General features: G+C 32.9%; 3 protein-coding genes across 9 annotated transcripts; 1 reads left to right on the top strand and 2 right to left on the bottom strand.

Annotated features, from left to right (window-relative positions):
* Positions 1 to 5938: 5938 nt before the first annotated feature.
* LOC129873594 (transcription factor bHLH144) lies at positions 5939 to 9581 on the bottom strand. Its single transcript, XM_055948719.1, has 4 exons — positions 9383 to 9581; positions 8566 to 8703; positions 8030 to 8205; positions 5939 to 7426 (listed from the first exon to the last, which is right to left on the bottom strand). The coding sequence occupies exon 4, from the start codon at positions 7072 to 7074 to the stop codon at positions 6340 to 6342; it is 735 nt and encodes a 244-aa protein (XP_055804694.1). The 5' UTR covers positions 7075 to 7426; positions 8030 to 8205; positions 8566 to 8703; positions 9383 to 9581; the 3' UTR covers positions 5939 to 6339.
* A 9461-nt stretch (positions 9582 to 19042) lies between these two features.
* Positions 19043 to 26468, top strand: LOC129873361 (uncharacterized). Of its 6 annotated transcripts, none has more exons than XM_055948444.1 (7): positions 19043 to 19219; positions 20357 to 20454; positions 23136 to 23300; positions 23395 to 23619; positions 23715 to 23825; positions 24548 to 24609; positions 25767 to 26468. In XM_055948444.1, the coding sequence occupies exons 3-6, from the start codon at positions 23175 to 23177 to the stop codon at positions 24593 to 24595; spliced, it is 510 nt and encodes a 169-aa protein (XP_055804419.1). In that variant the 5' UTR covers positions 19043 to 19219; positions 20357 to 20454; positions 23136 to 23174; the 3' UTR covers positions 24596 to 24609; positions 25767 to 26468. The 6 variants fall into 6 exon arrangements, 5 of the variants coding, with proteins under 5 accessions (XP_055804419.1, XP_055804418.1, XP_055804417.1 ...); XM_055948443.1 differs by lacking the exon at positions 20357 to 20454 and adding an exon at positions 22817 to 22930 and having other exon boundaries at positions 19044 to 19219; XM_055948442.1 differs by lacking the exon at positions 20357 to 20454 and adding an exon at positions 22812 to 22930 and having other exon boundaries at positions 19044 to 19219.
* Positions 26469 to 27221: 753 nt separating this feature from the next.
* Positions 27222 to 48008, bottom strand: LOC129872949 (tobamovirus multiplication protein 1). 2 transcript variants are annotated; one of them, XR_008762620.1, is made up of 14 exons: positions 47419 to 48008; positions 43562 to 43612; positions 41125 to 41158; positions 34062 to 34148; positions 33937 to 33988; positions 32675 to 32843; positions 32024 to 32119; positions 30082 to 30142; positions 29418 to 29482; positions 29082 to 29156; positions 28927 to 29002; positions 28042 to 28205; positions 27672 to 27841; positions 27413 to 27534 (listed from the first exon to the last, which is right to left on the bottom strand). XR_008762620.1 is itself a non-coding variant. In XM_055947908.1 (13 exons), the coding sequence occupies exons 1-13, from the start codon at positions 47521 to 47523 to the stop codon at positions 27511 to 27513; spliced, it is 1059 nt and encodes a 352-aa protein (XP_055803883.1). In that variant the 5' UTR covers positions 47524 to 48008; the 3' UTR covers positions 27222 to 27510. The 2 variants fall into 2 exon arrangements, 1 of the variants encoding a protein (XP_055803883.1); XM_055947908.1 differs by lacking the exon at positions 27672 to 27841 and having other exon boundaries at positions 27222 to 27534.
* Between the last annotated feature and the right edge of the window lie 15214 nt (positions 48009 to 63222).

Genomic DNA, 63222 nt, shown 5'->3' with positions numbered 1-63222 from the left:
CCCGGTGCGACGAGCTCGACCCAAAAGGTAAACCCCTAGCTTTCGCTGGCAAGGGATTTCGAACTTGATACCTCCAAGATGTTAGTCATAAGCCCGAATCATTAGGCCACCCCGAAGGTATATTTGGTGTTAATATATGTTGCTCTAACGTGAGAAAAGTATTTGTAATGGATTACAGAATCAAATCTCTCGTTTCTCACTAGGCAAGTTGGCATACATGTTGCTTGGTGTATACAAAATAGTGACAGAACAGTTTCCTTAAACCTTAATATATGAAATAATAATATATTTAATATTATTTAGTGATGTAAACTTTCAACATTTGGTCAAAGAGTGACAAATAGCGACCCAAATTTGTTACTGTTTTTTTAGTCGGCAACTTGGCAATTGGCATGTACAAAACCGCAAAAAGTGTGTAAATAAATAGTTCCCAAGTGAGAATTATTATTATTATTATTATTATTAATTTAATTAAAATTACAACTTGTTCTGAAGTCAACACACTAATTAGAGCCAGGTTTTTGTCTAATGTTATAAGTCATCAAAACACAGCCAACTAGATGAACACAAGCAATTTTAAATTAAAAGTTCTAGGGGCGTCAAATGAATAGATTGAGTCGAGAAGTTTTGAAGTAAAATGAATAGGCCACCCCAAATTTTTATAATGATGCATTCCATCCAAAATTAGCTCAGATCAGGTGTGAGCAGGTCTAAACCAACTCTTCCAGCATGAATTTTTTCTTTTCGTAATTTTAGTTATTGCAAATACATTATAAAATTAAACAATACATTCAAAATCATTTATTTGTCCTTTTTTCAGAAGAAAAATAAATATGTTTAGTAGTGACCTAAACTGACCTAACATTCCAATGAGTAATAATTAAGTAACAACACCCATCTTATTCCTTAAACAATTACATTAATTAGATGCCGATATGTGCAAATTGAACAAGTTTTATGGGCAAATATAGCACCCCACAGTTTAGAATGTGTCTCTTTTCTCATTAGTAGAAAAAATTGTCCACAATATTAAAAATAAAAATAAATGCTTAATTTTAAAAGTCAATGAATAATTATCATTTCGAAATATTTAATAATAAAACTTATCGTGCTTCGCGTGATGGTTACAATAATTAATGAATTATATATTTAAACAATAAAATAAAATATTGTCTTATGTAAATCTAAGGAAGTAGAAAAATCAAAGTATCATGTATATAAATATTCATTTTTTTGTCACAGTTTTAGTAAAAAAATATATTAATCAAACATTGTTCACAATTCAATCATCTCTTCATAATTCTTTGATATCTTATATAAAATTCTTTAACTAAAAAGACTTTAAGGGAGAACATTTGAATTTAAATATGAAATAACCTATTAAAATTAGTATATTTAACAAAAGATGAAAAATACTGAAATGTTATAGAATACATGATAGCTAGTAATTGATTTTATTTTAACCGTAAAAAGAATGGTACTACACCCTTAGCTTATTACACAATCAATTTTTTAGTTGCTACTCTATAGAAATAAATAGAAATGGGAGTTGTTTTCAAGTGATCTAGCTATATCTCATGTGTTTTATGTTGGGGGAGGAAGCACCACAACTAAAGTTTGATATGATGAAAATAATGAAATAAATTGGACACGAGAATTTTACGTGGAAACCCCTCTAAATGATTGGCATTAGGCCCTCTATTTATAGGGGGAACAAAACGCGTAAAGGAAAAATTTACGCGTTTTCAACACGAAAACGCGTAAGGTCGGCTACTGATTGGCAATTGTTCTTCAACATTTTAGTCGTGAAATTAGCTATTAACATAGACTACCTACATTAATTACGCCCTCATGAGCTCTAATGCAGGATGCTTCATGCATTAAACTGACTTTTTTTTAATGATAGTAATTTTATTTTATTTTAATTATAAAAATAAAAAATAAAAAGAGTTACGTATTTGGATCAACAATGGTGATCATAAGAACACTGTTTGTGATCCACGAGTTTGAATTTACTTTACAATCTAATAAAGAAGAATAAGCACACAACTTTTCGTCAAACATGTTGCTTGCAACTTAGGCCAATCAAGTTATTTTTGTTAAATTACCCCAAACTTTTAATTTTTGTAAAAACACTCATCATTTGTTAATTTCAACTAATATTTATCTACCAACTTACTCCATTAACATGGTCAACCAACACCATTAGATAACATCTTTATCTATTAATAAAAGAATAGTTTGTTACTATCTCCTCCGAAAAAGAATAGTTTGAATGACAAGATTTGGAAAAAGAACAACTTGTTTTTAATGCGATTAATGTATTGCCCTTGTCTATATTGTTATTTTGTTGTTGTTGATTGTTATCAATTAGGTTATAAGTTTTTTTTTTTAACGGAACATGTTCATTATAAAATGATAATACAAACTTATAGGTATTTTTTAATAATTTTTAAAACTTATGGGTACAAAATAATATTTTTTGAAACTGTCAAATATTCTTGAAAAAAATTGTGGTCAAATACATGGTGAAATTTCACCTAAACTTCAACCAAAAGTAACTTGCCAAGAATATTTGGGAATTTGGGGTCAAACGCTAACTTAAGAAGGGACTTTGTAATCCTTTGAAATTTTGTGAGTTGTTTCACAATTTTATCCTTTGATTTGTTTACATCATGTATGTGCTTATGTAAAGGTGATCAAGTGTACTTACTGTGGATCCACCTTGCTTTCAAACTTTTCATATCAGAAAATTTGTGAATACCCTTAAAATTAAAGTATTTTTTACTAAAAGTTTGTTTTGAAATTTACCTTCTACGTAACAGTTAGAACCAACAAAATTATCATTTTTTTTCCTTCATGAAGTTACTACTATTTAAATCGACTCTCATTAGCTTAATAGTTTTTTTTGTTAAAAAAAACTTTATTTGAACTAGTTTTTTAGGTGAAATTTAATCTGTTATTTTCACTTTCAGGTTTTGATGAATTAACAAACTATAGGATCTGATACACCGATCTGATTCCATGAGCAAATTGTATTTCAGACAAATGGGGACACCATCTGCTACGGTTGGTAGGAACAGTAGAGGCGGCAGACCTAACAGTCAATCAGACGAAACCTAGGATGGGTATGTCCAACGTTAATACTCAAATCTTGGACAACAAATATTTGGCTTTTTCGCACATCAAGAATAAACAATCAAAAGCTATTGTTTTCTCTCAAGAAAGAATAACTTCACCAAGGCAACAAGGGACCTGATAGAGTCGTTCAAGAAATGTCTTTCTTTGTTGCTTTGTTGTAATGTTGTGTCTTATGTTTTAATATTGATCAGTTCCTATCATATAAAGGAATATTGATTATTTTTCTTTGTATTGTGTCACATTGAGTTCATGGCTAGAGGTAGCTTCGAAGTGGTTATTAAAGTCTATGTCAACTAGAGTTAGTTGGTATAGTGGGCAATAGAGATATTGCTTAGGCTCAAGTCTTGTAATAGGATTGTTACAAGAGTGAAGGAGCTAAGAGTTTAAAGTCTAAATTACAAGAGTCTATAAGACTAACCTTTGCTCTTTGCCTTTAGTGAAGTTGGTTGACTATAAGCTAGACCCTATAGGACAGGTTGCCTTTAGTATTTATATTTCTGTTAAGGGACCTGGTCCATTGACACTGTGATGGACTCGCATAAGCTATCATAATCCGATGAAGTATCATAAACTAAAGTAAAGAGTGCTCTAGTTGAATCGGGCGCCTAAATGACATATTTTTCAACCCATCGCACCAAAAGAGCGTATACTGAGCCAAAAACATGTACCATTGTTTGCCCGACCTTCAAATATTTACGTCTCGTCCATTCCTTCCGTTTGTTAATTGAATGATAAAAATAAAATTATAAAAAATTGGAGGGTTCACCCAAAGGCCAGCGAACCCAATTTCAAATTTTATTTTTGATTTTTGCTTCGCTGTATGGGCAAACTGTCCCTTTATCCCGTTCAATTTATTTGATACTACCATAAAAGTTATCAAAAAATAGCATATAATACTTTATCGCCACAATTAGTCTGCAAAGCAATTCAAAGATATGAACTTTCAAATTATTTTCGATATCTACATTCATAAGGAATGATATATCACAAAGGCAATATAACAGTTGACTTGCTACATCTATGAATGTATTAATAAAAAAAAAAAAGATAAGAGAATAATTATGGCATGACAATTATGAATACACTTGGTGGTACTTGATGGTGGTGTTGTCACACTACTTGTCTAGGAAAGTGTTTTTCACGGTTAAAAAAAATAAAATTTGTTTGACAAAAGAACTTATTTTAGACACCAGATCCACCAACTTCAGAATTATCATCTCAGAAACCTTGGATAACATACTTGCATTTAGGGGTGTACATGGACCGGGTTGGTTCGGATTTTTTATAAACCAAACCAAACCATTTGTGTCGGGTTATTAAATCTATAAACCAAACCAAACCAATAAAAGTCGGGTTTTTTGATATCAATTTTTCTCGGGTTTTTCGGGTTTTTTCGGGTTTTTCGGTTTTTTCGGGTTTTTTCGGGTTTCTCGGGTTTTCATAGTATCTAGTAAAAAGCACAGAGCAGTACTTCTTAAAAAGAGTTCTAGTACAAAATATCAACGTATAAGATGGATGCAGAACACTGTTTGAAGTTTTAACTTTATAATATAATTTTATAAGATGAGCTTTTTTTGTATATTATTTAAATGAGCTTCTCAAATCTAAATCTAAATGTAAGAAAGAAAACAAAAATTATGAAAAAGTTTTAAAAAATATTTATAAATTACATTTTAATAAATATTTTTATGTATAACATAATTTAAAAGTAGTATATCTATAATCGGGTTGGTTTAGGTTCGGTTTGACTTTTTTTAGTTAAAACCAAACCAACCCTATAATGGTCGGTTTTTTTTTCCAAACACCAAACCAAGTCAAACCAAACCACTAGTCGGGTTTTTTTTCCGGTTTGGTTCGGTTTGTCGGTTTGGTGCGGTTTATCGATTTGCCCTGTACAGCCCTACTTGCATTGGAGGAAAGTATTTGGTTGTCAAATAAAGAGGCAGTTCACCCATAGTCAGGTGAAGCAAAACATATAAATTAATAACAAGGACAAAATAGACACAAAATGATCAATTGTCTTTTGATTTTCAAAATTGAACAAGTGAAGATGGACGAACAAGTAAATATTTAGAAGTGGGTTTCAAATCAGAAACTTTGTAAAATAAGAGCATTTCATTCTAAAAAGAGAAGGCAATAAAAATTTGAAAAAGATAAAACTGTCATAAGACAAAATAATCTTGGAATAAATTTTTAGTAACCCTCAATTGTTTGTTTGGTTATAAAGTGTGGAATAACTTATATCAGAATTAATAATTATGACTGGAATAAGTTATCATTTCCCTTGAGTGGTATAGTAATCCCGAGATAACTTATCCCGAAATAAAATAGTTAAATGACAAAAATATCCCTTTAAATATTTTTTATACATCACTTTTCACATTCATAAAGGATATTTTTGGAAACAAATAATTTATTCTTAAAATTTATATAATGCATATTATTTGGAATGCAACAAACCAAACACTCAATAAAAAATAATCTCATCACAACTTCTCTCATCATAACTAATCTCATCATAACTTATTCCGTTATAATTAATCCTATCATAACTTGTATTCAAACCAAAGAACCAGCGTAATCATATCATCCAAATTTTTAGGCCAAAGCAAATCTAAAGTAGTAAACTAAAGTGGTGAACTTTACAGTAACACCACTAGCAAAGTGGAGCAACAGAAAGAGCATAGACAAGATCACACACCACAACTCATAATCCCAATGTCTCATGATTCCCAACAGACAAAAAAGTAACTAAAGATCACAGCATGCAAAGATTAAAATAAAAGGACACTCAAGATTCGACCATAACACGCTTGCATAAAGTGTAATCATCAAGCCATTATCCATTAAACAAATCATTTCTCTTAAACCATCAAAGTCATAGTAGAACAATAACAAATAGCAGCTCCAATAGGTGAAAGTGTCACATATTGGAGAATTATTCAAATACCATAATAAAGTTTGAAACTAATGGAAACATATTATAAACTAGAAAGAGAAATTAGATATAGCAGCTAGCTACTAAAGCAGACTCAGGACAAAGGACCATATTCTATGTTACGTTACCCCCTCCAGAGCATCAACTCAGCAATAGGGTGTATGTGACGAACGCGTAAGAAGTAACATATGACTAGGTTCATAATCACTTCAACTGAGACGGTGATAAAGGAAGCGAAGTTGCCCATACCACACAGGAGATCAAGCAAATGTCTTCAAATTTTCAACTCCAAGCTTCTGCACTTCCACCTTAAGTGACTTGAGGTATCTGACAGCTTCATCAAGAACGGTGACAGTATTCATCCTGCTGGCACCAGGGACAATTCCCTTTAATGCCTTGACCATCTTCTTAAGTTTCCGGCGCTTTCTCTCACTGCAATTGCTAGTACTACTCCCAGAGGACTTCCTGAAAGAAGAGGTCCTGCTCTTTTTGGATTGACAATCATAGTTTGAGTATGATTCAGGGGAACTGCATCCATAGTTTGCATCGGTGCGTGCGGTGCTCACCTCTTCTTCATCATATTCCTCATGTTCTTCCTCTTCCAGGCTGAGCAATGCATTTATGTCATCTGAATCCTCCTTCAAATATGAAGAAACTTCTGTATTCTCATTGTTTGCAATTTTTCTCTCCATGCCGTCTTGGAAGAAAGTTGAATTATAATTCAAATCAGGATATGGAAACTTGGAAGCCATGGCAGGGTGGTACATGATCTGGCTACGGTAATCAGTCTGATCAAAGATGATGAAATTCTTGGGACATGCCTCAGAGGACTGAAATTCGAAACCATGAAAGGGCACAGAAGATTTGAAACCAGTAGGAAGTGCCATTGTACCAAAGACTGGTGGAGCAGGAATATCGAATATATTACCACCAACAGCTTGGTCTTCCAGAGAGACAAAAGGCTTTTGAGGGGAAAATTGATAGTTACTCTGCATGAGTAACTAAGTCAAAAGAACCAATAAACTGGACTAGAAATGTGTTTTCCACTTGGAAATTTTTAAATAAGAAAATAGCTAAAGAGTTACGAAAGGCAGAGACAAAACAGAGTAACGTTCAAGGTGTATTAGTTGTAGTAAAAAAGCACTGACAATTCCAATCAATAATAACCACACTCAGTGCTTAATGAGGTCATTCTGATTTCCTATACACTGAAAGAGAACCAACAAATCCCAACTTCCACAGGCTTTGCTGAATAAAAGCAACAAGAAGCAAGCAATCCCAACCTCCCCAAGCTATTGCTTGACCAGACTACGTTACGGGTTTAAGCAACTGGCGGAAGTACTCAGCCTGTAATTTAACAAAAACCAAGGAAACATATCATTGGGTTGTCAGAAATTTAGAACAAATATGAGACAAAATAAAATAATACAAGGAAACTATCTGCCTAGAAGATAATCCAACAATTTTCCTTTTCTTGAGGTTGAATGGAGTCACCATACACAACTTGGTAGGATGAGCATATATAGATTATAGAAGGGATACAAAAGTTATATCTCAACACAGACGCAGTCATTTGTATGGATCTCAAGATGCCAATGGAAACTATAGCAGTATACTACATTGTGGATATACAATATTCTGTACTCAACCTCAGAGATGAAGAAAATACTGATAGAAAGAGGCAGTAGTGTTAACATTTTCATAAAGGTTTAAGCTAAGTCTTCATAAAGACTGTGAGTAGAAGATCATGCACCCGGCACAGAATACCAGTCAGAACATAAACAGAAAACTGAAACATAAAAAAGAATCCTCCCATATGACATTCAATTAAGTTCTAGTTGATTGGTTTCAATTTCCTTCTAACAGTACGAGTTTAGTTGGATACCAGTGCAGGAGAGTGAATACCAATTTAATCAAAAAGACAGGAGTAAAAGTTAAAAGAACAATTACCTGACAAACTAGCATCAATTGGTAATAAGCAACACTCCCCACATGCATTTTAATCTCACCGGCTTCTTTGACTGCTCTGTATCTCTTCAAGGTAATCGCAATGTACATTCTCACCCTCCAAATGGACTTTAGTTTCAAGAAATATCAAAAGACAGAAAATAAAGTGATCTCGCAATCTGTCATACCAAACAACCAAAAATGAGTTAAAACATTAAGGAACATCAATTAAAGCACAGCTTATTTCTCAAGTGAGTAATGCAAACCTCTGAAAAGTTAATGAGTTCATCACCTGATTAACACTAAGAATTACAACTTTAATTTCCAATTCTCTATTGTCAAACCAACTAAAATATTCTTCTTCTACATATTTTGTGGCGTTAGTCAGTTTTTTTTTATCTCTTGGGCAGTACTGTTCTGTTCAGTAAATTCTCAGCATTAATACTTCATCCGCAATATTTACACATTGACAAATAAAATCTTAGGGCTTACATGAAGAGACAGATAAGAGATATAGTAAATAAAAGAGGCTATCTCACCAAGTAAAATGGGTTACAGAATCACGCGAAAGAAGACCACAAAGCGCACACACTTCACACAATAACTCAGAGAAGAAAATGCCCACGGCATGTTGATTGGTCCAGTGCAGTATATTATATAGTCTTCAATCCAAGCCACTGTCAAAATAGAAAGCATAGCTCCAACTATCAAAATAAGCACACAAATAGCTCATCTTTAACCATATATATGAATCAAAAATCAAAACTATACAAGAAAGAGAATCACCTCAAAATATGCTACTAACATTCTAGAAGTCAATAGAAATCAACTGAAACTTACAAAGCTTCCTTCAAGAAGAAGCTAATCTTCTCTAAACTAAGGCTAGCATAAAATTCCTTAATACCAATAAGTTGACTTCAATGAGACTCTCACTGAAAAAGCAAAGAAAACAAAACCCAAGCCTTGTACTCTAAATCCCAGCAAATTAAAATTGATGCAAAAGTTGAGGAAAGAAGATCACCCCTCTGTGAAATACACAAAGATCCACTCACATCAATACACTTCACAAGGATGATCCAACACAACCATAAGATCAATTCAATACAAGAAACCATGTTGAATCTGAAAACCTCAAAAAGTAACCTTTTTTCCCCCTTTCTTCACAGACCCAACAAGTAGGTTAACCATAAAAAATTAGACCAAGAACACAAATACCCACATCAAGTAGATAAAAGCCCGAAATCAGAAACAACACAATCTACATCAACCCAAGAAAACAAAAAAAGGGGGCAAACTCATTAAACCCTTGAAAGATTAAAACAATAAATCTTTAAAAAGAATGAATTTTGAACATACCCAAATGAAGAGAAGAAGATTAAAAAGATCTTTGTTGTTTCTTCACTAGATTTTCTGGAAGAAAAGTTCTAGAGAGGGAGGAGGTGAGTGTCAGACAGAGTGAAGCAAATGTTGAAGAAGAGGCTCGTGGTTTGTTATTGGGATATGCAAGTGAAGAAGGGGTCAGGTGAAGGGGGTAGAGGGGGTGTATAGGGAGGGGACTACTAGTAGTAGTTAGGGCCTTAGGGGTAGAGACAGGAAAGAGTCAAAGGCGGAAACTTTGAGCCGTTAGATTGAAGAGAGAGAAAAGTTTTCCGTATAATGCGGGTGAGTTGGTGACCGTTGGATAAGATTAGAAGAGCACGCGTGAAAGGTAAAGTGGGCCTCACGAGGTTTGACAAAAATGCCGCATCTCACCATATCCTTATTTTATATTTTATGCTTCTGTTTATTTTTACTTTTTATATTTGAATTTGTCACACGCTTTAAGATATGCTCCCTTTATTTCTCTAGTCCTTAATATTTGTAATTTTATAAAATTAATACATAAATAATATTTTTTTTTATTTTATTCTTTGAGTTATTAGCTTTGAAAATATATATTTGACCAACATAAAAAAATTAAGTAAATAATTCATATTCATTGATCAAATTAATTAATCAAAATAAATTACTTCCTCCATTTCATATTAAGTGAATTTTGAGAAATTTTTTATTGTTCAAAATAATTAAACTGTTCAAAGTTCAAACTAGATGTTTGAAACTTTTTTCATATTTGCCCTTTCATTTATTGAAGTTTTATATTTTTTAGAAAATAAATCATATTACTTGCAAAGTTATATTTATGATTTTACAAATGACAGTAGTGAAAAGAATGGTTCAAATTATGTTCTTGAATGTTTTTCTTAATATGTGTGCATTGTCTCACAAATTCATTTAATATGGAATGGAGAGAGTAATTTATGTTCATTGATTGAAAACTTAATTTCAAAAAATATTAAATAAGAGTAAAATAATAAATTTACTTAGTTTTTTAATGCACGTGAAATCTATAATGATAACATATAAATAGGTATGGGGAAGTAATGATTATTTTATTATAGTATCATTGAAAATTATTTGAAAATTAATTAAATAATTAATGCTAATAAATATGCAAAAATAAAAATATTTTAATATATTAAAAATAATAAATAAATGTGAAAATCTATTTTTTAAATAGTAGATAAATAAAAGGCAGAATAGATCATGACCCTCCTAAATTTGTTGACTTTTATTTGGTGTACACCTAAACTTCGTATTAACTTAATTACCCCCCTCAACTTGGTAACTTGATAGTCGCGGCCCTCCTAAATGTTGGCAATTCATGAATGTGTAATACACGCGCTGTCATATGAATTTTTTTGTCCATATGGCTTTTTTAAAAATAAAATATATATTTTTACCTTTTTAAGTTCATTAATTATTTGATCATCTTTTCAAGGCTATTTTTGTATTAAAAAATTAAAACAATGATATCTTGACTATATTTTTTATTTGGCTAAATTAATAATATTTTAATCAAGATCAAGAAAAAAAGAAATACACAGTTCGAAAGAATAATGGTTGTATCAAAAGAAGAACTAAAAAAAATTTCAACAAAATATTTTATTTATTTGGCCCAAAAAAGGAACAATGCACAATTGTGATAAATAAGCTTTGCATGAAGGAAATACGCAAAAAAAAAAATCTAGAAAATATCTAATTGAATTTCTTTATTTTGGCTAAACCTTTATTTAATATGGATAAAATAAATAAAGTTCCAACTAAATTTTGTAAATTTGGGTCTTGAAAAATAAAAGAATATATATCAACAAATAATCATTGTATCTGAAAAAGAATTAAAATACATTCAGAATAAAATATGCAATGTATATTAAGAAAAAGTATAGAGAAATACGATTGAAACAAATAAATCACTATATTGATTATGTGGCATTTCATAGGTGAAAATATCACTTGGAAGTTGGTTTTTTCGATTTTTCTTTCCTCTCACGCGATTAAAAGAGAGTGCATTCATGCTCTTTACCACATTAGCATTCAGGGAGGCCGCAACTAGCAAATTACCAACTTAAGAGGGTAATTAAGCCAACACAAAATTTAGGTATACGCCAAATAAAAATCGACAAATTTAGAAATTCTGATTTATTCTGCCTAAATAAAAATAAACAAAGTATATAATATTCTAATTTTAAACTTAACTTAATTAGCTATTGAGAATGGTGAAACAAGAGTCAAGACTAGTGGAGCTTTTTATATTATTTCAATAATTTAATTACCTATTGATCTACTAAATTTTTTATTTGAAAAAGTTACCCAACCAAGTTTCTACTGTGAATGAATTATTTTTTCAAATTTCATTGACATTTTACACCTAACGATTTGCATCTTTGGTCTTTTTCATATATAGAGCTTTCAACCAACAAAGAAGAACGTCTTTTTCCTATCTTTTTTTTTTTTTTTTGGTTTCAAGTTTTTACTCATTGCTTTTTGAGAATAAGAAAAGGGAAGGGAAAGTGAGAACATGTTATTCACAAGATGAAAAAGTGAAGATGGAGATGAAAATAGTTCTTTTTGTACCTGTTATCTTTTTTTGGATGATTTTTTTTCTAACGAATCACTTTTTTTATTTTCAAATATGATTAATAATCTAATCAAAATCGTATATTATATTTGATTTAATTTTAAAAATCAATTAAACTAATTAAATTTTGATATTAACCAATAAATAATCTATCAAATCGATCCATAAACACTCTGTATGTTAGTATGGGTTTTGATTTATAAAGTGAGCCAAAGTCCACTACACTTCCCAATATATGATTATATTTTTAAGATGTAACCTTTGCAGTGGAAAGAACAATAAATATGTGTAAAATACTATAAAAGTCTATAAGCAGAAATCGAGATTAAGAACTTGTGTGATGCCAACCAATGTTTCGTTGAATATTCGTAACACTTTAATGAATCGTTATGGACAAATTGGGATAAAAATTTACTACTTATCTTATTCCTCATTTGGTTATTAATCTTAAAGAAAACTTATCTCAAAATTAGTAATTACTATCACATAAGTTATTTATATCAAATGGTGGAATAATAATATCGAAATTAGTTATTGAAGGATAAAAACTTCTGAGATTCCTCAAATCTTTTTTTATACTAAATAAGGGGAGGATATTTTCGTAAACAAACAACTTCTTAAAAATTATGCAATGCATATTTCTTTTAATATAACAAATCAAGTAATCAATTAAAAAATATACCAAGATAACTAATCTCAACATATAACCTGTAAGCTTCAAACCAAACGATCCCTTATTTTCTTGCCTTAATATATGGTTTTCGTTAATAGGGTGTATTATATACTCTCGTTTACGTTCTTTCATTAATGCTTAGGGATACACTACTAAGCTTTATCCTAGTAGAACATGAAAATTGTGCAAGACAATGCATGGAAATTGTAAAGAATTTTCCACTGCATGATCGATCGAAGTTGGTGTGGGCGTAACAACCATTTCTTCCATCTTATTTTGACAGTCGTTTTAAATATCTTTACTTTTATTAATAAAAATAATAAATACAAATTATAGTTACTAAGTTATTTCTATTTATTAAATGTTTTTTTTTTAAAAAAAGGAGCAGTATTAAAAATAATTACTTCTTTGATGTACTAAAAGTCTAAAAGTATAGTTTGGAAAACACTACCAACTTTAATCTTGGATTTCTAAAGTGACAAATTTTTTTGAGCTAAAGCAACAGTTAAAATGTGACATAGGGAGTAGTTAATTTCCTGATCTTCATTTTCTTTTATTTTTTCCTATATAGATAAAGATTTTCAATAGTTCTATAGATTGTTTGCTTTGCTAATTCAATAGGAGATAATAATTATAATTAAGATTAAGCAAGCTATCATGCGGACAAAACATTCTACTGCAAGACATTATAGAAGATGACGTTAACATTGGTGTTGTAAGAAAGAAGATTTAGACTCTTTAATGATCCTTAACAAGTAATTAAAATTATCCAATGAGTTAATATCCCACGCTTGAATAAGATACAATGAAGAATGAACAACAGGTATGCAACTTGTACTACACATTTGACAACTAACAAACATTAATTCTGTGATCATTATTGTAACTAGTTTTTGTTATTTTACAAGTACTTAACATATAACTAATCATTTAATCATCCCACGCCAACCTATAGAATCAATATTATGATATATGAGTTGTACTTTGCAAATGACATGTAGAAGAAATTAAAGTTTCTTAAGATCATATATAGTCACTCTTTATTTGTTTAAGGTTAGTTTGTCCAATCATGTCTATGTCAACCTAGTCAAAACTAAGTAACATATGATAGCAAGATGGTTTAGTTTCAACTTTCAGATAACATATATATATATATATATATATATATGCATTATTGTCACCAATTCTTTTCTCATATTTAGAATTTCATATAGTTGGTCTTTTTCTTAATCCCACTTGTTGAATTTTCTATGCTCATTAATGGAGTTTTTGGCTAAAAACATCCCTTAACTATGTGACAAACTTAAGGTACATCCCTGTGTTATAAAAGTGAACAAAAAATATTTCTTATTTATGTCAAAAATTACAATATTCATCCTTCTGTTAGTTTCTTGGCAAAAACTAACGGCTATGGTCATTTTTCTTCCTCCCTCTTCCCGCTCTATTCCCTGTACCTTTCCTCCTCAACCTTGTAATTGGCACGTGACGGCTTTTATGCATCAGTGATCAATACAGAAATCCGACGAGTGAATATGGGCTAAACCCGTCTGGATCAAGTAGCAAAGGCCAACAGACAACAGAAATTGGAAACGGGTCGGATGAAGAAAGACAACAGAGGATTCAACGGAAGTAAAGGCTTTAATGGAAATTCTTAGTACAAGAAACTCCATTTCTGTATAATCTTTCAACCTAACTCTTTATGATATGAATGCTTCAACAATTGCATAAAATATATGATTTACTTGGTCAATATACAATTTTTTTTCTTTTTAAATAAGTTTTCCATTGTATTTATTATTGTCAGTTCTTTTATTTCAATGCTTCAATTGTAGCTTTGATTGTTTTCTTCATTTCTATCAAGACTTATTCCTTGATATATTTTTTTCCTTTTTTGGCTTAAGTGTGCATTTGGCTAATTGGATTTGAATTAATTGATTGGTAGATGACAAAACTAAGCAAGTTGTATATAGTATTTTATGTTGTTTATTTAACTTTGAATTTTTTTTTTATTGAATCCTAGTTGTCAGGCCAAACTGTTGACTTTTAGACCATAGCAGTTAGTTTTTGCCAAGAAACTAACGGAAGGATGAATATTGCAATTTTTGACATAGGTAAGGGATGTTTTTTGTTCACTTTTATAACACAAGAATATACTTTAAGTTTGTCCCATAGTTAAGGGATGTTTTTAGCCAAAAACTTCTCATTAATGCTTCATCATGTTATATATTACTTGTAGTACGTGATATGAAATTAAATTTAAAAGTTATACGTGTAATGTGTATATCTCTCCGTGTGAATGTATCATTTAGAATTTGTATGCGATATTGTTATTGTCGCTACATATATTAATTAATTTAAAACGATTTGTTGATAAACATGACGTGAAAGTGAGGTTTGAAAGAGCAAAGGATTAGAATGAATACCTAGACGACTCCAGAGAAGAAGAAGGACAGTAATTGATCAAATATTTTGATGAATTTCTAACTTCGAAGATGTTTTCTAGGAGAAACGATTATTGTATATCTCACTTGAAAATTTTGTAGGTGAGAGGATATATATAGAATATATGTTTCATTGGTTAACAAAATCTTAATTAATCATAATTAGTGATCACTTGATTAGCATCCATAAGAAAGTGTCTAGCATGCATATATACAATAAAACCTTGATGTTGAAAGATCAGAGGGCCACAATTTATCCTTTTTCAGATAGTAGCAAGCATTTTTCAAAAGTCTATTAACCAACAAGTTTTAAATTGTCAACATTTAATGGAGAGAGAGAGAGAGAGAAGACTACCATGGTTATATTCTTTGTTGGCTCAAACTTAAATATTTGAGTCCAAAAAAATAATCTCTTTTTTCCCCTTTCATTTTCAAAGGTTGTCTTTTGTTTTCAATAAGGCTTTCATAGCTTTGAATTTTGTGCATAAGCATGCAATTTTTAGACAGCAGCACGCCAATTTGCCAACCTTGCTATTGTCATTATCTTTGTTGTCATTAGACCATTCACGCTTTCAAAAGTGCTTGCAGTGTCTATCTCTCGTTGACGTCGTCCATACTTTGATTTATTTATTTTACATTTCTGTGGAACTTTTATCGAGTAAATTTACATCTGCTTATATATAAACAATTGACCTTTTATATGCATGATTTTTAGGCAAGGGGCAGGGTTCATTAGAACCCTCAAGATTCGTCCCTATTTAACCCCCTACGATCTTTTTACTAACTTATATATATATATATAGTTATAGTTATAGTTATAGAGATAGTAGCAGCTATATTTATCTAATTTGACACATCTCGAGAGGCCAAATGAAGCATTATAAATGTCAGCTTAGAATTCATTGTAAAAGAAAAAAAAGGTGTGTGAACAAAATGAATTTGACGTGGTCTACTTTTTGCTAGGGATAAGGTAAAAAGAGTCATGAATAAATGTTGTGCAATGAGCTATGAGCTAAGCTAGCATGCTTTACCATTTAATAAATATACTAATATTATTGACTTCTTGAAGGAAAAATAATGACACGTTCATTAATCATCTCATAGCGGTTCAGAAGAAAATAATCTTATTTGTTTAAAACTTTGGTAGGAAAAAGAAGAAAATAGCTTTAATGAATTAAATTTGAGTAGCTGTTTATAGAGAAAATGTTTACAGTACAAATTAAATATACATGTCCCATGGAAATGTTTTATCTTGGAAAATCGTTTTTTGGATTATTTTATAGTGTTTGATTGGTTATAAAAATAAATAACATGTGCTAATCATACAAGGGGTAAGATATGGATTTTGACAATGTTTAGTGATTTTTAGAGATTAGTGTCAAAAACATACCTAAACTATTCATTTTTTTTGAGTTTCATATCTAAACTATTAGGAGTGTGAGTTTCATACCTAAACTATCACTTCTCAATTTAAGAAACACACCTCTGTGTGTAATACACTCTCTCTACTTTCTCTATTTTTTGAATATTTTTTATCACATGACTAAAATATTCTATATTGATAAAAACTAAATAAACTATTAATATTAGTTAAAAGTTAAAACTAAAGTATTTCTATCCCCCAAAAAAGAAATTATTTTTTTAAAAAGTTATTTTTCTCACTCATGTGTATGTATCTAACACAAAACAAAAAAAAAAATTGGAAGCGGAGGATTATGTGTGGTGGGGTTAGAATTATTTTTTTAAAATATATAAAATAATATCTAAATTATTATTTGAAGGCGGAGGGGAAAGATGTAGTAAGAATTTTTTAAAAAAACTTTTATAAAAGAAATTTAGAAAAGAAAAATAAAACAAAAAAATTTGGGCGGGGGAGGGGGGGAGTATGGTGAGAAATGGTGGAGTGGGGTGGTAAAAATATTTTATATTTTATTTTATATATTTTTTTGAGGGTGGGATAGTAATGCTTTAATATTTAATTTTAACTAATTCTAAGAATTTATTTAATTTTTATCTAGGTGGAATATTTTATCTATGTGGAGTGTGATGTGACAAATTTTTTAAAATAAAAGAGAGAGTGTAGACATACCATGGTGAGAGTGAAATAAAAGAGAGAGACGTGTTTCTTAAACCAAGAAGTGATAGTTTAGGTATGAAACTCACATTCTTAATAGTTTAAATATAAAACTAAAAAAAAAAGCTTATAGCTTAGATGTGTTTTTGACATTATCTCATGATTTTAAAAAAAATGTATTTTAAAGGTTGACAATTTTTGAAGTATTCATTGAAACAAGTAATGCGTGTGATAAAATTAAATTAAAACATTTATAAAATGTGATTTTTTTTTCCACAAGGAGAAATAATTTTTGCAGACAAATGGCATCTCATCTTTTCTTGAAAAGTATTTTATTTGAGAAAAAACTTCTGTAACCACATGTAGGAAAATATTTTCCATTGAGTTAATTTAATTCTGTGAATAGTTATTCAAATTTTAAAAATTAGCTATTAAAATTACTTCTAGAACAACAAAATCAATCTAACTATTACGACTATTTTTTTCTCAAAAAAGATATTAAAATCACTTTTGCTTCCATTTTTTTCTTTAGGATAGTTTTAAATATATACAATAAAATAATTAGTTTACAACAAACATAATTATGCTTTTATTTACATAAAAATAATCAAAAATCATAGAAAGTATACACTTGCTATACATTGTGATACATTCAAAAAGATGAATATAGATTATTTATACATGAGCTATACACTGACTATACATTATAATACTCTCAAAAAATTAAATATAACTTAACTATACATGAGTTATACACTGACCATGCATGAAGTATACACTGACTCAATTCCGGCCAACTCAAAATCTCTTCTAAACAATCCCAAATTTTAGATATGAAATCATGTCAATATTTTGAGTCTTTTGATATATAATTCGTTTAAAACGATTTATGTCTGTGATATGTCGAATTCTAAGGAAAAGGGGGAAGCAACGAAGAAGAATAAAAAGGAGGGAGCAAGAGGGAGGAGGAGGAGGAGGAGGAGGAGGGAGGAAAAAGAGAAGAGAAAAGTTGTGTCTGACCATAATTATATTTGTATATATTTGTTCTTCTTCATATTTTTCTTTTAATATATTTGTCTCTGTCATTTAAATTTAGGCACATATTTGTTCTTGAACTGTCAAGTCTCGTATCCCCACTTTTATTACCCTACGTGGCACCTATGTGAATATATATATTTATTTCACATAAAATTTCCTCATAATATAATTGTTATACCCAATTCAATATTATACCCTCCCAATTAAATCCATAAAACCCAATATTAAACCCTAATCCAATACTATATCCACCCATTTAACGCATCAAACCCAACTCCTAATATTTATTTCATTGTCACTTTCCCAGAGAAAATGACATTCTTTAACCAAAAAAGCAGAAGCTAGCGTTTATGAGGCTTAACCGATCAAGGGTAGGCGCCTCATAGGATAATAAAAGTGGAAATATGAGGCTTAACCGTTCAAGAGCAAATATGTGTTTAAAGTTGATTGATAAGACTAAATATATCCAAAAAAAAATATGACGAAAGACGAATATAACTTTTTTTTAAAAGTATAGGGACAAATATGATCCTTTTTTATAAATAATATGGTCGACCGAAGTTTTTTCCTAATTTGTATAAGCTGAATTTAATAGATGTTCAGTACAATATTTATCTCTTTTTCTTTCTTTTTGGGAATGGGTTGATTATGTGTTGGGTGGGTCATGCAATATGGTCCACGTTAGCTATTATAGATTTCCATATATATTAAAAGTGCACTAATTTTAAATATTGAGGACTATTTAGTGTTTTAATGTATATTTCAAGACTATTTTGAGTTGATGCTCAAACTTAAGGGACTGTTTTGAGCTTTTTCTCATTTCTCTACTCACCGGAGAATGCAAAATTAGACCTTCACTTCACCGCTAAACACCATTTGGGTCATCTAAATCAAATCGCGATTGATAACAGGGGGCCGTGTTCGCCGTCGAGTAGAGGTTCGAGTTATTGTGTGAAGTGTGTGCGCTTGGTGGTATTCTTTCGCGTGATTCTGTAACCCATTTTTCTTGGTGAGAAAGCCTCTTTAATTTCCTAAATCTCTATCTGTTTCTTCATGTAAGCCCTAAGATTTCATTTGTCAGTCTGTAAATAATGTGGATGAACAGCCTGTGAGAATTAATGTTATTGTGAAAACTTCTTTGTTATCTACTACATCTTTTGGTTTGGCTGACTGTAATAGTGGATCATTTTATTGTTCCTAAACTGCATATCACAGTAAATTGCAAAGGATAAACAAGACTCAGTGACTACTTCCTGAGCACTTTCAATGGCTTTTTTTTTGATAAACCAGTATGCTAAGAAGAGTTAGTTCTATATTTTTAGTAGATTGATTCACAGAGAGATCTTGCATCATTGTGATTTGTGGCATTGAATTCCTCTCGCTCACCGCTTTATGCCCATGTTTTTCCCATTACGTATGCCAGATTCCTCTGATTGCTAAATTTGTCCAAATCTTTCACATGACATACTCTTGCAATCGTTCTCTGTGAAGTACTAAAGGGTTTATAATATTTATCATCATGGACATATTGACCGCAATCTTAAACTAAGTTTGATTCTTAGTTAAATTCATTACAAGTTCTTTTTGTTGCACCGTTCAGCTTTCTAAGCATTTGATGAGATCAGTTAGAGGCATTATGAGGCTTCAGTGTTGCAAGTATAACACTGGTGAAATTCCATACATTGTCTATTTTGTGACTTCTCTCGAGATTTGCTTTATTAGTCATGATCTAATTTCTTGGAAGCGGTCAAAAGTATATTGTATTTAATGCCATTTTAAGATCTCTTTGGAATTCACACATGGAATGAATTCATTCCTCAGGATAGCTTTCTACTACATCTAACATAGGTATGAAAGAGTCTGACAATGTTAACAAGGAAACATTTTCCGTTCTTAATTGTTATGTAATACTTGCATGGAGTACCATGGACAGAAAAGAATATTACTATGAGAAGTTGGGTAGGTGAAGCTCACTTTCATGTTTTCAGAGATATTGCATCCAAAATTAAGATATGAACAGCTACACATGATAGTACCTGAGGACATCGTGCAGTTATATGGATATTCTTTCGATTAATTTACTTTTTATTCACATGATCTGTTATCTAAAGGAAGTTTTTCATTGATCAATTTACTATTTTTCCAGTTATTTTCAACAGTTTTAATTATCGGTTGTTCGCCATAATTGTCCAACAACTTTCTCATGGTCATGTTCCTTTCTAATCAACATATGCTCTGGTGAAGGTAGGTACCTTGATAAGGATAGTTACCGCTTACTGCATTGTATTTCTTGTAGAGCCACTTAAATCATATTTGCATAAATATTTCATACTTATCACATGTTGCTAATAACATTACAAAATGCAACTGCCAACCTTGATTATGAGAGGAGCAAAGGTATTTGTTCTCTTAAGGTATTATTTGAATACTAATTACCTGACTCTTAAATGATAATGTTGTTGGTATTATTGTTTGCAGTGCTCTTACGTACAACTTGCTTTATATTGAATCAAGTTTTAATTCTGTCACTTCTGGATTTTCAACTTTGGAATGAGAGTTGAATTAGTTCGCGAATGCTATTTTATGGTTCGCCTACTAGAGATATTCTACGTTCAACTCTTTAGAGTTGCTTTCTGATTTTCTTGTCTAATGCTAATATAGGAGAGTTGAAACTCTCTAGACTGGCTGCAACCGTTACAATATGCTAATTTGTTTTTTTACCTATTATAATAGTTCATGATAGAACCTCAACGTCATCTTTAATGTTCTTTTTTTTAGATGAAGTAATTGATTTCATTCATGGCATCAAGAAGATTCAAAGTAGTTACAAAAGAGTGAGCACTAGCTAGTACACTATCATAGAGCAAACAAAATCTAAAAAGCTATCACGGGAATCCATTGGGGACAAAAAATGACCAACTATATAAAAACAAAAGGCATTTAGCTTTGGGCATAGATTGGCTAGTTGAGAGGCCATCAAAACATCTTCTATTTCTTTCATTCCAGATAGTCCAAAAGATGGAAGCTGGTATCATCTTCCAAATCTTTTTGATGGTGCTGTCAACTTTCCAGTGGCTCCAGCATTCAAAAACTTCCCTGATTGTGTTATGCATTACCCATCTTAGGCCAAAAAGGGAGAGGAACATGTGCCATAAGTCTGCAGCAGCTGGACACTGCAGAAACAGATGGCTATGAGTTTCTGCTTCTCTGTTGCACATGTGGCATCTATTCACTATCTGAAGCTTCCTCCTTTTAAGGTTGTCCTGTGTTAGAGTTGCTTCATGCATTGCTGTCCAGGTAAAACAAACAATTTGGGTGGAAGTTTGACCTTCCAGATTAGCTTCCAAGGCCAGTTGTCAGTGATAGCATTTAGGTTCATTGCTAGCTTGTAGGCTGCCTTCACTATAAACTTGCCTCCATCAGTATGCCCCCATCTGAACTGGTCTGGTGCAATGTCATTTCCTATGAACCCATTGAGAGCTTGTAACAGTTTGAGAAAATCCTCTATTTCCCAATCTTGCAAGTTCCTTCTGAAAGTTAGATTCCAAAAATCTCTCTGTCTGTAATGTTGCACTGTTGCATCTGGCTCCTAGGCTATTTGAAACAAAGCAGGGAAATCACCCTTTAGAGTGGTGTTCCCAGCCATCTGTCCTTCCAAAACTCGACATGCTGACAGTTTCCAACAATCAAATGATGATTTCGTGAGAATTCATCCCAAAGCCTGCTTATGCACTTCCAAACTCCTACTCCATGTGGGTCAATTAATTGTTTAGTACTCCAGTGGTCTTGGCTTCCATGCTTTGCCCAAACCACTTCCTTCCAATGACTTTGGTCTTCCTGTGTATATCTCCACAACCATTTCATTAGCAGACATTTATTGTGCTTGGCCAGATCCTTGATGCTCAAGCCCACCTTGGTGCTTTGGCAACATCACCTTATCCCATTTGACTAAATGGAATTTGTGCTCAGTACTATTCCCTTCCCACAAAAAGGTCCTCCTGATTTGATCCAGTTTCTCCAAAGTCTTGCTTGGTAGGGGAAATAGTGACATGGAGTAGGTTGGAATGCTGCCAAGCACACTGTTTATTAAGGTTAACCTGCCAAGTGCCACCCATTGTATGAATATTGACTTTTTAATATACAAATTAATAGAAATATTTTAAATATCTCTCATGACCGTGCGAAGCGCTTTCCATTTCACTAGTATTTTATAATTTAAGAAAATACCTTTGACCACGAGAGCCCTAATTATACTCCTTTCGCTTCCTTTCTTCCTCCCTTGCGCAGGACGTATGGAGTTCTTAATAGAAATCATCCTTAATGTTCCCAACTTTAATTGAAAACATTCTTAACTTTCCCAAATTAGCCAAAAGTTAAAATTTCCATTCTCCTACAAAGTCTACATATCTATACTAATAACTCAGATCTTTGATTCATCTCTACCTGGTTTACTATGTTTTTCCTCTTATCAATTTTGTATTCAAGTTTGAATCTTGTTGATTTATTGTTATTCAGAGTTGGTTTAACAGTTGAGTTTTGGGTCTTGTTGCTCAGACAGTCACTGATTGTACACTTACTAATCTAAGTTTGTTTTGCTTCAGAGTAGAATATGAATTGTCATCATATAGGGATTCATCGGAGCCTCATTGCATTATAGGAACTGGAATTTCGTATTTGGGGTAAAACAAGAAAACTTAAGGCGTGTTTGGCCATGAAAATTGTGAGTTTGAAAAAAAAATAGTTCTTTTTTCAAAGTGAAAAATGATATTTGAAACTTGGATTTGTGTTTGGTCGCTGTGAATACAAATTGGGAGTTGTTTTTGAATTTTGTGTAATTTGGAGTAAAAAAAATGAAAACAGCTTAGATATTCCTTATTATGACTGCTGCTTTTTCCTTGTGTTTTACAAACCCTTCTTAAATCCAGAGGAAGAGAAATCAGGGTTGAGATGCAGATTGACTGAAAATGGGTCTGGGAAATCTGAAGCAATTGACGCCTTATATCAAAGAAGCATTTCAGCAAACACTACTCGTGGCCAAATTCCTCTGTGGTATTCATGTCACCAACAGCTACATCTGCACCTTTGCACTCGTACGTTAGCATAACCAGTAGTACTATTTTCTTGGTTTACTACTTCATGCTTTGGACCGATTTAAATGTTAACTCTATTTTATATTTTGGGCAGACTCAAGGTCCAAGCATGCTTCCAACGTTTAATCTAACCGGTGATCTCGTTTTGGCTGAAAGGCTCTCCACTCGGTTTGAGAAAATGCAACGGGGCGATGTGGTGCTAGTGCGTAGCCCTGAGAACCCGAGAAAGATTGTGATAAAGAGACTCATGGGTATGGGTGGTGATACTGTTAGATATGTTGTGGATCATGCAACTAATGGAATAGAAGCTACTGTTGTGGTAATTAAGAATTGATCAAAATCCTTCATTTACAACTGATTAATGTCGTTTCTCCACTTTTGCTTCTTAGTTTAATATGCTTTGAATGTGAACAGGTACCAGATGGACATGTTTGGATTGAAGGGGATAACAAATTTCATACCAATGATTCAAGGAAATTTGGACCTGTTCCTTATGGACTTGTACAGGGCAGAGTCTTTTGGATTGTAAGTGATTCTTCTCTATTTAAATTTTTAGCTAATTTGCCAAATTGCTATGACTTGATTATATTTTGGAAGGACTTTTTACTTAATTTCTTGGAAGTTTTTCAAAGGTAAGTTTCATGCCATCATATTGCTGTCCTTATGCATGCCATTGGATGATTATGTGTAAGACAACTTTTGAAAGTTTATTATAAAATTTGGTTGAGTTTGAATTGGTAAGTCAGATTTTTATTTTTTATTGTTTGACAAGGTTAAAAGAATAGCTAAGTCTACCATAGGACTTGCCAGAAGAAACCTGCGAGAGGAATCATGTCAAGTTTGTGCAGAAGCAGCATTTTTTCAGAGGATTATGTTGTGTTAAATAGTGTTTGTGCTGATTCTATTAGTACTGTTAGCTACAATTTGGTTAGTTAGGGCTAAGTTCTACATATATGCATAAGCACACCAAAGCTTGTGAACATGTTTAATACTTCAAGTTCTTGTAGACTAGTTGATACTTGTAAAATTCATCCGATATGTTTTATGTTTCAGACTTGAATCTATAAACCAACAGATATGTCACTAGCTATTTTTGGAGTGTCATATTGCATTAGTAAACTAGGAATGTTATAAAACATGTAACTTTTTTTTATCATTTTTCCATATTTTAAGTACATGTTTGTGCAGCATTCTATCTTTAATTTTGCTGTGTTGTAGAATTCTAAAATTTCTGATATTGTGATTAGGTATGGCCTCCTGAAGATTTTGGATCAGTAGGAAGAGAAGTACAGTAATTCAACCTTTCAAGGTACACTTGTTCAGAATTTCATGTTTAAAATGTTTTTGCTAATTAGGAGCTTGGATAATTTGTTATGGGCTTGTGCCATTGATTCACAATATTGTCCTCTTTTCACTTTGATATTTGTCTTGATTTTGTCATAGATTGGATTCCTGTGTTCTTTGATTGCACCACCACTTCTATCATTTGTCATTATTCAAAAGATCTTCTCTCTAGTCAAAGGAATTACACTTTTTTCCTCCTCTAGCCATTTTTAACCATTGATACTAATTGGCAGTATTGTCATCAAATTTATCTGTGGAATTTAATGCAATAAAAGAAGCATCATTCCTTACTAAGAAAAAACTCGTGTAAATTCTACTCTACTAATTTTAACAGGTTAAGTTTGGTGATATGGGATGATTTTTATTTTTTGTTAATTTTGTTTAGGGATTACATTGGGTATGTTGTTGTTGTTTAGGAATGAATTTAGAGAATTAAACAATTTCTTGTTCTATATTTGTTTTCTTTATTTTTCCAAATTAGTCTTAGTGAACTATTTCAGCTACTTTCAATGTTCTCAAGAACTTATGATGAAGTTATGTGAACTTTATATGTATTGAACTTCATGTTCTCACTTAATTAGAGGTAGCAAAATGTTTAGGAATCAAATATTGTGTTTAGGTTTACTCCTTGTGTTTTTCTTTTTAAATGTTTTCCATTTTCTCCCGGCTAATTCAAATTTCTTCCTAGTGGTTTGCTTGTAGAAAATTTGCACATTTTCAAACTAAGCTTCTTGTTTGCGTCATGTTTTATCTAGTGTATTTCGTCCAAATGCTAATTGTATAAAGGATGAAGCTTCTTTTTGGTTGACTGGAAAGATGTGTGCTTGGTAATGTATGACAAGATTATGCCTCGCAATAATGTATCTTCTGCATAATATCCTGATTTTTGTTATATTGTGTTCTATAAGAATTGTATAATGCTGGCATGTGATGAATTTAAATGGAGAAACCTGATAGGTGAGAATTTATATAGCCGACCCCAACTTTTATAGGAAGGCATATATGTGTTGTTGCTTTCCAGAACAATGGATTTGTTATATGGCATACAATTTTGTTGGACCTTGTGATAACCTGTTTTCCTTGTTGGAAATTGAAACCTGTTAATGGACTTTACCTTGGCAGATTCGGAGTATGCTTGTAGAGTACTCTTACAAGCAGGGATGTTAAACAATTTACTGAAGATGGCAATTTGTGTTGCTGTACTACTAGGTTCAAGGTTGAAGACAGGATGCCAGAACTGTTAAATATATTTGTCTAATGCATTTCTCATGCTCCAAAGGGTGCACGGTTTGCATCATTTATTCTTGAAGTGTCACTACTATAATGCATTAGCAAGATTCTAGTCCAATTGGAACCACATACAAAACAATACTTGCCCAAATGATCTTTCCATATTTTTCTTGTGCCCAAAAATTGTTTCAACTTCTTTAACATGTGAAAGCTTCTTTCTATTACTTAATGATCACTTTATCGTTGTTCTTCTATTAAAATAGTCCTTTGGGACTTATGGACCTAAGGATTCACGAGGTGATCATTTCTCATCTAACTTTTTAAGCCTTTGCAGTTGGAGTTACCCGATATCCGTTTCTGCTGGGAAATTACATGTACCTGCTGGACTAGTTAAGGCACAGGCAAGCTTGCCCATAAAGAATACAGCAGTACTATTTTTCTTGTTAAGTAACTGCAGCCTCTATCCAAAAGTTGGGAATTGACTGTATAATTCACACTGCACTATTCAGTTCGTTTCATTTAGACACTTGCATTAATGTAATAATGGGTCTTCCAAAAGCTTATTGTAAATGCAATGTATATTCTATCCTCCAATTATCAACCTCCTCTAGTGTAAATTTACACCATGACAATTCATTTGCTATGGGGTCGCCTATATAACTAATCAAATGTTCTTTGCAGACTTTAAAAATTAAATAAATTGAAATCAATCTTTTTTATAATAAAATAAAGTAGAAACATTGGTACTAACCATCCAAATTGCAAAATTTACTCTACTAATTTAATGCTCAATGCATGCACTTTAAAAATAAACTAACGGTAATGTCACAACAATTCATAAAGGAATGTGGTGTTGTAAATAAGGTTGTCCCTTCCTTAATCAAAGGATCCGGGTTGACCCCTAAGTATGGAAAGATCCTTGATAAGAAGCACTCCCCTTTCAAAGAGGCCCCATGCAGCACGAATCCAAAATAGTCACACCGGATGAAAAAATGAAAAAAATCACAAAAGGACTTCTCTATGTATTGATTTTTGAATGGTATCACTTGAGATGAAAACAAAAGGAAATAATAAAAGGCCTTCACCAATTCTATAAACAGAGAAGAACCTTTAAAAAGGGAAGAAAAGAAATGTTTAAAAAAGAGTAAACCGATTGATGTTGAAGAATCAACGGATGGGTTGTGATTAGTTGTGAAATGCCAGTTGAACCCGGAGCTAGTTAGTTCCCCCGAAACAAATTAGTTTGTCCTTCTAAACGCTGACCAATGGCTAATTATTCTCTAACGCAAATTGAATTTATATCCCATTTCAAGGCAGCCATATATGCAACAAAAGTAGATGACAAGCTTTGAAGGGCAAGAAGCATCTAAAACCTTATTATATCAACAAAAAAGAATCTGTAAAATTTAGAAAGTTCATCGCAATGTTTGCTATGTACAGGAATCCAAGTTATGCAGGCATCTGTACCCTGAGCAACCACCTTGCATGGGGTAATTTTTTCCGTTGAATTGAGCTTTCTTCGATCACTCAACCACAATCCCGAGCACTCAACTGAGAAGTTCTCTCATTTTTAGTATTGTCAGTCCCTCATTTCTAGCTGAAAATCACCAATCAATGTACAATTCCATCACGATGATCATATGGGGCTCGCCCTTGAGACCTGCATCCACAATGCTCAGAACACATTGGTACAAGTTTGTGAATCAAAATAGAGTAAGATAATGAAAAAAATCAAGAAATGAATGGAAAGACTTCCAGTGCAGAAAGTTCGAGTTCTTTATTGATTTCGCACTCTACCTTCACATTCTCTTTTGGGCTTTCATGTTCGGTTAGAAATAATGTTGTACAAGTTGTCTTTCAACTGCTAAAGCTGCAATTCTGGCGAGTTCGTGGATCTTAAGAAATAATTAATGGACAGCTCAAAATGATTCATACCCATAGCTTCACCTACCATGATTTCACCGTCCCTAGTGCAATATGCGAGGAGGGAAATAAATTATTTGCTTTGTCTTCAACTTTTTTCCATTTCAATTGGTCAGTGATAGGGCTATAGCCCTTACAAAAGAACATGCATTGTCAACATATCCCTAGTCAAGATCATGATGCACATGACTATAGACCAATCAACAAACAAGGTGTGCAATAGAGTTAAAAGAAGGCAAGTAACCTGATTCTGCACACTTGCAGCAGCTGTCCATCGATGAGGCTGTAATGTCACTGAACTATCACTTATAAAAGCTATTGTCCTAGACTCCTGTTGACTGAAAGTGATAAGTGGAGGTGGTAGTTCTCTCATCACCCATAGCACAAATGCGGAAGGTACAGAAGAACCTGGAAAATATTTTGGTCAGGTAACAGAGTATTAGATAGTTTTCCCCTTTTGTAAATGAAACTCTAATTTGTAGGAAAGAACAACATTGTAAGATTGGCTCCCCCACAAAACACGTACAAACTACTTGTTTTCTTGGTTGAGAAGTAATTGGAGTCTCCATACCATAACCCAATGTAAGGAAGATAGCTGTAATTTTTTAAACAAAAGAGCAACAACAACATAACCAATGTAATCCCCCAAGTGGAGTCTGGGGAGAAGAGCAGGTAGCCAGGTACTATGGATATTGCTTAACTTGGAGGGAGGTAAGCAATATCTTGACAAACCCTTACTAAGTCCTCTCTCAGTCATGTCCCGATTTTTTAAAGAAATATCTGATATGTCCCAATACAGCTCTTACGTTAAGTCCTAACTCTATAGCTCCCATTTTTTGTTAAGAGTGCATCCAGAGAGACATCTCGCATTCAAAATATTACGATATTAATGCACTATATAACATCATCAGAACACCTCTGATTGTTAAATTGGTTCCTTCCACCATGTTTAGTTCAGCCTTCTTCATCTAATTAATTTCAGTTAGTAGCTGTTAGGTATAAGGGGGTGGGCTCGAGGAGCATGGAGTAGCTTCAATAATTGGTAACGCAGAAAGCAAAAGTTTCTACTGAAGTCTAGAATTTCAAATCAAGCTGTAGCATTCAATAAGGAACAAGTTTTAAAGAGTACCTATAAAATAATACAAAACCATGAGAAGAGATGTACAAACACCATTTATCTTGTGTCCATGCCAGTGAAAAAGAAGCTGCATTAAAAGCATCATCTTTTAGAAACTTATGCAGTCAAAACAAAAGACAATCTCATGAGACCAGCAGAAGACATACAGGTATATCTGTGAATACGGCGACAGCGGCACTTGAAGTGAAACATAGAACAGAAACAACTGCCAAGCCTGCAACCTTCATTTGACAAATATATAATAAAACATCGAACTTCACAATTAAATAATCTATCACAATATGTCATGACCGCTAAATTTTAACAAGGAAGAAAAGAAGATAAAGAATAGTGCACTGTTTTCAAGCTGTCAGTTCTTAAAACTAGAACTGTAAAAGATCTCAGTATGACATGACAGAGAAGTTTTCTGCAGTCTGCAAATAACGATTCCAAATGACATACAGAAAATGGTAGTGATGCACTGTGGAAAGATGAGATAGTACCTTCCACATTTCTGATGAAGCCCTTTCAGATCTCACTTTGCTCATTTTCAAGAACAATACCAGTCCTACATAGCGGAGGTCTTATGGTCAGAAAAGACGGATTTTGAAATAGAAAACCTTCACATAAATTAATTAGAACACAAAATACCTAGTTTAAAAGTTCAGCAAGTTCTTTAGGACAACTGTTTCTTAGAACTTCGGACCCCAAATGGGTAATTGGTTGAACAATCAACTCATTCGATCACGATATTACTGATGAAATATTTGTCTTTCTGGGGAGAAAGCAGTTTCACCCCCTAAAACTATCAACCATGCATATCTTATTGTTTTAACTATTTCAGAAAGAACTTCTCCACCCCCCTGACCCACACCTCTGGGGACACACACACAGAGAGAGGGAGAGAGAACTCTTGAACATTTGTAAATCACTCCTTATTGTTAACTAACATAACTCAAATCTTTTATATCAGCTGATTCTGTGAACGGATGGTGGATGAAGACATTAGTTAATACACAAGTACTGAAGTGCCCATGTAAAGATTTATGATGCATAGTAGCAATAACTAAGATTATATTACTGAAAATGGCAGGACAACAATTTTCTGGGACGTGTGAACATTAATGTGGAAGCAGGATAAATGATACCAGTGTATGAGTTACTAACCATAGCATGCCAACGCCGCTCCCAGCAGAAGAACTGCTAATGCAAAGAGAGCTACATACACCTGGATGAAACTGCACTTCATCAATTATCAAGAGGAAGGTGGGGAGAAGTTGTCAGGCAAAGAAAAAAATCACCATGAAACAGTCTAAATTTATAGTTTCTCCGAACAATAATTTGAACACCAAAGACCAGTATTGTAAGCAAATCAATACTACCATGTTAATTCATTTAAGCATGAAAGCATTTTACAAGAACTACCCTTGCTCACAAACACATCCTTATATTCATCGAGATGCTCCTCTCAGTGAATAGTAAGAAACAGTTTGGGCTCCAAGTCAAAGGTATACTTAGGGTCTGTTTGGAAAGCCACCTAGTAATTGGAATTGGTGTAATTACTAGGGTACTAATTACCACCCTAGTAATTACACTGCTACTAATTACAATGACATGTTTGTTTGTCATAATGTAATTATAGTGTAATTATAAGTGTACTGTTTGGTTGCACAAGTGCAATCATAAGGTTAAATTAAATTTTAAAAATAAAAGTTAATCATTTAAAATTTAAAAATTATATTAGAAAAATAAGGACCTTTAAAAATGATATTGAATTAAATACTTAAGATATATATTAATTAATAAACATATGTTTTTAACTAGTATTATAAAAAATAATTTATTTATATTTTTTAAATTAGTATATTTTAATTAATTTAATCATAAAAACTAAAAGCATAAGATTTTTATGAACATCATGAAATGTATGTTTAACAAAAATGTTAATATTTTAAATTTAATGTCATAAAATTATTAAAACATTTGTCAAAAAAATAATTTATCAAGTTTAACTAAAAAATAAATGGTTTGCAATGTGAAATATCAAGTCAATACTACTAAAACAAATGAAAATTGAAAATATGACATAAATTCTAAATTCAAAATAAAAATTTAACATAATACTCTTATATCAAATTTCAACACAACGTACATAAATATGATTAAGAGAAAAGGAAAACGTAAGTTTATAGCCTTATTTAATAATGAATTCTACTTTAATTTAAAAATTAGAATACTGACAAAATTATGCAAATAAAAAATATAATAACAAATAAATAAATAATATGAAAAATTGCATGAAATCACATGAAAAAGTAAAGGTTGAGAATGAGAAGGAAATGAAATATAAAAAATAAAATATATATTTTTATAAAATATTAGAATAATAAAAATATTTTTAAAAAATAATAGAAATAAAAATTAAATTAAAATGAAAAATAATAAATATAAATAAAAGAAGAATTTTAAAAAATTTCATGTAATTACATGGTGTAATTACACCAATTTCTTACCCTCCCTTGGGAATTGAAGAGTGTAATTACTCCCCTTCAATTACACTCAATTCCTCTCTTATCAAGTAATTATTTGGTCTACCAAACATGCCAAATAGTGTAATTACACCCAGTTACACCAAATCCCAATTACATTGTGGCTCTCCAAACAAGCCCTTATTTGTGTTATAGAATCTAATTGCAGCTAAAAATGAATATGTGAGGCTCAAAGTAATCTATATAGAGAACTAACAACTGCTAAATCAAATGGATTAAAGAATATGCGAGAACAACAATTAAATAGAATTGTGTTGTAAAATCTAGTTGCAGCTAAAAATGAATATGTGAGGCTCAAATGTCTATACAGAGAACCAACAACTGCTAAATCAAATAGGTTAAAGAGTATGCAAGAACAACAAAAAAAAAGAATAGATACAGGTAATCAAAGAGCCTTGGTCCATACCCGAGCCACAACAGATGAATCAATAGGATTAATGAATATGTGAGGCTCAAAGAAGTCTATCCAGAGAACAAACAACTCCAAATCAAATAGGTTAAAGAATACGCAAGAACAAGAAACAAATAGATACAGGTAATCAAAGAGCCTTGGTCCATACCCGAGCCACAACAGATGAATCAATAGGATTCCTTCCCCTCCCAATCCATATTAGTACAGCAGCTACCAACATTACCAGAAAAACTAACAGGGTAACCTGGTAAAAAAGCAAGTACATGAATTAAGAACCAAAACGGAAAAAGAGGAAACATACTGAGTTAAAATATGTCATATGAAGAACATATACACTGTGTCTTAAAAACGGGGGCACAGCAAGGCTTGTAGGGTAGAGATTTTGACACAAATCAGACAAATGCCGCACAATTTTTTTAAAAAAAACACACACTAAAATTGGATATAATTCATAAGCACAAGATAAATAGAAATAATTAAGTACGAAGTGATAATAACATATGTTTATTTTAATATAGTTTATCACCAGAGACTAAATTATTGAACAAAAACACATTGTTTTATAAGTTAGAACAGTAACATATAAGTTATACTCAAATATTTAGAAGATATTCGGAGTCGCACAAGGCAGATAACGCAAAGCATAAACGTGGGCCTAGCCCCACTTATTTGGTTGTTATCACAAGAGACTTTTCACCACATGGTTGGTCACTTGCATTTAGAGCCTGTGAACCGAGCTGCTAAGTGAATCACAACTTTGCCTTTTAAACATTATATGCGCATACTTCATAGTCTTTACCAGAACCACAACTTTTTGGCGGCTTCCCACTTTGACTGCACGAAAAGAACAGCATCTTCGGCGACTATCAGCAATTGAATTTGGCTTGTTCTTCTCCAACAAGGCTTCTCGAGGACTATATACATCATCTTCATCCTCTTCATCATTTGACTGATGACAAAGATCAACCCTGAATTGATTTGCAGAAAGGATTAGAATCCATCTATATTTAATTTCTACGTGAAGATTGAGTTCATGGCTTTGGACTCCTGCACCAAGATTCCTTTCTATTTTAATTATTCTCTCATTCTATAGAATAAATGTATATTACACATTTCTTTTAATTTCAGAGGTTCTTGTATACTTAAAATTTTGTAGATTAAGTGCAAAAGGATATAAGATACGAGACAACTTTGGCCACCATGGTTTTGGTCTAGTGGTGAGAACATAGTTTGTGATGTTGTGATGTGTAGGTTAGGCGCATGTCACGGGTTTAAATTCCACCGCAAACAAAAAACTGGTATTTAAGTGGAGAAGTTCCTTAATTTCTCCTCCTCCTACTTATCAGTACTATTATTCTTGTTGTATCATTACCTTTTTCTCAATTTTAGTACTATTTTGCCGTCTCTTTTACTTTGGTTCTTTTCTATTTTGTTGACAATATTTCTCTTTTCTTGGATAGCTTCATCATAGGTCTATTAGAAACAATTTCTCTACCCCCACAAGGCTAGGACACCCTCCCTAGACCCCACTTGTGGGATCACACTCTTTTTTTTTGGTTGTTGAGTGGAGAAAGTATAGCGGAGTGAGCCCATTATCCACCAAGCACCGAATGGTGCACCACTGGTTGAATATAAAAAAAAAAGAGCTACATGACAACTTTGTTGTTGTAGAGCAAAAGGATCTATAATCCATGAATAGCACTAGCTCAAGTAACTGCTATTCTGCCTATTCACCAAAAGAGGATCATGATTTAGTCAACCACATTTTAAAGTTCAGTAGCAGTGTCTTGCAAACTGCTGATTTTGGCAGCTAACTGAATAAAGTAACAGATACTACTTCTCTGCCCAATATTATTTTCTGGAATGAGGATTGTTGACACCCAATTTATGGGGTATAACAAGGATGACTAGAGAAAAAATGGGGGGTTCATGATACTGAATTTTCCTCATAAATTAGTTTCTTTTACTCAAATTTAGAATTGAATATAGAAGGCAATTAGTTAAATTCACAAAGATAATTTTCACAAATTCAAAGAAACAGCAAACAGAAGGCGAACTTACCAGAACGAAAGGAGAAGAAGAAATGCAGCAAGGAAAAGAATTTTTGGGAAAGCTGCAAAATAGCTTTTCATTAGCCTTAATTAAAATAGCATCAGTTGAAAAAGAACATACTGGGTTTCACATACCCATAACAACAAAGCCACAGGAGTGCGACCAGCAAATCCAACCCTTACAAGCTGCAACAATTGTCAAAACAAAATAAAGGAAATAACCTGCAGGAGAATGAAGTCAATGATCAATGCATACTAGTAACTAAACTCAAAACAGATTAATTGTTGGACATAAACTTTCTTTATCATTATGAAATGCAAAGAAAGCAAAAAATAAAAGATAAAGGTAAGGAATTAAAGGAAACTGTATACACGTGCACATGTGGTTTATCAAAATTTCATGTCCAAATTAGCTATACTCTTCGCGCCATTAATTTCTACCTAACGAGAAGCTAAATCTTCTACAACAAAAACACCATACCTAGTGTATGATACCACAAGTGGAGTCTTAGAAGGTAGGGGTGTATGCAAACCTTACCCAACCTTGTAGGGAGGATGTTTCCAATAGACCCTCGGCTCAAGAAAAACATTTTCAAAAACAAGTTTGACAAATACAAGAGTAAAAGACATTGTGAAAATACATGTAGAAAAGAAAAGTACTAACAACAAAAATAGTAAAGATAGCCCAAGTAAAAGAAACAATAGTAGTAATACAATTGAAGAATAAGATAATAATAATAATAATAATAATAATAATAGTAATGTACTGATAAGTAGAGGTGCTTTAAGCTAGAACCATGTTCTCCCAAAGGAAAGAGAGAAATTGCTCGACTACCTACTAACCATCTACTCAAAAGAGGCGTCTCTTGTAACACCCCAATTTTCTTTCAAGAAGGGAAAAAAATTGTTTTTTTAGCTATGTTGATATGACTTCGGGAGGCCATAAACCCATTAGCATTTGGAAATTTGGGAAAACTCATAAAATGAAAGTTGTAGATAATTGAAATACCTTTCCAACCATAGGTCGTGGGCTTATACGCGAGATCGGGATAAAAAGTTATGAACATTTTAAGGCAGAAAGGTCAAGCAAGGTGGTGATTTTGGGCCCAACCCGATTCCAAGTCGGGTTAGGCCCATTTTCTCTAACCTTTAAAGGATAAGTTCAGCTTATTTCTTCCATTTTAGACCATAACTTTCCAGAACATCATAGAGAAAGAGAGAAAGAGAGAAAGAGAGAGCTTCAAGGCTAAGAAGCCTTTTTCGACCCAAATTCGAGTCCCGAATTCCGAAGCTCGTGAAGAGAAAGGCGTTGCACGTTGCGTTGTCTTCACTTTGAGCTAAAAATCAGAGAAGGAGTGTACTGAGGTGGTTTCTTTACACCTAAGGTAAGATTGAGGTTCCTTTTTCCTAGTTAACAAGCTTGTTTAGAGATTTAATGGATTAAAACGGAGGAAGAAGCGTTATAAACTTGTTTGTTGCTTTGTTGAGACTTATGGATTAGGGGCTGTTTTGGTTGGATTAAATGGGTGGAATATGATGTAGAATGATTGTTGATATTGTTGTTGATGTTGTTGATAAGTTGTTGTTGTCCAAATTGGGGGAATAAACTTTGTTTGCAAACCCGTTTTTGGATGGGACTGCTGTTAGTAATTTTAGTATAACTCCTTGTGTAAAGCTTCGTTTTGAGTGATTCAAGATGTTTTGGAAAGATATTTCATAGGGCTATAACTTTCATTTAGCCTATAAAACCCAGTTTTGCTTTTATCTACTCGAAAAAGGGTGATGAAGTATAGGGGAGGTGCTGCCCAGATTTTGTTTTGAAAATCCTACATGGACTGCTGTTGGTATTTTGGGCATATCTTTTTGTACGGAATTGCTGTAAGGGTGATTCGAAATTGTATGCGACCCTAAGACACATGTCTATAACTTTCATTAAGGCCACAAAGCCTACTTCCCCCATTTGCCCCTTCGAAACTGAGCAACAATACAAGACAGTAGGCTGTCCAGAACTCTTGTTTTGATAGTTTGGGCTGATTTTCATTGATTTCATATTTAGTTCGATATGATGAGACTGTTAAACTTAAGTAGGTATTTGATTATGTATTTAAGGTGTATATGCTCTTACACAAGCTAAGGGGAATTGTTTGACGAAGTGGACTTTGGTTGGTCTATGGCGTAGATGAATTGAACTCCCCGAGTTGTGGTAGAACTTGTTATGTGCTAAAACGCCGAGGTTTGTGTATAAACTCTTGTTACCTACTAATATATTGAAAGCCTATCTTGGTATGGTTGTTATTGTCTTGAAATCTGTCTTGTCATATTGGTATCTTTGGAAATTTGCAAGATTGTCTTGAAATCTGTCTTGTCATTATTGGTATCTTTGGAAATTTGCAAGATTGTCTTGAAATCTGTCTTGTCATGTTGGTATCTTTGGAAATTTGCAAGACACTTGCTTAACTTGCCCCACTTGTACGGATTGCTCGATCACTTGACATTCTTGTGGACTTTGTCCTTCTTGTGGCTGTGACTTTGTCACTATTGGCATGCCTCTTGTTTCGGACCCTTTGCCATCTTGATTATGGATTTTTAGTTCGTCTTAAGTATGGAAGTTGTCCATTTTAAGTACGAATTAGGAAACCATTTTTAATATGGTTCTTGGTTCTCTTGATTATTGGGTCTCTACCCTTCTTGATGCAGGGCACCGGTCCTTCTTGATACATGATCATGTTTGGTGTGACGGCATGACGTACATATTGGGCGAGGCTTGGTGCTAAATCTTGTAAATGTGCTTTTATGAATTTTTGACACTTACACTTTTACATATAGAACTTGATACTTGTGATATAGTTGTTGGCTTGATTTAATTATTATGTGTACATTGGTGCTGCTCATGACTTGAGAAAATAAGGTGGAGAACCTAAAGTCTTCAAACATGTAGTTTTGTACCACTAAGCTTTATGCTTAGCGATAGTTGTTTCTATCGTAGGAAATGTCCGAGAAGATGCTTGAGGTTGGCCATTGGAGATAAAGTTTTGGAAGCTTAAAGGAAGATCACATTTGCATATAGGCATCTATATTTTGTAGTTATTTTGGGACGTGTATATGATCTATGGGGTGCTTGTGTATAGGTATTTACGTATTTATTTGTGAGGGTTGATCCATTCATGACACCATGGGTTGTAACTTAAAGTTGGTTGCTTGTTTTGTAATTTTGGGGCATGTAAATTTCCAAGTCTTTTGATGTACTAAATTTACCCTTTGGAGTTGGAATATTTGGATGAAGCATGAATTCGTTAACATTTGGTACTTATAAGTTGTTAATAGTTCATAGCCTGAATTGTAGTGATAAGAAATAATACATGGATGTCTCATAAATTAATTTCTTAAATTATTTTGAAAAGTTGCCCCGAGCTAGATTGGAAATCTTATTTGATTTAATTGAGACAGAATTTTAAACTGGCTAAAAACTTACACCTTTAACAAATTTTTAAATAGGCCAAATTTCACCGCTAGATTACATGAGTGTGCCTTAAAGGGAAGTTTTTTTTATGCCACGAGTTTTATATACGTTTTTGTTTTTTTAAAGTAGTAGCATCCTCCCTGGAGGGTCGCTACATCTCTTTTCTCAACTACAGAAAGAGAGAAACTAAGGGAGAAGAGCTCTTATACGGATGGTTAATGATAACATGCACGAGGCCTCTATCATAGGAGTCTTGAGCTTTATAGATATAGAGAGTTTAACTATTGGAATTCTAGTGTATTAAACTACACAATATTCGCAATAGAATAGTTTTAATCATTCTCTTCACTTTAACACGTCCTCTCAAACTCAACAACAACAACATATCCAGTGAAATCTCACTAAGTGGCTTCTGGGGAGGGTAGAGTGTACGCAGACCTTACCACTACCTCGAGGAGGTAGAGAGGTTGTTTCCGAAAGATCCTCAACTCAAGTGCCTTAAACCCAAGGAAAAAGAAGGAGAAACAATGACGAAAACATGGCAGATAATAAGAAAAGCAAATATAAAGTCTACAAGGAAAAAACAATAGCAACCACAAAATAGTGTGATAATAGAAATTCGATAAATAACATAATACGCTAAACCTCCACTAACTTTCACCCTACTAGCCTTCTACCGTAATACACGTCCTCCACTCCTTCCTATTTAAGGTCATATCTTTGATAATATGGAGCAGCGCCAAATCCTGTCTAATCACCTCTCCCCAATATTTCTTCAGTCTACCTCTACCTCTCCGGTGATCCCCTACAACCTCTTGCACCTCCTCATTGGGCGTCAAAACTCCTCCTTTGCACATGTCCAAACCATCTCAGTCTCGCTTCCTTCATCTTGTCCGCCACAGAAGTCACTCTTACCTTCTCCCGAATAACTTCATTCTTAATCTTGTCGCTCCTAGTATGCCCACACATCCATCCCAACATCCTCATCTTCGCGACATGCATCTACTGAATATGAAAGTTTTTGACTGGCCAGCACTCCACCTCATAGAACAAGAATAGTCTAACCACCACTCTATGAAACTTCCCTTTTAAGTGTGGGTGGTACTTTTTTATCACACAAGGCTCCAGAAGCAAGCCTCCATTTCATCCATGCCTTCCCAATGCGATATGTGACATCATTGTCGATGTCCCCACTACTCTGGAGTACGTCCTCTCAAACTTAATGAGGTAAAATAACTTGAGCTAGTTTATTTGAAACAAGATATAAAAGAAAATCATTGGATCAGTTAGGGGTGGAAAAATCAGCCCATAAAATCATAATCCGCCAAACCTGTTTAGATTTGGACGGGTTAATAACCCGCTTATTTTATTAAGCGAGCTCATTTTGACCCGCTTAGTCCAATCCATTTTAAAATGGGGCTGATATGCAACCCACATAGTATGAGAAACTTTGTCTAAATATATTCAAAAAGACATTTTTATTTGATATGCTTTATATAGTCATAATATAAGGAAAAAAAATTATTAGGTACTCAAACAAATTAAGAAAACAAACTTTGAATTTAAAACTTAGTAAGAATTGGGAGGGTTGGGTTACGACCCGATTTTTAGCTCATCTCAGCCCAACACGCTTTAACCCAACAAACATTTAAGCAGGTCAATGGCCCGCCGCCATTTATTAACTCAACCCATTTTGATATTCTCAAATTTAGCCCAATCAGCCCACATTTGACAACCCTAGGATTAGTAAATATTTGCCAGTGTCACCGGAATAATGAACAATCACAGAAAAGAAAAACCACATTGAAACTCCGAGCCAATAATTATTACATAAAGAAAGAACCAAAAAATTGTGATACCCATAGAAAGATTCTATATACATCACTGAAAAGAGGTGTAGTGCGGACTATCTTCAACACATTGTAAGCACAACTTGAATTGGCAACTTGAGAATAACCAAGATTAGTAATAATGTTCAAAGGAGGACTCAGTACCACACCCTATTACCATGAAAGGGAAAAGGCAGAGACAAGGAGACTTGTTGAAACAGTAACCAAAGTTCGACATCATAGCAGGGACCTAATATAGTGGCTTTGATATATGAAGAAGATGAGAAGGCTTTTCAAGAACAGTGACAAGAAATTCCATATTTAGAGGAGAGATTTAATACCGAGACTCCAACACCATGAAGAAAAGAGAGGAAAAGGACCTTTCCAAAATGTTCTATAAATTCAGAGCCCGTTTGGATTATTAGCTTATAAGTTGTTTTCAGCTTTTTTGAATGTTCGGCTAGCCAACTTTAAGACATTTTGTGCTTTTAAAATAAGCCCCAAAAAATAATTGGGTTTGTTTGATTTAGCTTATCTAAAACAGCTTATAAGTTGTTCAAAAAACTAAGTTGGATTACCCCAATTTTTTTTTAGCTTAAAATAATCAGTTTTCAGCTTATAAGCAGCTTTAAAAAAACTTATCCAAACAGGCTATCAATATCTAACCTCTGTTATAATGAGAGAAAGGAGTGAACAGGAAATTTTCAGAACATGCACAGAAAATAACTAAATAAGACTTGTACTGCTAGCACTGTCACTAAAAAGAGAGAAGCACAGTAAACTTATGAAAAGAAGGAAAAGCTTTACCAGACAGATGTCATAAGGAAAATCGCCCGGAATTAGAAGTCACTTAAATCACTGAACATAAGAGTGGTGTTGCCAGGACCATCCAACTAACAAAGATACTCATGCCTAAACTAATTTCAGTGCCTACTTTTGTTTAAAATCAATGCAGGGGCCAATTAAATCTCACAGCTACATGCAACGCAGGCCAGCTGGCCAGGGACAATACTTCAATGTAGGCACTAAAGTGTTAGGTGTGTGCTTCATTCATGTCTATGGGCTGTATCTTGATTAGGTAGGCAATAAAGAGTAAATATAGATAGAAAATAATATACTACTTTGTTAAGAAGAACGTAACAATTGAATTGTCGGAAGTAGTTGCTAAACCTGAATTAGAAATTTAACGCAGCAAATTTGCATCTGAATTAGAAAACTAGCATGATTTTGAACTTGATTTACATCATCTTACCTCATATATTTCATCTAGTTGTATATCTTCCAACTTATTTGTCTAAGTTCGTTGATTTTGTTCATAGTTGTGTTTTTTGGCGCTGGATACATATTTCTTTCTTTCTTTTTGTTAGGTTGCACTAGATAAAAACTTCTTATTTCTTATTAGCACATTTTTCAGAAGAACTCACATTTTAATTACGCTTTACGTTTAATTACAGCATGACATGTCACTTTTCAACACTTCCACCATTGAGTCAAATGTTAGTGAGAAGCTTCTCAAGGAACAAATATCAAGAATATTTGCTAGTTCTCTAGGTATAAGAACCTAGCTACCCCATACAGACGAAAAGTTTGCAGAAAGCTTGTATTCCCATAAAGTGGCATATTACCTAGTCGTGCGCAACTTCATATTTTGCAAAAATATAATCTAAGAACATATTAAGTCATATCATTGCGTTTACTCTTAAAATTGGTTATCACTTTGTGCTTCAGCATTATTTAATCTCTCCCATGTGCATTCAAAACAAAAATATGCATCAACAATTGGCTTAAGAAACCCAATATTATGAGTAAAAAGTGCAAATATTTTTTCTGATAAGAGCTCCAGGGAGATCTTAGGGAAAAACAATTTATAGATAGAAAGACGATAATACAGAGAAAGTAATATCCTTACCCAAATTTGAAGATCCAATCATCAAGTGAAATACCTGCAATTTCATAGTGAAATCTAGTAAGCATGATTTTGAATTAGCACATAAGTGAAATAAGAAGCCTCACTGAATGTACTAAAGAATTTTATTAAGGCTAACCAGCACAAAAGGAAGAAGAATCGTTGAATCTACTTGATGACTGTCACTTACTAGCAGTAAAACTAAACAAATTAAGGCAACATTTCCAATTTCTGATATATGTGTATATCCTCCAAGAGATGTAGTGCTGCCTCTGAGCTGATGAGGTCTTTAATTTGCTATTACACAGAGCTAGTCTACTTAGAAGTTATCAAGTGTAGCCCAGTTTCCTTTTTCGATAGGTATATCAAGCGTGCCCCACTTCACAGTCAGGTATTAAAAGAACAAGGCGGTGGGATGATTCTAATTTTTGGTAGTCTTCAAATGAGTGGAAGAAGCATCTTGTATGCACCATAGTTGGATCATTTTATGCAGAATGAGACTCCTCATTATTCACTAATATCAGCTATTCAAAGATGCAATTGTGTTCTTTTGAAGAAATAACATCACCAGAATATCCAACCCAATCTGCACTGCACATTGTACCACTTGGCTGGAAGTTAACATGGTAAAAAATAGCACTGGCCCAGCATTAAACGGTTAACACCACAAGACAAATACTACTATGACCCTGACTGCTACAAAGCTCAATATCACCTTTATCACACTCGTAAAACCTCCATCGCCCTTGGGATCATCAATAGACTGAGCTTGCACCAAGAACTGAGCATAGAAACCCCTAATCTCTAACATCAAAGAATTCAGATGTAAGTATAAACGAACCACTACTACTATAATGTGGCCAAGTGATTAGGCTAGGTTTAATATCCTGAAGAACGGATTTTGTACTCATCAGAGGACTGAGAGAGCAAAAGAGATACATTGAGAGAGTACAACTAGATCACATGGAAAAAACTGGAGACTAACCTGGTATGATCCTAAAATTCAGAAAACCTACATGATCATCAATAATTTGGGCAACGCTTATTTAAAAGAAAAATTTAGGTAATAGTTATCAAGTTGTAGAAACAGAGTGAAGGGGTCATTACTCATTACAATGGCAATAGTGAGAAAGAACCGGAACTGTAAAGGCATTTCAAGTATATTTTGGCTTGTGAAGACCACTGTTATGTCACCTGAATTATCTAATATGTTCTTGTTAAAAAATTGTTATGTCATCTGAACCGTAAATGCTAGGCACACAAGTGTTGAACATTATAAAACGATGGTTTAGACAAGAGCATTCAGCTGAATATCATCAACTTGGGTTCTTGAACTTTTCACATTCTCCTCTCTTCTACACTCTAATAGGTAAGCCAGCAACATAAGTTAGGAGCTCAACTGGAAGGAAAACAGACGAGAGAAGTGTTTCTAATAAACATGCAAAGAATACATTATACCAAGTACCAACAGTAAATTAGAGCTCACATAGCCAGCCATGTACTCCAACTATACTTCCTATACGCACACCACCTCCATGATTTTATCCTTTATCACTTATCACGTATTAGGGTAGAAGGCTAGTACGCGTAGAGTGTTGTCTTGCCTTGTGAATGTTTAGTGCCTATCATAGGACTAATCATGCCCTTGTAGTTCTTGCCTTATGTTGCTTGTTGTATTTCGATTATTCACATTATTTTGCAATTGTTATTGTTTCTCCATTGTTTTCTTCTTCTTTTACTTGGAATTGATATACTTGAGCCGAAGGTCTTTCGGAAACAACCTCTCTACCTCCACGAGGTTATAGTAAGATCTGCGTACACTCTACACTCCCCTCCCCAGACCCCACTTTGTGGGATTTCACGGGATATGTTGTTGTTGTTGTTGTCGTACTTATGGTAAATGTAAAGATATAAGCGATTAGACACCTGAACATGCATATCTAAGTCTTAGTTGCCGAAGAAAATTATTATTGTGTAATTGTGGTGCTTAGGCCAGCTTGCACTTCGACTACCTCACACCAACACAAATACAAGGTGACTCTACCTGCCAAGGCTTAAGCAAATGGGAAAAAATCACTTGGCGTCTTTGTCTCTACTCTCTACTATGTTTCATGGTTTTCATCTTCATTGACGGTTAGGCCACACCCTCGGGTGCAATTCCCAAAGAGAATTAACCACACCCAAATCTGAGTAACTTTTGGTAGCAAAGGAAAAATTGGTGGCATATAGGCATCTAGCAACAGGCTTCATTAGTATATTTGCTATTCATAACTGGAACTAGACAAAAAAGTGTCAAGTGGCAAATTGGCCTGTTTTCACATTCTACAATGATTACTAAGACCTTGGGAAGGTGCTTTAATTTTAAGTAGGAGGAGCGAATGTTTTCATCCAGCTCAGGTACCATTAAAATCAGCCAGAGAATTGGGGATGAAATGCTTACTTTCTGACGAGTCCAGCCATTGTGTGTATTCCGAGAGTGAATTCTCATTAACTGGAAAAATAAATAAGCAAATTTAGTTGCACAAAAATATGACGACACAAACTATTTAGCAAGAAATAACCATTATCACACAGCAGATGTGAGTTGTCATCAACAGCACAAGAATACATTACTCTAATAGAGTCACACCCACATTATGCAACCACAAAAGACATGAGCAGCAACCTAAAAAGAATCACCAAACTGGTCTGCAGCCATTAGATGTCACCCAGTATACCAATGTTAGAATTAAGGTTCTAGATTACTGTTTTCTCTTTTTCAGTTAGTCAAATAATTTCTAAAAAGTACTCTGTTTGATTCATTCCTCATATTCACAAAGGTTCTAGATTATAGTTGAATGCTGATTAGTCATTGACAAAACAAAATCTCTCTCACAACCACCCACAGCCTCTCTGGTTCTCAATCCTAGCAACTAGTCATATTAAGCAAGTACCTACTAAATTAAATAGTGATCCTCCTATATGACTCCGAAGGAGCTAACAAAATATAAAAGCTGATCAAAATTATTTAGGACATGATGGATACTCCAGCAAAAAAAGTTTGTAAGACATCTATAACTTCAAAGCATGAATAGGAGAAGAGTTTCCTTAGAAAGCATATTCTGCTATTCCTTTCCAGCCATAGGCACCAAAAAATAAAAGAGAAGCTGGAACAGTCTGTCAAAGCTTTTTAATTGTTTCCTTACATTCTATTGTCATGTATGTGTTTTTATGCTATAACGCATAACTCGTAGAATGCCAAAAGGACAGAGGAATATACTCCATATATCAGCTGCAACTGGACAATGCAAAAACAAGGCATAGGTAACATCTTCTGCTGAGGGAGAAGCTCCTTCTAATTAAATTTTCATGTGTCATACACCTCCTTTAAGAGTTACCAAACCGAAGAAACAATTTCTTTATTCAAGTGGGACAAATAATCAAGGGACTCTAAAGGATATACATCTTGAACCAATCAAGATACATGAGGAGAAAGACAAACACTTATACTTGTTGAAGAAACCAATCTAGCCCTCCTCTTGGACTAATTATAGAGTAAGTTTGGTGGGATGCGGTGTATTTGAGAGCATGAAGCGCAAAAAAGCGACAAAGGCTCGCTTCACTTAAAGTGAGAAGCCAAGTGCTCTCTTCATTGAAGTGAAGCGCAATTTCAAAAATAAAGTAAAACTTGCACACATAAGTAAAATCACAAAATTATAAAGAAATCAACAGAAATAATATATAGAAGCAAATCATTCAATTTAAAATCTAGAAAGTTGATAGCCAAAAATCCTTGATAGGACAAGTAAAATAAAAAACAAAACATAAATGGATGATGCTATTTAAAAAATCGATGGCTCTCTATTTTGCTCAGATGATGCCATTTAAAATTGCTGTAAGAGAACAAAAAATAAAAATAAAAAACTGTAATTCAAATAAAAGCTACTGAAAAAAATAGAATAAAATGAAGATAAGAAAAAATAGAATAATTAAAATCAGAGATAAGAAGAATATGCAATACATGAAAGAAAAAAGAGAGAAGAAGACAAATAATTAAATTAACAGAATGAAGAGGGGGAAAAAAAAGACAAACAAATAAATGAAATAAAAGTTGAAGAAGACTGAAACAAGAGAAGAGGGGGAAAAACGCAGCAGCAACGATGAACATAGCAGCATAAGAAGAAGAAGAAGAAGAACTAACAACACAGCATAGCTGGAGCTTGAAGAAGAATAGCTGCAGAAATTCGCAACCCTAATCGCAGAAGAAAGACGCACCAAGCAGAGGTGAAATATTTCGATACAGGTCTGCGATGTCTTCTTCTTCTTAAAAAGTCGACCTTTTTTAAATAATTAGAAAAAGGGAATGCTTCCTCACTGCACACTACTCGCTTCTGTTGAAGAAACACATTTCCATCACAAGAAGCGCTTGAGGTTCACCGTGCCTCACTTCACCAATGCAATGAGAAGCTGGTGCTTTTCACAACACTGGTGAAAGCGATCTTCAGGAAACAAACTTAACTCTTAGGCACATATGCTTATTTCGTAAAACTATACTTTGTCCGAAGTAGAGTAGTATGAAACTACATGAATAGGGGAAAGAACATATAATTCTCATCATGAAATTATCAAACCACAAACAAAGACCAAAAACCATTATCCACCATGACTTTGGGATATGAAGTGGGGCATGTCAGTTAACCTTCAAAGAGGCCATGCCTAAAGGAGGAAGGGTAAGGAGGATATTTGGAGATTCAGTTTGTAATTCAGGAAGCATTGGCAACAACATGGAATTGGGGAAAAAAATACATTCCCTGAGTTATGCTTTTACCATTTTAGCTTTCAATTAAATGTTTTCCAAAAGTACCAAGCCTTTGCTTTAACTGTAATTGGAAAGAGAAAACAAAAGGATCACAAAATTCTGTAAGAGTACCGGATATCTCAAAAGGAAAAGCAAGGTACTCTCCTGCCTTAAACAAGAGCCATTAGCTCTTAAGTAACCTACTTTCCGAAAAGCTTTCAAGCTATTCTTTTAATGTATCTTGCACTCTCAAGCGAGAAAGAAGAGTTTTACACGTATCTCTGATCCAAATTTGAGATATAAGATCTCTTCGTCATGAATGGAATTAGTATCCACAATCTCCTTGATTCTCTAAGAATCATTTAACAATATAATTTCAGATACAATTGTTTTGTTCCATTTTAAATCAAATGTTATGCAAGCGTGGGATTACTATGGTATTTGACAAGCATTAACAGAAAAACTACACATGGTTGAATCCCTGTAGTCCGCTCCTAGAACAAACCCCCATACTCAAGGACATCAAAAATCATGTTCACCTAAACAATGCAGACCGGATATATGAATACCAGAGATTCATAAGTTTCAAATTTAGCTAGTATCTTAGATGGTATTGCAACTATAGCACCAACCAGTTTCACCGAATATAGTAAAATCTATTGAATATGGGGAGATAACAATCTTATAATTAATGCAATCCCCATGGGGAATCATATTGGCCATAAATGCCATAATACTAGTAAAGTCGCTCCAAACAGTGTCACTTCTCGACAACTCTCTACATGTTGCTGCAAGCACTACATGACAAAAACCTATCACAATTTGGCCCACAAAAAGCTGCAATCCTACTCATCCCAGCGAAGAGGAATAAAAATTAGTAAAAATGGCTATGTAAGTGGTATATGGCAGTGTCCCCGTGAAAAATAAGCTTTCTGCATCAGAAAATCCATATTTGGAACAAGATTACATTTGGTCTCTTCGACACCAAATCTTTGCAACTTTAAATTACTCAATTCAGCAGAACTCTTCAAAGAGTAATCCCCTTTTATATACTACTACTAATTATAATAAACGATGCATGACAATGGCAGAAAACTGCCTCACGAAAATGCGTCTGTATAAACCCATGATAAATGAGAAAGGAAAGAACTTAACCCAATTGTGACAGTTGAACTTCCATTCCTTCGAATTCAAGCATATTAACTGAATTGACAACACAGAAACCAGAAGCTAACAAGCCACACAAAGAAAATTTAGCAAAAGGACTCAATTTTATAGGACAAACCTAGCCGAAACAGCATCCTTTCCAAATGTCCATCACATATAAGATCAACATTCAGAATCCATCAAACCCATTCAAAAATCCAAATTGAAATGCATTCCCAAAATCCCAAATTGGGAACAAGAAATGAACACTCAACACAACAATTGCAAGAATCAAGACAGAAGTTTTAGCAGAAACCCCACATACATATAACCCTCTGGAACAATCAAGAATCGGGGAAAAAAAATTAGAGTACCTGAGCAAAAGCAAGAACTGCAATAACGGCATCGACAGAAGCAAGACCCACATTCACTCCCATTAAAGCCTTAGGATAACAAGTCCCTTCTCTCAACTCAATCATGTTCTTCTCACTCCTTTTCTCTACATTTACAAACCATCCACCGCCTCCAACTCTCTCAGCCCCTCTTACCCCTTTTGTCCTCTAATAATACAGAGAAAAATGTGGACACACAAAATGATGATAAGCTTATATGTATATATATACCCAAACACATACAACAAGTTTTCAAGAACTAAAAAAAGAAAATGGTGTGGTATCGAAAACGATATTCCTAATTCCCCCTTTACTCTTTTCTCTTTCCGCAGACTCGATGGTATCTTTTTCTTTGAATTTGCTGCAGATCTGTCCCTGGATTCTTACCTCAAACACTCCCTTTTTTTTATACCTCTCTCTCTCTCTCTCTCTCTCTCTCTCTCTCTCTCTCTCTCTCTCTCTCTCTCTCTCTCTCTCTCTCTCTCCCTCCCTGTCGACAAGAGTTGAGTTGGCCCTTTGGGGACCGAGGTCGACTCCGCTCCTTTGTCTTGATGACACGCGGGTGGTTTTAACATTTCTTTAGGTACCTAGTAAAATTGCTCGCTCGTTACGTGAAATAGGTTTATTTATAAAAGATAATTATGATCTAAAATCAAAAATATTATAATGTTCTAAATTTCTTTTAATTTTAAACTCTTAACTACTATGACATGTAAGATAGTTTGGAAAGTTACTAAATGTACAAAGTATTTTTTTTTTCAAAAACAGAAAGAAGTACTAAGATATATAACTTCAAACCAATGGAGTAATATTTTTAAAATTCTGTTGAAATAGTAAAAATAAAAATTCTCATGTAAATCAATAGAGTAGAATTTTTTCAAAAACTAAAGACCTTTTTATTTATTTATTTTACAAACTAATCTAGGCACACAAGTTTATACACTCGAGCTAATGATAAAGAACCATAATATACAAATGTAGTTTTATATGTGAGGTTTGGAGAGGATCATGTGTACGTAATTGTGCCACTATTTTATTTTCGAAAGACCTCAGATCAAATAAAGCATATCAAAAATCAAGTATGGAAAGCAAGTACAATAAGTTTTTTTAAAAGTTATGTTTAAATAATGAAGAAAATAGTAACAAAAATAAATACTACGATAACTAAAAAAAAATATGTAATACTAAAATTGAAGAAAGAAATGTAAGAGAGTCGAGCCAGAGATATTTTTTCAAAAATATATTTTTTAAAATAAATCAAATCTTAACCTATACGACAAAACAGTTAAACGCATAAAGCAAACTATGTGTTTATTGGTCCATTAGATAGGGAAAAAAATGTTATTCAAAAAGTTGTCTTCAATTAAAATAAAATGAGAACATCAAATGAGAAATGTTGAAACTAAAAATAAAATGAAAAAAATATGAGAAAGTTGACATCTCAAGTTGTGCCTCACTTATGGCATTAGAAACCAAAAAGAAAGGGGGAAAACTAAAAGCAAAATAAAAAGTAGATTAAAGAGTTTGAATAAATATTTACCTCACTTATGTATATTTATTCATTCTAATTTTCATCTAAAATCATTATAGCCTTCTTTATGCTACAAAGTGGAAATGACAAAATCAAATCTCATTCGTCCAATTCGTTATAATTGGGATTGATTTTAACTCAATTTATTTAATTCCAAGTCATGTCAATCAAAATATGTAGCCAAAACTAATTTTCACGAAATCTTGTCAAAATAATTTTTAATTTTATTTTATATTTAGTATGTTGTATATAATCATAATAAAGAAAGAAGGAATTTTATTAAGAAATAAAAATATATAAAAAGAGAAAATAAAGCAATTTTAACTTTATAAAAATTGAATAAATTGAGTTATGATCCATTACTTGACCCATTTTAATCAAACACATTTTGACCCCAGCTAATTTGAATTGGATTGGATCTTGATCTGTTTGTTATCTTGACCTATTTAACCCGCTCAAATTTAATCAAATCAGCCCAATTGTCACCCCTACTACAAACTATTTTACATTTTACTTAATTTTAAAATTCCACCTCTTTCTTTTTAGGGAAACTTACATAAATATACAATATTAAGAAAATATTTACCATCTATAGCAATAAAAAAAATTACTGAACACTTATAATACATTTATAATACAGTTTTAATACATATTGCAGAGAACTATTTATAAAACATATATAATACAAGTTTTATAGATAGATAATACATTTATCACATACTTTAATAGATTTATAATACATTATGTCAATTTCTTACTATACAAACATAATATATATTTAAAACACTTATAATATATTTATATTGTATGCATAATTCACTTTTAATACAAGTGTAGATTTATCATAATATTGCTATGTATTGCTATAAATTGTAATAAATAAAAAATATCGCTAAAATCAGTAATTAATTTTTAAAAAACACTCAATTAAATAAATTTTCCTTCTTTTTAATAGTCATTCCAACAATCATAATCCATAACAAATTCTGTGTAGAAATCTAAATGGAAAGGAAATGAGCAGCAAAAGATCCATAACAAAAAAAAATTAAAATATATTTTCTTACCACGATTAAAAAAAGTGTTGATCTGAAAAAAACTGCATTCGATAAATTTCTTTTATTCTGCCCACAAAATTTTGGAAGATTATATTATTGTTGATGAGAGGACACGACCTCCATAGAAAATCTGCAGTTTTATTCACTATCTCAAAGCACTCATCATTGAAAGAGAAGAGCATACAAGTATAAAAAAAAAATGTGATTAGAGTTGGTAATTAATTGATTGAACGATGAAGAAGAGCATACGAAAGTTTATACAAATAAAAAATCTTGAATTTTAGGAATTAGTAATGCAATTCATTAATTGCTATGCTATAATTACTTTTCAATGATTTTGATAAAGTGAAAAGTAATTAGCAAACTAAACTAATACAAATGCAGGTGTTTTCTACCTAGCTACTGATTATTAAAAAAATTAAAAATTAAAAGGCAAATTAGTATCATTCTGTGAAGTGGGTCAATATCAATTTGATAGGTTGAAGTTATGGCTTAGTGATGGCTATTAATTTGAGGTCTAATATTATATGATAACGATGAGGTAATGACGGGAGAAGATAAATCAAATTGATCAATTGCAATTTAGACTAAGGTGTTCACTCTGTTTTCATGATTGATGCCACTGGTTCAAAATTAGTTGATCGATTTTAGAATATTTTGCTTTAGTGGTTGCTACATTATGGTTCAAGTTTTGATATATCAATATATATTATTAGGTGTATTGTATTGTATGAAATAATTATGTTATTTGGAGGAAGTAAGACTTATCCCTATGCTAAAACTTTAGGAATATGAGACTTGGTATACTAATCGACATCAAAACTGGAAACTTGATTATAAATTTGGGTGAGTTTTTGGGTCTACGTTAGACATATAGTAATATGAGTGTTGCTAGTCTTGAAATCTTATTGTAATTATTTATTTGATTAGAGTGCATTGATTTGGAAGCCCAAGTCCCGGAGTGATTGTTCGATTACTTAAGACAAGTGGATTTTTCGATCCTTGTTAAGTGTATAGAATCATTGTTGTTTGTGTTGGGGAGTAATGGGACATGGTGATGGATTGACTTTTTCATATTGAATAATCTTAATGATTAAAAAGGGGTATAAAAAGCAACTTGTTTATATATTGATGTGGGGTGTGTTGAGAATGATTTGGAAGGTCTAATGATTCATTGTTGATGTTGTATCACGATTGTGTTGTTGTGAAATGTGCATTGTTATGAAAACAGCCATCTCTTCATTTCCGTGAACATGCCAATTTGCATTGATTCTGAGACACGATTTTGCCAAGTGTTGTGTAAACTGAGGAAGAATAAGAAATAAAAGAGGATGTGCTATTTCAAGGGGCGTGCCACACACCGTGGTAGATACTATATGATATTCGAGGGACGTTCCACGCGCCATGATAGATAATATATGATATTCGAGGGACGTGCCACACGTCGTGGTAGATAATATAAGATATTCGATGGATATACCACACGACGTGGTAGATGCATGGACAGACATGTCCCTATGGGTCCCAACTGATAGACGGTAGATGTATATCGCTAGGTCAAACATGGATCATTATACTTGACATTGCATCGCATTGCAGTGCATATCTTTATCATTTGTGAACTTTTGAGTGCCTTGTGTAGAATTGTAATTGATGAACTTGATTCAGTGTGTTGCTGATCGGTAAAATGATATTATAATTTAAAACTATTTTTTTTAGAAATATTATAATTTATTTTTTGTTTTGTAAAAAAACCCGAGGCTTGTATGATAAATTTTGCAAGAAAATTGATGAAAAATAAATTTGATCATCAAAATAAAAAATTAAAATTAGCCATCGAATTAAAAAGTCAAAAAAATAATCACGTGTGAGAATGATCAAATATATCCATACGTGAACTTAATCCAAAGATGTGAGACCCAAAAAGGTGATAAGAAAGAAAGTGAAAAGCATATCACACAACTAAACAGTGTCGCACGTGTCAACAAAAGAGTAAATCAAAAAGCTGTAAGTTGTACAAATAGTTGAAATACACATGTGAAATAAAAAATTTCATAAATACCCTTATTCTCATTTTAATTAGTATAAGTACAAAGAATTAGGAGTGGACAATTAGTCATTGACTAAAAATTAACTCAAAACAACTTCAAGATTTCTAGAAGAACTTCAAAACTCAGAAGTAGAGCTTTAAAAAATTTGTAGAGTTTCAATGGCGGAACAAGAAACTGAAGATGGCGTGGGACCAAGACCCCATTACTACATCCAGAATAAAGTTGTATCCCACGTATTTTCTATTCTTTCGGCTAAAAGCGTTTATAGATTTAGTTTTGCGTCTTATTATTGGGGAAGCTTGATCTCTCAACCCTTCTTCATTGAAAGATATTTTCAGAATGCATGGTACATGATAATTATTAAAAAGAAGAATGTAAAAACCCCTTAAACTATGTTCTCTCTAATCGGCTCGTCCCCTGTTTTTAGAGCATCAAAAAATATTGTAAGCCCATTCCCCAATACTTTTTTTGAAATGGAAATGGTTAGCTTCTTAAGGGGAATCGTGTGTCTTTATCTCCACCTTGGAGAGATATATTAACTTTGTGGAATCCTGTTAGACACACGGCTATGTTCTTGAGAACTTTTCTATATATGCATACACAAAAAAAATGCGGGTTTCAATCGACATGACGCATGCGGTTAACGATGAATTTCTTGATGTTAGATTACTATTTTTGAATAGGGTAGAAGCTATTGAAATCATATCAATCAATGGTAAGCATCACGAATGAATTCCTATTGAGTTTGACATTCACTTGAAACAATACAAGAATTCATGTGATGTAATCTTTAACGACGAACTGTATTGGATAGCAATTGAATCTCATGAGAGAAGGGAACATGACGTTTTAGTGAAGTTCAAAGGGCCAAAATTACCCTTCAACTATTCAAAATAGAGCACATATACCTTTAAACTATATTCTGGCTCAAAATACCCAGCGGCTCACTTCTATCCCTCCGTTTAACGGAATGAAATATTTTATCCCATGTGTATCAATTTACGCCACGTAGGATCTCTACATAAGCACTCGATCCTACCCCATCAATTAAAAGACTCAAATCCATCCATTAAAAGACTCAAACCCATCCTTGACTCTCACAGTTATGGTTTTCTTGACTGTCGTAATTATGACTGCCACAATTAATTTGCAACAGTTTTTAAGCAAACTATTAATTGACTATTTAATTTGCTAAACTATAGTTTTCATCCAGTAAATGTAGCTAACAAAAGGTGATGGGTTTAATTTTCCAAAATGGCAATCAAGCTATTGAGATATTTGAGATATTTATTATACAAGTCAGCTAGCTAGTTATCATTGCACTGCACATGTTAGTTAGTTAGGCACTACAAATGTCAGTTGGTTAGTTCTGCAAACGTCAGTTAGTTAGTAAGAGTTAGAGTTTGTTAGTTCATTGAAACTCTATAAATAGGTGCACTATAATTGTATCACATATTTTTACATTCATCTAATACAATCAGAGAAATCTTTTCCTCCAAGTTTTCTTATTCTCCATCAATGCAATTTCTGCATATTTCACCTTTTTAGTTGTGTGTTTGTGTTTGTGATTATCAATTTGACATGGTATCAGAGCAGGTTGTTCTTCTTTAAACTTTATTTATTGAATTTCGTATCTTATTTCATTGCTAGGATCAAATCTCTCACGTCCATATCTTCAATTTTAGTTCGTCAACATCGAGTTTAATTTTTTTTCTTCTTTAACTTCTGTAAGAGAAGTTCATAATGGTTGAAATCACAGGAGACAACAGCAACAACAAAACTGCTGAAGGAGAGAACTCAATCAATGTAAGTAATTCTCTATATATTCATCCATCTAATTATCAGAGCTTGATTCTGATTCCAAGAGTGTTTGATGGAATTGGATATCGATTATGGAGAAAAGGTGTAATGAGATCCTAATCTGTGAAAAAATATTAGAATTCATTAAATGAGAATGTGAGAGACCAACCCTAAACTCACCTCAATATCATCAATATGAGAGATGTGACACTATGGTCACATTTCGGATCCTCAACTCCCTTGGAAAAGAAATTGCAGACAGTGTAGAATATGTTTGTGACTTCATGAAATTGTGAAAAAAGTTGGAGGATCGTTATAATCATACAAATGGGACTAAACTGTATCAGATTCAAAAGAAAACTAATGACCTAAGTCAGATTGTGTTTGATATTACTGTGTATTATACTAAAATGATGAAGCTCTGGGTAGAACTAAGTAATTTAAGCATCAAAAGTCAGTGTAGTTGTGTATGCATCTATGGTGGAAAAGACACAATGCACAAAGCTGAATCGGATAGGATACTTATCCAATTCTTAAGGGGACTAAATGAAATTTACACTGTTATTAGGTGTAGTAAATTGATGATGAACCTCTTGCCATCGATAACTCAGCCTTTGCACTATTGGTTCAAGAAGAAAAACAAAGGAAATTCAAGCCAATTAATCAGATGTTTGAAGAGGCAAGCTCAATGAATGCAAGTGTTGGCTTATCAAGATCATCAAATGAGAGGCAGCTCAGAACAAATTTCTCTACAACCAATTACCCTGCAAACAACATGTCTAGACCTTTTTGTGATCACTACAAGAAGTTAGGCCATACCAAGGACAAATGCTTCAAGATACATGGCTATCCCAATCAGAATAACAACAATGGTAATGGACAGAGCTATATAAATGGAAATAATAATCAAAACAGACACAACAATACTCAAAACCAAAGGGGGCCACCTCACCATAATTCAGGTTATAATCAGAATCTCAAACTTACTAAAGGCAAAGGTATTGCAGCAAATGTTTTTACTAATTTCAACACAGAAGCCACTGGTGAATCTACTGCAAATACAAGAACCAAAGGGGACCACCTCACCACAATTCAGGTTACAATCAGAATCTCAAACCTACTAAGGGCAAAGATATTGCAACAAATGTTTTTACCACTGGTAAATCTACTGTAAATGCAAGCACCAATCTCACTAAGAAATAGTATAGACAACTTATCAATTTACTGCAACACTTTCAACTTAACAATATAGGAGATACAAGCAATTTAGAGCAAATAACAAGTGGATCTACAAACTTTGCAGGTATCAATATGCAACTAATCTATTGATTTTGATAAATTTTCACATGGATGATTCCAGGCAAGAAATGACTTATGGATATTTGACTCAGAGGCAACACACCACATGACCCCTGAAAAAAATTATCTTTCAAATATTATGATCTTGCCATATCCTTTGCTAGTAAAACTTTCTAATGGATATAATATCAAAGTAACTGAGATTTGAAATGTGAAACTTGCTTTTATGATCACATTGTGCAAAGTCCTCTTTATTTCTCCTTTCAAGTATAACCTAATCTCCATCAATTTCTTAGCATAAAACTTTAAATGTATTTCTTCTTTTTCTGATTCCTCTTGTGTTTTGCAGGGTCCTTCATTAAAGAGGCCTCTGGAGATTGGTAAAATACAAAATGGACTATACTTACTTTGCTCAAATTGTTTGCAGAAGAATCACCTTTCAACTTTATAAAAACAGTCAACTCAATGTTCAGCTCAATGTTCTTCTTTTTATAATAATATAGTAGACTATAAATGTTAGTATTTTACTCATTTGTGTCATTCCACGGTAAGAAACTCCACTCCCCATTCTACTCTTGTTCTATTGACCAGTTTTCACAATAATGAAAATGTTATTATTGATTCTGTGTTACATTTATCTCATGAATCTAGTCCTAATTTATTGTGGCATTACAGACTTGGCCATGTACCTTTTGTAAAAATGAGAGGCATATCCTTCATTCCTGTGGTGTTCTCAGCCAAACATTCATTCAATTATCCCATATTCGCAATGACAAGACAAACCAGATTACCCTTTTCACCCAAAACTCATACCACCTCAAAAATATTTGAACTTCTTCATGTTGATTTGTGGGGACCCTACCCTGTAAAAATACATAACAACTTTAAATATTTTATCACACTAGTTGATGACTTTAGTAGGTCTACTTGGACACACTTACTAAGGTACAAGAGTAATTCTTTGTAAATATGGTTGAAAATCAGTTCAAAACTACTATCTAAACTATAAGATCAGATAATGGTTTAGAGTTTGTGAACCATGAATCTGCTTTTTTCTTTCAATCCAAAGAAATCATTCATCAAAAATCATGCCCATATACACTAAAACCAAATAGAGTGATGGAAAGAAAGCACAAATACCTCCTAGAAACTGCCAGGGCATTGCTTTTGTAATCCAAATTGCCAACAAAATACTGAGGTGAGTGTATGCTCACTGCAACCTTTATCATTAATAGGCTTTCTTCTATTCTACTTCATAACAAATACCCCTTCACCTTATTATATAACTAAGAGCCTCAGTACTCTCAAATAAGAAGCTTTGGTTGTTTTTGTTATTCCACCACACCTAAGCACCACATAACAAAATTTAACCCTAGATCAACATCACATGTGTTTGTAGGATATCCTTTTGGTACTAAAGGGTATAGGGTACTAAGTCTAGCCAATAGAAAAGTTCATGTTTCAAGGAATATTGTGTTTCATGAGATAGTATTTCCTTTCAGTTTGACATCTCACACATCTAAATCTCTCTTGACCAATTTTCAATATCTTTATGTGTTTGATTATGATTTTCCTATTTCTTCCGAGTCTCAATCTCTTCATACTTCTCTAGTCAATGTACAATGTAACTCTGGACTTGCCAGTGATGCAGTTCCATTTATGTCATGAGACATACCATCCACTTCTACTAAATCTTCTCATTTTTATCCTCTGAACATGTTAACCAGTCAAGAAATCCACCAGAACCCATAAAGCACCAATATACCTTAATGACTATTTGTGCCCTAAACAACTGCCTAAGCCCTCATAACAATCACATTCCCTATATGCCTCATTTTCCCACCATCATCACATTTCCTTTGATGTTCTATATCATGAGAGTCAATCACTTGTGTTGAATGTATCCCATTATTGTGAACCATCATCCTATGAAGAGGCAACTATCATCCTTGCCTGGCAAGTAGCAATGACGCAAGAGTTATCTGCTCTCCATGATAATAATGCTCGGGATCTCATACTACTACCAACTGGAAAGAAGCCCATTGAATATAAATGGGTCTACAAAATAAAGCATAAAGTAGATGAGAGCATGAAGAGATATAAGGCTAGACTAGTAGTGAAGGGTTATACTCAGCATTATGGAATAGACTACTCAGAAACTTTATCTCGAGTTGTTAAAATGACAACTGAAAGAGCCTTGATTGCCACTTTTGTAAAGAAATATTGGAGCATCTATTAATTAAATGCGAATAATGCTTTCCTCCATAAAGACTTACATGAGGAGGTGTATGAGGAGGTATACATGGAAGTCCCATAAGAACTAGACATTCTTGTCAAAGGATTGGTCTGTAAGCTCAACAAGTCACTCTATGGTTTGAAATAAGAAAGTAGGCAATAATATGCTAAGATTTCTGATGCCCTCATGTCCAGAAGTTATAATCACTCCCTCAATAATTACTCTTTATTCTACAAAAAGCAAAGGTCATTTACTGTCTTCATAGTTATGTATGTAGATGATATTCTGCTCACAGGGACAGATCTTGAAGAGATTGAACAATTAAAAGGTTTCCTCCACAATCAGTTAAAAATCAAAAACCTTGGTAAGCTACACTATTTCTTGGGATTAAAGGTTCTATACACAAAGAATGGAGTGCTTATTTCATAGAGGAAATTTGCACTTGATCTCCTAAAAGAGTAACACTGTTCTCAGTACTCTAGTCTTGCCTTACCTCTTGATACAACAGTAAAACTCAAAGCTAATAAAGAAAAATCTATAACAGACCCTAGTATATATAAAAAATTCCTTGGCAAATTCAATTTTCTGACTAACACCAGATTAGATATTGACTATGGGGTCCAACACCTCAGCCAATTCATGCAAGATTCCAGAGAACCACACTTATATGCTGCTTATCACATGCTTAGGTACCTTAAAAAGGATCCAACATTGGAATTATTTATGTCTCCTACTGCTGACTACAAAGTTCAAGCCTTTTGTGATTCTGATTGAGGAGCTTGTCTTGATTCTAGAAAATGTCACTAGTTACATTGTGCTACTACGATCAAGTCCCATAAGTTGGAAGCCCCAAAAACAAGAAATCATTTCCCTTTCTTCAGTTGAGGCTGAATACAAATCCATTAGGAAAGTGATTGAGAACTAGTTTGGTTGAGTAGATTGTTTGATGAACTTACCATCCCAGAAGTGGTCCCTTTGTATATTATGATAGACAATTAGCCTTGTGTATTGCTAAGAATTCTGTTTTTCATGAGAGAACTAAGCACATTGAGATTGGCTGCCATTTTGTGCAAGTCAAGCTACAAGAAGGTCTTATATCCCTACATCACATTGGAACTGGTGATCAACTGGCTGACATTCTCACCAAAGCACTCATAGGAGTCAAACATTCTGTTATTTTAGACAAGTTTGCCATGCTACTCCCACTTTCAACTTGAGGGGGAGGGGTATTGAGATATTTGAGATATTTATTATACAAGTTAGCTAGTTAGTTAGCATTGCATTACACATAATCGTATGTTCAATGTGATCAATAGATGCTTGGAAAGTAGTTAAAGTGTTCTTCCTAAAGTCAGGTCAACAAGCAGGGGTGTCTGATTGCCGCAAATTGTTACGAGAGTTGCTTAAAAATTGCTGCAAATTAATTGTGGCAGTCATAACTACGGAAGTCAAGCAAAATCATAACTACGGGAGTCAAAGATGGGTTTGGATCTTTTAGTTGATGGGGTGGGGTGGGGTGCTTATATGGAGATACTATATGGCGTAAATTAATACACATGGGATGTCATATTTCATTTCTTGAAATGGATGGGTAGAAATGAGCCAATAGTATGACAGAAAGAGTATTTTTGAGCCAAAATATAGTTTAAGGGTATATGTGCTTATTTTGAATAGTTGAATGATAATTTTGGCCTTTTTCCATAGATAAAATAATAGTGGTGCTTTCAGTTAAATGAATACATTAAAATCCACATTCAGATGAAAGTAAAAATTAAGGGCTAGTTTGGAAAGCTACTCTAGTAATTGTATTTGATTTAATTGGGTGTAATTACACTGTCTGACTTGTTTGGTTGGCCGTGTAATTACATGATCAGCAGATAATTGAGTGTAATTGGCAGGGAGTAATTACATTTTCCAACTCTCAGGGGGGAAGCTCTGAATTGGTGTAATTACACGGTGTAATTACAAGCATATTACTTTTATTTTTTTCTTTTATTTCTATTTTTAATTTTTTGTTTTAATTTATTTTTACTACTATTTTAAATTCTTATTATTTTTATCATTCTAATGTTTTCGAAAAATATATTTTTTATTTTTTATTATTTATATTTCATTTCGTTCTCATTCTCAACCTTTACTTCATGTGATTCAACGCAATTTTTTGTATTACTCTTTTTTTAATTCTATGTTTATTTTTTTCATTAGCATAATTTTGTTAGTGTTCTAATTTTTAACTTGAAGTAGAAGTCATTGTTGAATAAAGTTATAGACTTACGTTTTTCTTTTCTTTTAAATGCTATATATGTACATTATGTTGAGATTTGACATAAGAGTAGTATTATGTTAAAAAATTTATTTTGAATTTAGAACTTATGCTATATTTTCAGTATCATTTATTTTAGTTAGATTTGATAGATTATCTTTTTGTCAAATGTTTAATAATTTCATGACTGTTATGAAATAGACAGAAGTGGATGCTCCATTAGTAATGGGACCCACACAATGGCAACATTAGGTTATGTGACTCTTTTTTTCCCATGAAAGTTTGGCTATATATAGCCATATGTTCTCTGTGGAATGATACACATAGAGAACAATTCTCTTAACTCTCTTCATTTTCTGTCTTTCTTTCTTGTCTTTTGCTTACTTCTCTTATAATTTCATTACTTTTATAACGATGACTTATATTTATAATATTAATATTTTTGTCAAACATGCATTTCATTATGCTAAAAAAAATCTTGTATTTTTTGTTTTTATGATTAATTTAATAAAAATATACTAATTTAAAAATATAAATCAATTTTTTAATAATATTAGTAAGAACGTATGTTTATTAATTAATATATTTTCAAAAGATAATATATTTTTTAAATATTTAATTTAATATCATTTATAAAAGACCTTATTTGTCTAACATGAATTTTAAGTTTAGATAATTAAGTTTTATTTTTAAAATTTAATATAACCTTATAATTACACTTGTGCAACCAAACAGTACACTTGTAATTACATTGTGACAAACAAACAGATCATCTTAATTACTGAATTGTGTAATTACCAATCTGGTAATTACTATCCTAGTAATTACACCAATTTCAATTATCAGGTGGCTTTCCAAACAGACCCTAAGTGATTTCCCCGATAAGAAGATTATTTGGAAAGGACGGAATTAGGAGCAACCTGGGACAGGGGATCAAGGTGTTAGTTATACTTTCATCCATTTCAATATGTTTGTTTAGTTTTCATCAAAAGATATTTTAGAATATTTTATGTATTTAATTTAAGATCACAAAATTCAAAAAATAGTTTTATTTTCTAAAATTTTATGTCAAATCAAAATCAAACAAACAAATTAAAACATATAGAATATTATATTTGCTTTTTCAATACACTATTCCACGGGCCTTGTTTCTAGTGGCGGACTCAACATGTGTCCAGTCGAACCCCCTTCGGCAAAAAATTATACTATTTATATTTGATTAAAATATTTTTTTATGTATAAATAGTAGATGTCGAACCCCCTTCGGCTAGTTCGTGTGAGTACTTTTTCAGATTTTGAACCCTCTTATTAAAAATTCTGGTTTCGCCACTGCTCGTATCATTGCGAAAGCATCAAAGTAACCAAAATGTGACCTTTAAGGAAAATTTAAAATTGGAAGGGACAAGGGATAGCAATCTCTGGGATAAAATACAAAATTATTTTATCCCACATTTAATTATGAGTATTAATTAGTAACCATTTTGTACTGAAATAATGGGGATTATACCATATTGAATGTGGAATAACTAAAGTCGAAGATGTATATAAGGTGAAATGATAAATGTATCAACTACGCTTCTACGAGTATAGAGATATGCTTTGAAAAGATGAAGTTCAAAATATCTTATTTTAGTTAACATGTTTAATTGTCATACTCCCACATGGTGGAATTATACTGGGTTTGTTGTTGTTTGTTTGTTGTTGTTGTATGTTTAATTGTCATACTGGGTGCATTAGAGATTAACAATTGGGGTAATAGCAATCCCAGAATAAAATTTCCTACAAAAAAGTTGCAATTTGCAACTTAATTTTAAACAAAATCAGTTGACACCATTAACAGAAGGTAATATGCAAAGTGTTTGTTCAGCACAAAGCAGTTCCATGACTCCAAGATCAAGTTCCCCTTGGTGTTGAAGAAAAGCAGGCCACCATCTAGGAAACTCAAGACCACATACAAGGCTACTAAGCCCAACTTGTTCATGTAACTTGTTTGGTCATATTTGCATTGAGAAGCAACTTCAGATTTATGCAATTTGGTGCTTTAGTTGAGTTCAGTTAAGTAGCCTGGTTGGATTGACTTGTTTTTAAGCGGCTTATAAGTTGAAAATTGTTTATAAGTTTTAGAAAAAAAGTAGGTGCAGACCAACCTTTTTTTTTGACTTATAAGCTGTTTTCAACTTATAAACTGCTTAAAATAAGTTCATTCAAATAAACTCAACTATTTATTGGGGCTTATTTTAAGCACAAAATAATTTTAAGTTGGTCAGTCAAACACTCAAAAAAAAAATGAAAACAGCTTATAAGTAGCTTATAAGCCAATACAAACGGCCTCAAAATTCATTGCGAAAGAGATATAAGTTAAACCTTTTTGTTCTACTGACCAAATGATGGTGGTTATTAGAATATTTTTAATGATGGATTTTTATTTGCTTGAAATAGGAAGGAATTGTAAGCCTTATTTATTTTTATTAAGATTAAGACGTTTAAAGTGCTAGTTAGGGTCATTCAAATTTATTAAATAGAGACCCACAGTTTCATAATAAAATCCGAGACACAATTAGAGGAATACGGAGGACAGCAAGAAAACATCTATACCAATTGAATAGACAGGTGTTTTGCTTTGATTTCCATTAATAAAGCTTATATATCCGTCCCACATAAAAAAATAAGAAAAGCTACATAAGATGGAGGGGTTGGGCAACTCTAATGGGTTGTACTTGTATATATCGAAAATGAAATAACTCTCGTGATGACAAACATTAATATTGAATGGTTAGGAAAAAAATTTATATAAATGTGCCTTTTAATTTAATATTATATAATATTTATGTCTTTTGGTTCATTTTTCAATATGCACAAATATGTACTTATACTTTTTGATTCACGTCTTTTTTTTTGGGAACGGGGGATATTTTATTAATATTAAACATTTAGTATATGTCTTTTTTTTTTATTCATGTCTTTAAATATGGATAACTCATTTATATTGGACCAAAGAGAGTATAAAACTAGAATATGAGATATTTTAATTAAATGTGAAATACATAAACATGCTATAAATGCATTTATTATCTTTTCCTAGTGTTATGATCTTCGTATTTATCTATTCATACTATTATAAAAGTATGATTATTTATAATCTGCTCGAGATAAAACATTTTACTTAATTATATTTTTATACGGAGATCTTGATCACAAAGTAGAAGGTATTAAAAGCCTTCCATTTTATGTGGAATATTCTAAAGTCGGTTAAAAGACAAAAATATATTCCCAAAACCTTGCTTTATATCACTTGTCTTTTTTAAAACCTTTGAAAATATACTTTTATTGTAAGCATAAATCTGAACTGAATATTGCAAATGATATGCTGGTCCATTAGAAAAATGTTATTCTACACAGCCTTGAGATTCTTCAATCTTAACTGGACTCTTTCTAGCACTTGAGAATAAAGGTGCACTACGTGTCGAATGTTAAACATTTTTGTCCGATACTTATATTGCACTTCATTAATTTAAATTTGTATCACGTAAAATTCATTTAAGGGGTATGTC

Source organism: Solanum dulcamara, chromosome 11, assembly GCF_947179165.1.
Source record: "Solanum dulcamara chromosome 11, daSolDulc1.2, whole genome shotgun sequence".
Taxonomy (NCBI): Eukaryota; Viridiplantae; Streptophyta; class Magnoliopsida; order Solanales; family Solanaceae; genus Solanum; species Solanum dulcamara.
The sequence above is the reverse complement of the archived record's forward strand: the minus strand, read 5'-3'. Positions and strand labels throughout refer to the sequence as shown.

Bases quoted from the DNA above. Each gene is read 5' to 3' on its own strand.
- LOC129873361 (XM_055948444.1), top strand. From the start codon at position 23,175: ATGGGTCTGGGAAATCTGAAGCAATTGACGCCTTATATCAAAGAAGCA. The intron at 23,301-23,394 runs GTACGTTAGCAT...TATTTTGGGCAG, and splicing joins ACATCTGCACCTTTGCACTC to ACTCAAGGTCCAAGCATGCT. The intron at 23,620-23,714 runs GTAATTAAGAAT...GAATGTGAACAG, and splicing joins GAATAGAAGCTACTGTTGTG to GTACCAGATGGACATGTTTG.
- LOC129872949 (XM_055947908.1), bottom strand. From the start codon at position 47,523: ATGATTGAGTTGAGAGAAGGGACTTGTTATCCTAAGGCTTTAATGGGA. The intron at 32,120-32,674 runs GTAAAGACTATG...CTTTTTTACCAG, and splicing joins GCCAAAAAGTTGTGGTTCTG to GTTACCCTGTTAGTTTTTCT. The intron at 29,003-29,081 runs GTATGTCTTCTG...CTTTTAATGCAG, and splicing joins CCGTATTCACAGATATACCT to CTTCTTTTTCACTGGCATGG.
- LOC129873594 (XM_055948719.1), bottom strand. From the start codon at position 7,074: ATGCAGAGTAACTATCAATTTTCCCCTCAAAAGCCTTTTGTCTCTCTG.